Raw genomic sequence first — 72089 nt, 5'->3', positions numbered from 1 at the left:
ATGCTTCCACTGAAAGAAGAAATCCTAGCTCGTGCAAGGAAGGAAAGGAAAGCAACATGATGATGATGAGGATGATGATTTTATAGATGGATTTCATTTTTACAAGAAAGCAAGGATCAAGAGGGAGTTGTCAATTACATACAATCCTCAAAAGCGAAGTACTTTATATATCCATTCCTTGATTATTATTTTTTTACTATTAGTTAGCCTCTTGTATTTATTTATTTTGTTGAGTTATAATCATTCTTCCATGGGCTTCCTAGTGAGGATTGTAGGTACATCGTGAAGGTTGCCAAGGATTTGACAGTGAGTTGAAGTATTGGAAGAGCGAAGCAAAATTTGTGGCAAGAGGATTGTCCCAAGGTTAGTGACTTGTGGAGGGAGAAATTGTACTGACATAAATAATCATACTTGATGATTAGAAGAGCTCCTAATTCATAGGAAGTAGGAAATCCAACAAGTTTGAAGGATTTCATGGTGTCTAGATATGAGAAAAGTCAATGATGACTTCAATGATGGCAATATAGAGAAGTAAAAAGCGAGGATTCTCCTAGGAAGAGGAAGGATACTATGAGGAGATATTTGCTCCAGTTGTTAGGAAGAAGAAGTGTACAAGGAAAAACTTGTGGAATTTTTAGTACATGAGAGGGGATCTCATGTTTGTGGATTGGAGAAAGCTTTGTACGAACCTATGGCTTGCTATGAATATCTGATAAATCTTAGTTGACCTTGATTCTGATAAAAGTGGAAGGACTCACTTTTTAGAGGGAGAAACAGTGGTAGGAATATTTTCTTCTATGATAGAGAGAGTAGTCATGACAAAGGGAGTTGATCTCTAGGATTGAGATGAAGGATCTTGGTTGGACATATTACTTCTTGGGAATATATGCATGGAAGAAGTCGAATGAGATCTCCCTTGGCCAAAAGGAAGTGTATTATTACAATCCTTCAAAGATTTGGAATGATGGAAAACAAGTCCATGGCCATTCCCATGGTATCCAATATGATGAAGTTGAGTGGCAGAGGGAGAAACCTAGATTGTCTCAACAAGATTTGTTTCAACGTCAGAGGAACCATAAAGCAGTTGTAATGATGGATTTAAGTTATGGTTGAGCCAAGGCATATGGAAAAACATGAGTTGAGGTACCAACATGGTACAACTGGATATGGATTGAGATATGTCTCATACAAATGTAGGGATTCATATATTTAGATTGCAGATTGGACTTGAGATGACAAAATTACATTAAGAGGATGATTCAACTTGGGGTCTACTATGATGAGCAAAAGTTAGCAACACCCATAAAGCAAAGTATATTGCAATTTGATTGGAAAGTTGTGAAGCAATGTGGATTCAGATGCTACTCACAAGAATGTGTGATCAGGTGTAGGAGACAACCATGATGAAAAATCAAAGCACACAGTACAAAAAGGAGTAGTGAAGCTCCTATGTATTTCTATGATTGAGCTAGTTGCTAACATTCTCAGAAAACCTCTGTCCCTAGGTGAAGTTGGCATACTTCTGGGACAAGCTTGGAGTGATTAAGAATGTTTTCCTTGGTTGAAGGGAGTGTTGATGTTGTAGCATCAAGGGGCGGATAATCTCCCTTAGGTCATGGGTATTGACTGGGAAGCCATGTAATGTGGCTGGGGAGATTGGCCCAATGAGCATCGAGGCATAGATTTATGTCCCGTCATTAGGGGTTATCTGACCATATTTCCATGGGTTTTGGCTAGTGGGTTGAGCTTGTGCCTTACAACATTGGGAAAGTATTTCTACCATCCAATAACATGTGACAACATGTGGGAATGGTGAATGGGCCCCACGTTTCACCATGGGTTAGGTGGGTTCCTAACAAGACTCCAAGTGACGACTTGGTAGATTGGTGACCCAAAGATTATTCATGTGTCAAGGGATGTCTCACTTGCAAATGAATATTTGGCTTATGTTTGACTAGATCCTTTGCAAAGGATATGTGGCTAGTGGTTTACTAGATCCCTTTACATGATGCTAAAGCAAGATGGTTTCCACATGTAGTGGACAGATTCATCAACATAGCTAAGTTCATTCAACCTTTTGCTTGGGATAGATAATTTTTTATTCAACAAGAGAACATCTGGGAAAGTCAATATGAATACCTCCCTAGCTAAGAGGGAGTGTTGAATTTTTGTTTCTATGGTCAATCTTCATAATTAAAGTTTTATCCCTCCAAATATATATGAAATGATAAATATGAATGTGGATTTCAAGTTAGATTCAAAAGAGGGAAATTCAAATTTTCAAAATTAAAATTTTTTGGATCCAAAAGATCAAGTCGTCCTTCCCTCTTGTCACACCCATTCAAACTCATCAATTCACTATATAAAGGAATTTTGACTTCCTCATCCAACCAATATTCGGATCACTCATTCAAATACTTATTCTTTTGTTCATATGAAGGAGAAGCAGAGACAACAACAGATTCAATTGTTGTAGCAATAGGTTATGTTTTTGTCATACCCTCAAACCTGATATTGAATAAAAAATAGAAACGGTCATGCCAAAATGTGGTTGTAATGCACAACGTAACGTAGGTCTGATGCAGGTTTGACTGGCGCAAAGATGGCAGATGCATCATAATACACAACGATGTTCAAGGTAGGACCATCACATTTCACAAATAATGGCAGATCGAACTTTAGGGTAGCAAAACGTTAAGCAATATCAAATATGACCGAGGGTTTTAGGCTTGCTCATAGTGGTAGATCTAACAAGTTTTTGAGCAAAAGCCGCTCTGATACCAATGTTTGATATGCAATCAAAATTGAAGAATATGTGTGAATTTCATTATTATTCAGAAACATGTTACATATAAATGCATTGTGCGACCATTGGATTCATCTTTCAAGGTCTCTTGGACTCCCCTTGATGATTCGGATTTAAACAGGAACGCAACAAATTACAGAGATAACCATATACACAAAGATGCAGCGGAAATAATACTTCATTTCATTAATGGAAAATATTGAAATATGCTTACAACCAGAAATGGAAATAAACCAGCTAGGGCAATGGTAGCTTATCTCTGAGAAGAGATGTGGTGGCTACATGCCTCTGAACTGTGTTACAATGAGGCTCGAAGGCCTATTTATTGTTGAGAAACAATGGAGAACCCTTAACATTCCAAAACCTAACCCTAGGAGATGAAACGCCAAACTGTGGGCCCCGTTTGGGGTAAATTGGTACATCAACTTCCCGGGGTCGTAACTTTGGCATACGATCTTCGTTTGACGCGTACAATAGCTCGTTAGAAAGATCTATCCGAGCACTACCATTGTTGGAACGGGCAACATCGATCCATTCCATTGACCCATATTGCCCCCGGATTCCCCAAAAAACGTCGTTTAGGGCCTCAAAACGGCTCCGGAAGTTCAGGACCCGAAAAACTGCTAAAAATAGTAAGTTGTGCTACAATTAAGGAAACTGAAAATGCTGAGAAAGACAATGGTGGGGGTCCAGGTGGACTTGGCAGGTGGCCACCAATATCCACCTGGATCACTTGATGATTCACCTTTGTCACCAAACCCTTAGCGAATTAGGTGTCCAACAATTTTCACTGGAAAGTGCAGATTGTATCTCTTGTTGAGTTGGATAAATTTCTATGAGAAAAGGTTGTTGAGTTTTTCCCTAGTTAGGGTTTTTCCAGGATATATTTCTTGTGTCACTTGTGTTTGGTTGTCTCTTCATGATCCTATTGTCATCATTGTTTTTACTATTGAAGATTTTCTATGTATAGTTGTTTAATGATGAATGTGACACAAGATAAACTAATAAATAAATCATTGGAACTACTTACTAGTGTAGAAAGTCATGAAAAATCAACAACTAAGGACTCAGTGAAGCACATCTATGAGTTATAAAGTGTCTATAAGCTTTTGGATCATAATAGGTGACTAAAATGTCATTTGTTTTAGAAAATGTTGGGAGGAATTATTGTGCTAAGAGGCACTCTATAGCCTAGTATGGGGGAGATGCTGTAATGTCCATAAAAGAATGTAAACATTTAAATTTTTGTGTTGAGAGACACTCTACAACCCACTATAGGGAGATGTTGTGGTGTCCACAAATGCGTGCAAACATTTAAATGTTGGCTCAATATGGGGGTGATGTTGTAGTGATTGTATATGAATGTAAACATTTAAATGTGAGCCTAATATGGGAAAGATGTTATATTATGTTATAGTGTCCATGAATAAAGCATTAGATAAAAAATAATAATAACAAGTGGACTTAATTAAATAATAATAAATTCATAAATAGATTAAATTGAATTTGTTGCGTTGTAATTTTGTTTTATGAATATACAAAAAAAAATTCTCATCATATCACATTAAAATAAATTTAAACAAGAAAAACTAGTGTTGCAAACATAAATAAATGTGGGAAGTAACTCTTGGTAAGTATATTAATTTACTTCTTATTCCTATTCATTTGTCATGCAAATATTTTCTTAAACTAGTACAACCACATTAAAAACATTATTGTAGTTGATATAGCACTTCATAAATATAGCCAAAAAAACTATTGCAACGCAAAGAATGCCTTACTAATGCACACATTTACCTGATTAACCATGTATAAAAAGGTTATGGGTCAATTTTAAAGAAAAAAAGGAATTATAAATTAATGTTATAAATAATAATGGGGAACTTATCATGGAGGAACTTATTAAAATTAGAATAATCTCAAATCCCTAGGAAATTGGTGGGTGGGGAGCCACGTGGCACAAATATAATTTTTTAAATTTATTAAAAGTAATAAACCATTTTGCTAAATAAAATGTGCTTATATATAAATGAATTTTATAAATAATAATGAGAAACTTATCATGGAAGAACTTATTAGAATTGGAATAATCTCAAACCTCTAGGAAATTGGTGGGCGGGAGCCATGTGGCGCAAATCTGTTTTTTTTAATTTATTAAAAGTCAATGCAATCTAACAAACTCTTTAATACACTAGTCATTGATAAACATTAAGACTAAGCATATGTTGAGCATATTCCCTTGAGAATCAATCTAGGCCCTAATTAAAATAATAATAAAAAAGTCAAGAGATCCTCATCCATCTCAAGTTGAAATAAGAAGCCTTCCACAATTATGTTGCAAAATAATTGATGGTAAAAATGTTATTTACCATGAGTATGAACTATTTTCTAGGATTTAATTTTTGGATGAGCTATTTTTTGGATGGTTTGCCTCCAAAGCTTAAAAATAAAAAATCACTACACAAATATCTAAAAGTCATCCATGAATATTGCAACTATATCCATAAATTATGGCATGAAATATGTGAGACAATTATCCACATGGCATAATATTGTACAAAGGTTGCAATAAGACCTTCAAGTTATAGTCCAATTAAATGTTTTAAAACTACTTTTATTATTATTATTATTATTAAATGATATTGAAAAATAAATATTTCTTTTTCAAAGTTAAACATTATAAGTTGTATTGGTAAATGCTAAACTAATAGTGGTCAACCAACAAATAGATTGCTAGAGTCCTATGTTGGTAGGGATTAATAATAATGATTCATATTTCAGAACATATAATTAACAAGTGTTGCACTACAACATTGTCCTTACTATTCAAGTGGAAATTATGTTTTTAGAAAAATTGCAAATTGATATATGAAGTGGAAAAAGTACATTTCTAGTTGTCAATATTCGAGTGTTATTACCTTGGAAGCAAAACCTCTAACCTCCACATGCATATCTATCTAAGTCTTCTAAAAACTAGCTATACCACATACTATTTAAATTTATTAAAATTAAAATATTTAACCAAAAACTAACCCAAAAAAAAAGGAAGAAGAAGAAAAATAAGTGTAAAACAAATTTAATTACTAAAAGATTAAAGACTTATCACTCACTTCTAGTTTTTGTTCAATTCATTTTTGTCGAGATGCCGATTTAATAAAATTCTATTAACATTACAATTTTATGATATGAAATTTGTAAAAAACAATAAGCGACCAGAAAAATTACTCAAAATTTTTATTATGTTAATAAAAATGTATAAAAATAATAAGTAGTTGTATAAAATAAATAAAATATTAAAATTAAGTAAGATATAATAAAAGGGAGTTGTCTTTAGTGTGACTTTTTAGATTTTCCGTTTGTAATTTTGCGGGAAAAAGTTGAGGTGAAATCAAGATTTGTGTTATTTAAAGTGTTTTTTTCACTGTATATATGGATTCAGCACCTTGAAAAACCATAGGGCACTTCGATTGTGCAAGAGTTACCCATCAAACTTGTAATTTCAATAAATTCTTACCAGATTTTAGAGAAATTAAACCCGAAAAACCCACTAGAAAAACTTCCAAAAAATCACACTAAAAACAATTCATAATAAAAAATATTAAAATAATAATAATAAACAAAATAATAAAAACATACAAAAATAAATAAATAAATAGTTAAAAAAGAATATTAAAATAATAATGATAAACAAAATAACAAAGTACAAAAAGTAAAAAATCATTAAAAATAAAAAAAAATAAAAAATAAATATATAAATTGTAAAATAGCAAAAAATTATTACACAGATAAAGATATATTTGAAAAACAATTAGAAAATGAAATCAATTATGTAGAAAATATATTGAATATTAATTAAAAAAATCATTTAATCAATAAAACAAAATTGAAAATTAATTAAATTTATAATATTTTTTCAATAAATGTAGCTTTTATATAAAATACATTTAAAATTAAAATATATTTATTCTAATTTATTTAGAATATTTAACTTCATTATTTATGCTACTTATTTTTAAAATATAACTCTACATTTAAAAAACACCTACCGTTTTCACCCCTTTAATATATATATTACCATTAATATGATAAAAGTATAAATTAACATAAAAAAAAACCTAGTGACAAGGAACAAACTGATATCGTAAACTTCATGATAGAGAAAAACAAAAGTGTTTCTTCTTTCAACCACACTATTACTCATGATCTTCCACTATGGTGATATCAAGTTGCGGGTACTTCGAAGTTTGAACTATCTCCAATGTCTTTGAAAATTTTGTTGGACCACATGCAACAAATTCCAAAAACATTGTCACTAAAAATTTCATGAGTCCTATGCCAATGCACTTATACAGAGCATTGCAATTTTTCTATTTCAAAAATATGTGAAATGTCTAATGTAATATTTGCCAGGCATTCTTTGGTAACAATGTTTAAAAAATTGATACTACTTTTATATATACCTATATCTGTAGAAGGATGTCAGATAAAATTATCTTGTTCCCTGTTAATGTAAGGAGCATGAAAGAGAAAGCCCCAAGGGTTAGTTTAACTGGTCAAATAAGTGTCTCGCAGTTCGGGAGGTCACAAGGCCAATTCTCCCCGAAGCCCTTGGGGTTAGGCCTAGCTATTGGTCGCCTCAAATATTTTCATGGACTAGGCAGCTCGATACCCTTGATCAAGCTCAGATGTAGGCTTGATACCTTTGATCAAGCTCAGATATTTCCGTGGACATAGGCAACTTGATACCCTTCCCTTGATCAAGCTCAGATATTTTCGTGGACGTAGGAGGCTTGATACCCTTGATCAAGCTCAGACGTAGGCTTGATACCGTTGATCAAGCTCAGATATTTCCGTGGACGTAGGCGGCTTGATACCCTTGATCAAGCTCAGACGTAGGCTTGATACCCTAGATCAAGCTCATATATTTCCATGGATGTAGCGACCGCGCAGTGACTGCGAAAAAAAAAAAAAAAGATCATGAAAGAGACTATATACGAATAGTTGAATTTCTTGGAATGTGAACAAAATATGCTTGATAGTGATCAAGCTTAGATATTGAATTTCTTGGAATGTGAACAAAATATGCTTGATAGTGATCAAGCTTAGATATTTCCGTGGACGTAGCGACCACTTAGTGACCGTGGGAAAAACAAAAAGATCATGAAAGTGACTATATGTGAATAGTTGAATTTCTTGGAATGTGAACAAAATATCTCCTTGTAGACTACAAACATGGAGGCTTCTGCTCATGGTATAACACATAAACTGCTCTCTTTTATCTAAATAGTAAAGGCAACTATTTGCTTCAATCTTTGATATTTTTATAATTTAAGGACTTTCATAAGTTATATTGATGATTTGCATAGTACAATGAACACAATGTCATATTGAGAATGCAAAGTGAAGAAAATTTTCTTGTGAATTTTTCCATTGAACTTCGAAAATATTTTCAATGAAATTTCTCTCTTTACTTTAGTAGAATTGTTATCACTGTACATCACCATTTCCCTATCATAAGGAGATAAAAACCTAAAATGTAAGTGACCCCGAATCGTGCTAGTTTCATCTAGTATGAAAAACAACATCCTATACTCATTCAATTTGAATCAATTTTGCCTATAATTATAAATCATTCCCCTGAAATTTGGAATATCGAAGTCCCATTTGGATATTGAATCTGTCCAAAAAAGCTTCTAAATTTTGTAGTTTGTCTTACTTTAAAAAATGCAATTGGAACACTGATTATAATTCCTCACTATGAATAAATGATTAACAATAAATCATTATAATTATTGTAAAAGGCAAAGTCCACTCTATCTCCACAACCCATTGCATTGTTACTGTTGGCATTATGACACAGATTTGGCACTATGACACAGGTGTTGTCCTTGATGGCAACTCACTCAGATTATAGATCACAGTTCAGACTCACAGAATGAAGAAAGAGAGGTATACGCAGGTTCCCATTGACCAAGCCGCGTGTACACGTGGGTTTGCAAACCAAAATGGGCGTATAACGTACACATGCACTTTCATGGAAGGAAAGGTGCGTACATGTTGGAAAACTAAGTTTTCGTCTGTGGTATTTGGTCCATGGTATTTTGATCCATGGTATTGGTCCAAGGTATCTTGTCCGAAGTGTTGACCCCAGGTATTTGGTCCAAGGTAATGGTTCTAAGTGGTTTTGGTCCATGGTATTGAGTAAGGCCTAAGACTATAAAAGGAGGAGAATATCATTAGGCAAAAGTACTCAAGTATTGAATATCTAATGAAGAGCAATATCTAGTTTACAGGTTATTGGGTTATGGTGCATAGTTGGATCTGAACCAAGGATGAACCTTAGCGCTTGATTAAGGATAAGATCTAATGATGGGTCAAGATCTTAAGGCTTGAAGTGAAGTATCTTTATGTGATTTGATCATTTATCTGAATAACTAGTGCATGTTGTAGTCTGTAAATATGATGATCTAGGTATAACTGAAGTCTGGAATTGTTGTAAAGTTGAAATCATCATTTACAAATCTGTACGCAGGTTCACTTTAGAAAAGGCGCGTATACACACCGGTTCTGCATATCAAAACAACGTATACATCTTAAATTTGATTTGCAGATCTGTATGCAGGTTCGTCTTGAGAAAAGTGTGTATGCACGCAGGTTCGACACATTGAAGTAGCGTATACCTCATAAAATATGCTTTAGCTGCTTCTGTTTGTTGTTGCAGTGTTCTAGGTTCTGGTTACTGTATTCTGGTTACAGCATTCTGAAAGATCAGATTGAAGGGTTGTCGAAGTGATTGGTTGATTCAGTTGAGGTTGGTGCAAAGGAGATTGGTTGAATGATGCTATTGATGGATCCAGTCTGAAAATTTATGAAACGTGGTCCCTGGAAGAAAAGAGAAGGTTGTAGCCTTTTGTAGGCCGGCACCTACGTACTAGTAAACATATCAGCTAGTACAAGAGCTAGGGGGTTGTAGCTCCCTTCCAGGAGAAGCTGGAGAATGAGAGAAGGTTGTAGCCTTCTGCAGGTAGAAGCTTGCGTACTGGTATAAGACTGCACCAGTACAAAAATTGTAAAAAGAAGTTTCTAATTTAAAAGAAGATAGAGACGATTGCAGCAGGTGGTTTTCACCCACATTGGGTTTCCACCTTATATCTTGTGTTCATGTGTGTGACTGTCTGTTCTGTTTTTACTGCACCTGGTTACTGTTTATATGGTTATGATGCATTGATTAAAGATCAACATATGATGAATTAACTGAATCATAAGTTTGCAGGATATACGCTAGTTGCCTTAAACACAGTTGTGTATACACGCAAGTTCCATTAACTGAAGTAGCGTATATGAATCTGATTATGGAAATGAAAAATTATTGACTTGCTAATACTGATTCACCCCCCCCCCCTCTTAGTATTATTTCCAACAATTGGTATCAGAGCAGGTCCTTCAGAAGAAGCTTGATCGCTTGAAGGAAGATCCATCATCATGAGTAACCACGAAAGAGAGGGATCCATCAAACCACCAATCTTTGATGGGAGCAACTTCGTTTATTGGAAGGTAAGAACCACAATCTATCTTCAATCTCTTGGAACAGATGTCTGGAAAATCGTAGAAGGAGGATATACATTTCCATCAGCAATTCCTACAGATACGACAAGTAAAAGGCAATATGAAACCAATGCCAAGGCTATCAATACATTATTAGGGAGTCTGTCACAATCAGAATTTGTCAAAGTTATGCAGCTCAAATCCGCCAAAGAAATATGGGACAAGATTGTTCTAAGCTATGAAGGAGACACTCAGGTAAAACGTGCAAAACTGCAAACCCTCAAAATTCAATATGAAACTTTCAAAATGCACAATGATGAAAGTATAGCTAGTTACTTCTTACGTATATATGAGATTGTTAATTGCATGAAGAATTTGGGTGAAGAGATAAAAGAAGTTGCTTTAGTTGAAAAGGTTTTCAGATCTTTGTCTACTAAGTTTGAATCAAAAGTATCTGCCATAGAAGAAACGCAGGATCTTCAGACTATTACTATGACACAGCTGCACGGAATCTTAACTGCTTTCGAAATGAGAAAAGGAGGTCCATCAGATATGAGAGAAGCCACATTTAAAGCTTCAGGAAGAGAAGAACTCAATGAATCAGGACATATTTCAGAAGGAGAGGAAGAAGCAAACTTTGTCAAGAACATTCAACAGGGTTTCGGAAGATTCAGAGGTAAACTACCTTTCAAATGTTTTGCTTGTGGAGGAGTCGGTCATTATGCTGCCAAATGTCCTAAAAAAGATAAGCTTGATAAAGGTAAGGAATCAACTAAATGGAATAGAAAACAAAGTGTAAGTAAGAAGAGCTACTATACGCATGAAGATAGCGATGGTTTATCAAATAGTGATGAAGATGAAAATAGTAATGACTAGACTTTTAATGGATTTTGAAGATGATGATTTCTTGGATGCTTTAGATGAAGATGACCTTTATGAAGAAATCTCTAAACTCAAAATCTGTTTAGAAGAAAGGAATATGATTATAGATACTTTGACATTCCAACTTGTAGAAAGAGAAAAGCATAATGAAAAACTAGAATGTGAAATTGTGGGTCTAAGAAAGGATATTGAAAAAACAAAAGCTGTCAATATTAGATTTACTAAAGGATAAGAAACATTAAATGAAATTATCAAAGTTCGGCGTTCTCCTCTGATAAAGACAGGTCTTGGATATACTAAAGAAGCATCTCAAGCACAGAAGCCATCAACTTCCACTAAAAGCTATCTTGATGTAGCAAAGAGTAGTGAACAGTTTGACAATTGTCAGCAAAGGCATAAAGTAGATCACCAAGTAAATCAGGCTCAATTTTCTTCAAGGATGAACAGAAGCTACAACCGATCTCAGGTAAATCATACTCAATCTGCTTCAAGAATGAATATCAACTACAATCACTAGGTCAGTAGATTCGATAATCGCAGGAACTTCTTTAATGGCCAATGTTTTTCATGTCATAACTTTAGACACAAAGCTGCTCAATGTGTTGCTTATATGACCATCATGACTAGAGAAGCACGAAATCAAAGGAATGTGACAGGGATCATGAAACGGACCTACAATAACTTTTCTCTTCTTGAAAATGAAATAGAATGCTCTATCTGCAACAACTTCGGTCATGAAGAATTTGAATGTAGGAGTAAATTTCGGCATACATCACAGAAGGAGAAAACTTCACTAAGTCCCAAAATATGGAGAAAGAAAGAACTGCAAACAGAAAGATGTGGTATAGCCTTGTATGCAGAAGGACAAGAAAATCAGTGGTACATCGACAGTGGATGCTCAAAACACATGATAGGTGACAAAGAAAAACTTCAGTCATATAATGCCTTAGAAAAAGAAAAGAAGGTCTCATTTGGAAATGACACTCCTGCTATCATAAAAGGTAAAGGTTCTGTTCTCTTAAAAGAAAAAGTTAAAGCTGGGAATGTTATGTATGTTAATGGTCTAAAGCATAACATGTTGAGTGTCAGTCAAATGTGTGATCAAGGAAATGAAGTAGTATTTCGATCAAATGGATGTGTTGTTCGTGAGCTTGATACAGTGGAAACTGTGATCAGAGGTATAAGAACTCCAAACAACTTATACATACTCAAGGGAGGATAACAACAGTGCTATCTAAGAAAAAATGATGAACACTGGCTATGGCACAGAAGATTGGGGCATCTAAGCTTCTCTCAAATAAGAAAAGCATGCAGATTCCAGGTTGTTCGTGATCTTCCTGATATCAGCATCCCAGAAAATACAATATGCAAATCATGTCAATTTGGTAAGCAAACCAGAGCGCATTTCCCTGAAAAGGAAGGATCAGCGAGTAAGCCTCTTGAACTTGTTCATACTGATTTATGTGGACCATCAAGGAAAAAGTCACCTCGTGGAGAAGAATACTTTATATTGTTCATTGATGATTTTTCGAGAATGTGTTGGATAGCCCTTCTAAAGCATAAAGATGAAGCATTTGAAAAATTCAAAGCCTTCAAAGCCTTGGTTGAAAATGAATCAGATCGCAAAATCAAATGCCTCAGATCTGATCGAGGAGGGGAATTTACCTTGGATGAATTCTTTGACTTTTGTGAAGAACATGGAATAAAAAGGAAATTCTCCACTGCAAGGACTCCTCAGCAAAATGGAGTGGTAGAAAGGATGAACAGAATTGTTCAACAAATGGCTCGTGCTATGCTAGATGAGTCTGGAACTCCTGCAACCTTCTGGGGTGAAGCTGCATTCGTTGTCGTCACTATTCTCAACCAAGCAAATGTTTAGGTAAACAGCACTCAAACTCCACATGAACTTTGGTATGGTAAGACTCCTACTGTAAAATACTTCAAAGTTTTTGGAAGCAAATGTTGCATCAAAAGGACTGATGAAAAACTTGGCAAGTTTGAATCCAGAGCAGAAGAAGGCATTCTCCTTGGTTACTCTTCCCAAAGTAAAGGATATAAATGTTATAATAAAAGACTTGGGAAAATTATTGAAAGTATTGATGTTGTGGTTGATGAAGCATGCAAAAATCCAAAGCAAGTAAAAACCGAAGATTGTGAAGAAGATGAGGATTATCCTCCCACATCAAATCAAACTAATTCTGAAGAAGAAACCAATGAAGCACTAGAAGAACTGTGATTAGGAGCTCAGGACCAAGTGTCGTAAAATGGTCAAAAATAAAAGTGCTCAGAACTGATTTGAACCTGAACGACCAGATAGAGCTCGTCCTCCTGATTCTGGCGCCGTAAACGGTTCGAAAAACGGTCTCCATATGCAGAAGTTATGCCAAAAACAAAATTTCCCAATGACTCTTAATTTTTGATTTTTTTCAAAAAAAATTAAAAGAAAATATTCCACAGAATATTCCTTTTTGGGCAGCCAATCACAAGTTGCCACGTGGTAAGCCTGAAGGCCGCCACGTGGCCCAGGGTGACATCAGCATTATGGGTGCATATGCATTTTTGGGCAGCCAATCACGGGTTGCCACGTGGCAAGCCCGGAGGTCGCCACGTGGCCCAGGGTGACATCAGCATTATGGGTGCATATGCGTTTAAAATTTTTGGTCGACTTGTGGTTTGAACCCACGACCTCCTAACAAACATTACAGCGCTTTACCATTCCACCACATGGGTCAGTCATGGTATGAGTGCGGCGGGAATATCTTATGAAGTTTGTTGTTGTTTAAGGCGGGGCCCGAAGGGGGCCAGCCCCCATTCCATGTGACCCTCGCCCCATAACCGCGGGCCTAATTTTAACCACCAGTCAGCGCGCAATCCGAGGAAAACTGCCAGTTAATATAAATGCGTTCACATGCGCATTAAAGACCGACAGTTAAATCTGGCGGTCAGGTCAGGATTTGGCGGAGATTTTGGCGGAGGTGGCGAATTTGGTGGTATCGCCATATTTGGCGGGCCTATCTGGCCGTAACTAAAGTTTTAACTGGAGTTTTTCTAGGGGCAGACTGGTGAAACTTTAATGAGCCATAACTTTGGCTAGGAAAGTCCTTTTTGGACAATTTTTTTTTTTATTTTGGGTCTCTTCGACCTTCTGAAGCCATTGGCATAGGTTTCACAGCCATCTGAGGTCATTTGCAGGTGTTTTTGCTTCGTGGAAGTTCCAGGAGCCACTAGGGCCAAATCAGTTTGGGAGCTGCATTGAGAATTGTGCAGCCAGTGAATGTGGAACGAAGGTCATTCTTGAAGGTTTTCAGCATTCTGAATCCATTTCTACAGCTCGTTTTGCCTGTTGAGGCATTATTCTCACTGTTTAGCTTCAGGGAAGCTTTCAGGGCCACTAGGGCCATTTCAGTGCTTGAGCTGTTTGGGGGCTATGTTCATCCATTTTTGGTGATTCAAAAGCCTATGTCTGTTATTTTCGACCTTCTGAGTCTAATGGAAGAGGTTTCAAAATCAATTGAGGTCATCTTCACCTCTAAATTCTCCATGCAAGTTTAAAGGGCCACCTGGGCCAATTGGGGAAAGTACTGTATAAGGTACAATTTCACTGTTTAGTGTTTGGGAAAGAGCATGTTTAGCTAATTCCCATCTTCTGATTCTGTATTTACAGTCAGATCTATCCTTTGAGACACTCATATTCTTGTATTAGCCTTTGTAGCATTTTTAATACAAGAGGACAAGCCTAGTTTGAGAGGTTTGGTCCAACAGATGTAGCCCAGAGGGGGTGAACTGCTTTATCATTTTGATGTCTTTATTTGCTGAAGATGATATGCTAAAAGAAACTGATATAAAGTGTTAAACGGAAAATATACATAACTTGCATACACACATAATCACCTATTCAGCTGCAGAAAGTTATTTGTCTTATTCCGCAAGACATCAAACTTCAAGTATGTGTATGTCAAAGACTTCTAAGTGTTTACTTCGTTATTTCTTTAGGCAGAGCCTGTAGAGGGCCAGGTAGCCTCTGGAACTCATCCTCTCTTTAGAGGTGACATGTCCGGTGAATGCCCCTACAGTCTATCTCTGTATAAGAAATAAGAAGTTTTCACATTTTCAGAGGTCACTTGGAGTGTATAGCTCACATTTAAAATTATGGGAAATGGATACCTTGCACCCTTAAACAAGTACATTCCATTTTAAAATCAGATGGTATCAGAGCACTAGGTTTGCTTGACTGACATCACTAGCTTGATTGTGTAGCTTGAAAGGTGTCTTAAGCAGTGTTGAAGATTGACTGCTTTATTATTCTGCAAACTACTTGTTGTTTGAGTTTGCTGAAGCTCTTTTGTTCATTTTTATAATGACAACTTCCATAAGTGAGTTCTCAAAATTGTCCTCCTTCACAAGATTTTTTGATGAAGGCTTCAAGCAAGAATTTTTCATCATGATGAATATGGTGAGAGAAATGTATGAGGATGAAAGAAAGAGCTCTAGACTTCAAGAGCAGTTGAATTCCATGAGGGAAGAGAAGCAGTTGCTTTCTAACCAATTGCAGGAAATGGAAAGCCAACTTCATATTGCAAACATGAATCTGGAAAGGATGCATGAGTTGGAGACACAACTCCTTGTTGCCAAAGAAGCCTTAGCCAAGTATCAGCTTGAAGAAGAGGTAAACAATTCTAGTTTGTCTTCAAATTCTTATAAGAATGTTTATGTTGGTTCTTTTGAGAAACATACCAGAGGCATAGGGTCCAAGTTGATGTCCAAAATGGGATATGAAGGAAAAGGATTGGGCAAACATGCACAGGGTATAGTTGAGCCAATAATGGTTGAGGTAAGGCCTAAGAATTTGGGTCTTGGCTATGGACAATCTTATGGAGAAAGTTCCAAAGTAGCCATGAAGGTAATTGAAACAGTTCCTAGAAGGAGTTTCATTTCAGGTTCTCTATCTCAAGGTTGTAAAGGTTGTATCCTTGAGGAATGCAATAGTTTAGAACATACCTTGCAAGAAGAAGGTGTGCATAAGAATGCACTTGAACAAGAGAATTGTGAAAGCTCTAAAACCATTGAAGGGATTGATGGTGTTCCAAAAGGAGCTTCTTCTTCATTTGATTCACCTCCTCATGAAGGTAATGAAGGTGAAAGAGAAAGGTATAAATCTGATTTCAATCATATTTCCGTTGATCATGTAAAGCATGGTAAATTTCCACACAAGCATTGGAAAAGAATTGCATGTTCTTTTTTGTGGTTTGGTTAACCATAGTGTTTCTAGATGTTGGAAAAGAATGGCAACATACAGGAAACTTTTGAAGGAAAGGAGGCAAGAAGCCAAACTTCCATTGAACAATGCAAATCATGTTGTCAAAAAGATGAACATGTGTTGCACTTATTGCCATAAGCATGGACATATTGCTGAAAGGTTTTGGACTCTAAATCCAACAATGCTTCCACGAAAGTTGAAGAAATTGGAGAAAGAGTATGGCAAGAATGGGAAGGAAGTTTCCATCATTGATATGTGTAAGGATGATACACATGCTGATATCGATGTGCAGTTAAAGGAAGCGCCTTTGAAATGGATTGGTAAGAAATGGTTAGAATTCTTATCCAATTAAAGTTGCATGTCTTTTGATTGAATGCATTTTCTTTGTTAAGGGAATGCAAGTTGCAGGATGGAAAAGCTGAGTATCAGACTCACTTTATCACAGCGAAAGTTATATTCATTTCAGCTTTGAAAGTACATGTACATGTGATCGAGGATATTGTACTTATGATTGCACTTAAGAGAATTTAGTTGAAGGATAAACTGCATGCATGAGAATGATATGCATGAGCACAGGGATCATGATGATTTCCTTGTATTTTAAACATGTATGTGTGATTAACTTGAAGGGTTGATTACTTTGTTTTTAACCATGCATGTAATGTAATATTGACTTGGAAAAAGTTAATTTGATCTCCAAGATTGTAAAGAGGAGAAATGATGAAGTGTTTCATCTTTGTAAAAGCCATATCATTTGGGAGGCAGCTCTTCTTCTGGAGCGGAGGTGCCATGGATGGGCATCGTGACAGTTGGCAAGCCCACATGTTCAGAAGAAGATTTCAGCTAATATATCAACAAGTTTCATTGCTGGTTCCTGCAATTTCAAATTTGTCTGGCGAAAGAACTTGGTCGGGATTCGACAAGTACTTGGCTTATGCAGCAAAAAGTCGCCATGACGACAGTTGGCAAGGCAGGACATTTTGGGCATCAGTATGCTCTTTTGGCTGAACGGAAGAGGATATTTCTGTTCCTCAAGTGCTATACAGTTTTGTTCAGAGATTCAGTATGCTTTTCGGGACCAAAAGCCCTCTCATTTGGGAGGTGTGATCAGGAGCTCAGGACCAAGTGTCGTAAAATGGTCAAAAATAAAAGTGCTCAGAACTGATTTGAACCTAAATGACCAGATAGAGCTTGTCCTCCTGATTCTGGCGCCACAAACGCTTCAAAAAATGGTCTCCGTATGCAGAAGTTATGCCAAAAACAAAATCGCCCAATGACTCTTAATTTTTGAATTTTTTCAAAAAAATTTAAAAAAAATATTCCACAGAATATTCCTTTTTGGGCAGCCAATCACAGGTTGCCACGTGGCAAGCCCAGAGGCCGCCACGTGGCCCAAGGTGACATCAGCATTATGGGTGCATATGCATTTAAAATTTTTGGTCGACTTGTGGTTTGAACCCATGACCTCCTAACAAACATTACAGCACTTTAGCATTCCACCACAAGGGTCAGTCATGGTATGAGTGCGGCGGGAATATCTTATGAATTTTGTTGCTGTTTAAGGCGGGGCCCGAAGGGGGCTAGCCCCCATTCCATGTGACCCTCGCCCCATAACCGCGGGCCTAATTTTAACCACCAGTCAGCGCGCAATCTGAGGAAAACTGCCAGTTAATATAAATGCATTCACATGCGCATTAAAGACCGACAGTTAAATCCGGCGGTCAGGTCAGCATTTGGCGGAGGTGGCAAATTTGGTGGTATCGCCATATTTGGCGGGCCTATCTGGCCGTAACTAAAGTTTTAACTGGAGTTTTTCTAGGGGCAGACTGGTGAAACCTTAATGAGCCATAACTTTGGCTAGGAAAGTCCTTTTTGGACAATTGTTTTTTTTTTATTTTGGGTCTCTTCGACCTTATGAAGCCATTGGCATAGGTTTCACAGCCATCTGAGGTCGTTTGTAGGTGTTTTTGCTTCGTGGAAGTTCCAGGAGCCACTAGGGCCAAATCAGTTTGGGAGCTGCATTGGGAATTGTGCAGCCAGTGAATGTGGAAGGAAGGGCATTCTTGAAGGTTTTCAGCATTCTGAATCCATTTCTACAGCTCGTTTTTCCTATTAAGGCATTATTCTCACTGTTTAGCTTCAGGGAAGCTTTCAGGGCCACTAGGGCCATTTCAGTGCTTGAGCTGTTTGGGGGCTATGTTCATCCATTTTTGGTGATTCAAAAGCCTATGTCTACTATTTTCGACCTTCTGAGTTTAATGGCAGATGTTTCAGACCCAATTGAGGTCATCTTCACCTCGAAAATCTCCATGCAAGTTTAAAGGGCCACAAGGGCCAATTGGGGAAAGTACTGTATAAGGTACAATTTCACTGTTTAGTGTTTGGGAAAGAGCATGTTTAGCTAATTCCCATCTTCTGATTCTGTATTTATAGTCAGATCTGTCCTTTGAGACACTCATATTCTTGTATTAGCCTTTGTAGCATTTTTAATACAAGAGGACAAGCCTAGTTTGAGAGGTTTGGTCCAGCAGATGTAGCCCAGAGGGGGTGAACTGCTTTATCATTTTGATGTCTTTATTTGCTGAAGATGATATGCTAAACAAAACTGATATAAAGTGTTAAACGGAAAATATACATAACTTGCATACACACATAATCACCTATTCAGCTGCAGAAAGTTATTTGTCTTATTCCGCAAGACATCAAACTTCAAGTATGTGTATGTAAAAGACTTCTAAGTGTTTACTTCGTTATTTCTTTAGGCAGAGCCTATAGAAGGCCAGGTAGCCTCTAGAACTCATCCTCTCTTTAGAGGTGACATGTCCGGTGAATGCCCCTACAGTCTATCTCTGTATAAGAAATAAGAAGTTTTCACATTTTCAGAGGTCACTTGGAGTGTATAGCTCACATTTGAAATTATGGGAAATGGATACCTTGCACCCTTAAACAAGTACATTCCATTTTCAGATCAAACAGATAACAGCAAAAGAAAAGATTCCATCCAGGTATGTTCAGAAAAATCATCCAGAGACTCAAATTTTGGGACAGAAAGAGGCAGGTGTGCAGACAAGAAGAACTATTACAGAAGCTTCAAGCTATCTAGCATTGCTTTCCTCCATCGAACCTCAAAATGTAAATGAAGCATGCAAAGATGAATGTTGGGTCAAGGCCATGAATGAAGAACTTGAGCAAATTGAAAAGAATAATACTTGGGAATTAGTTCCTAGACCTCATGATAAGAATATCATAGGAACTAAATGGATATTCAAAAACAAGCTGAATGAAAATGGAGAAGTTATTAGAAACAACGCTAGACTTGTTTGTAAAGGATATGCCCAACAAGAAGGTATAGATTTTGAAGAAACTTTTGCACTTGTTGCTAGACTTGAAACCATAAGAATGTTCCTTGCTCTTTCTAGTTTTCAGAAATTCAAAGTATACCAAATGGATGTAAAATCTGCCTTTCTTAATGGAGACTTAGAAGAAGAAGTCTATATTGAGCAACCAGACGGATTCATTCTTGGAAATTATGCAAAACTTGTATGCAGACTCAAAAAGGCTCTCTATGATCTAAAACAAGCTCCAAGGGCCTGGTATTACCGTCTTGACAAATATCTCCATCAACAAGGTTTTTCAAAAGGATCAGCTGATAGAAATCTATATACAAAGATTGACAATAATAAATTGCTAATACTTGTTGTGTATGTTGATGATATCATTTTTGGTAGTAATGAAGAAGCCATGAGTCGGAATTTTGCTTCGGTAATGCACAAGAATTTGAAATGTCCCTGCTTGGTGAGCTTACATATTTTCTTGGTCTACAAGTTCAAAAAAATAAAGATGGTATTTTTCTGTCACAAACCAAATATCTCAAACAGATCTTGAAAAAATACGGCATGGAAGATTCTAAACCAGTATGTACCCCAATGGTAACAGGATGCAGTCTCAGCTCAAATGATGAATCAACAACAGTACATCAACCAACTTACAGATCCATGATTGGCAGTCTGCTTTATCTAACAGGTACCCGACTAGACATCATGCATGCAGTAGGAATAGTTGGAAGATTCCAAGCAAATCCAAAGGAATCACACCTTCAGGCAGTCAAAAGGATTTTCAAATATCTTCAAGGAACACAGAATTTTGGTTTATGGTATCCTAGAGATACAAATCTTACACTTCATGCATATACAAATGCAGATTGGGCAGGAAGCATTGATGGCAGAAAAAGCACTAGTGGTGGTGCATTCTATATGGATTCTAGATTAGTGGCTTGGTTCAACAAGAAACAAAGTTCAATTGCATTATCTACAGCTGAAGCAGAATATGTGGTTGCCGCATCTTGCTACACACAACTCCTTTGAATGATACAAACATTGCAAGACATTCAGATCACATGTACTCCACCCATCTCCATTCTATGTGATAATACAAGTGCCATCAGTATTTCAAAGAATCTAGTCATGCATTCCAAGACTAAGCACATACCCATCAAATATCATTTTCTACGTGAACAAGTGCTTGAACAAAAGGTCAAATTGGAGTATGTTCCCTCCAAAGAACAGGTTGCTGATATATTCACCAAACCACTGCCCAGAGAGACATTTGAATATCTCAGACAGAAGCTGGGAGTAGTTGATGCATCATCCTGCTGTTAAAACTTATCTGTTTCAGAGAAAAGTGGTTATACGCGAGTTTCATAAAGCGTAGCCGCGTACATACACTGGTTTTTGTGGATACAGTCGCGTATATGTTGGTTTGAAGAAAAGCAGTGGGCCAGACTCAGGATGAAAGGAGTCTGATATGGGTCTGACAATGATCATTTGGCACAGGTTCAGGGGGATCATATACTTCTAATAATGCATTGTTGGCATTATCTTAGAAGATCTTGGTACAAATTCACAGTTGTTTTTTTATTCAAGTGGAACAGGCTCAGAGGGAGATCATGGTTGTTGGTCTGGATGTTGATTGATAGATGCTGCTGATAATAGTTGTTGATGACTATCATGGTCTTGTTTCAGATATTTGGTCTCTGTTATATATGTCATGTATATCTTTTAATGTCAAGGTCATGAAACGACCTATTTTGTTACCCCACTATGCATGGGATGGATGATGTAATGTTCTTGTTTTAACATGTATAAATAATTGGTATATCCCCACTTGGTTGGGTGGATGAGTCAAACTTGGTATATCCCCACTTAGTTGGGAGATGGATGTATGTATGAGTCATTGGTGATAGGAAGGTCATTTATGATGTATGTATAGAGTCATGTTCTTCTTTTAGAACATCTTTTTGCAGACCTTGCTTATATTCAGGGGGAGCATGGAGCTCATTCAACACACTTCAGCATATCAGAGAATTCAGCATGTACTCAGGGGGAGCGTAAGCCTTTTCCCTTGATGACAAAGGCAGAGAGTGACTTGGGGTTGCCATCAAGTCCAAAGGGGGAGATTGTTGGTATTATGACACAGATTTGACACTATGACACAGGTGTTGTCCTTGATGGCAACTCACTCAGATGACAGATCATAGTTTAGACTCACAAAATGAAGAAAGAGAGGTATACGCAGGTTCCCCATTGACCAAGCCACGTGTACACGCGGGTTCGCAGGCCAAAATGGGCGTATAATGTACACATGCACTTTCACGGAAGGAAAGACGCATACATGTTAGGAAACTAAGTTTTGGTCCGTGGTATTTGGTCCATGGTATTTTGATCCATGGTATTGGTCCAAGGTATCTTGTCCGAAGTGTTGACCCCAGGTATTTGGTCCAAGGTATGGTTCTAAGTTGTTTTGGTCCATGGTATTGAGTAAGGCCTAAGACTATAAAAGGAGGAGAAGATCATTAGGCAAACGTACTCAAATATTGAATATCTAATGAAGAGCAAGATCTAGTTTACAGGTTATTGGGTTATGATGCATAGCTGGATCTGAACCAAGGATGAACCTTAGCGCTTGATTAAGGATAAGATCTAATGACGGGTCAAGATCTTAAGGCTTGAAGTGAAGTATGTTTATGCGATCTTTTATATATGGAACAAGGATGCTGCATGGCAACTAGTCCCCACCTTGGGCGGGGAACAATAGTAAACATGGCAGGAGAAGCTATTGTTAGTGTGCTCATAGACAGATTTATTTTCACTGTGGCTCACAAACTCTTCCAAGAGGTATAGCTCATTGTTAATTTTAGAGAGGATTTTCCAAGAGGTGTCACTCATTGTTAATTTCAGAGAGGATTTTGAATTCTTTTGTGATCATCTTATCTACATTAAAAGTCTTTTGAGGCGGGGAACAGTAGTAAACATGGCAGGAGAAGTTGTTGTTAGTGTGCTCATAGATAGATTTATTTTCACTCTGGCTCACAAACTCTTCCAAGAGGTATAGCTCATTGTTAATTTCAAAGAGGATTTTCCAAGAGGTGTCACTCATTGTTAATTTCAGAGAGGATTTTGAATTCTTTTGTGATTTTGAATTCTTTTTTAGTGATGCCAAAGGGAAGAGGAACTCCATTTCAGTGTCCAATTGGTTTGATAGTCTTGAGGATTTTCTTGCCCGAATGGCTTGATAGTCTTTAGGATTTTCTTGTCAAGGCGTACCATAGATGGTGCAGAAATGTGGGGCGGAGGACACATTGGAGAGATGTGATGTAGTGAATCTCATCACATGTTTGGAAATATGATCTTTTGCTACCAGATGGGCCACAATATTAAGAAATTGAAGGAAATTCTCAACAAAATGCAACAAATACTAAATATCTCAAATATCTTGCAGCAGTATTCGAAGTGAATGTTCATTCTCAGATATTGGATGCATATTACCACGTCCTACGTTAGCGATCACTGAAACTAAATAGGGCCAACCAGCTATCCAGCAAGTAAGCAAGCCCAGTTCTTCCTCCGTTTCTTCTACCAGTCGGGGGTGATTCGACTAGCTTCGATTGTGGACTTTTTTACTTATGCTTCTAGTAGTTGATTATTAAACAACGTGTTAATGATGTTCTCAACAGTAAACTTTTCTTCATTAATTTTAGACTCAGTTGCTGTGAGTAGTTGATTATTAAACATGTTATCAATTGGCATCTTCAATTTAGATTTCAGACTCAGTTGGCGATTTCAGACTCAATTGCTGCCATTAGTTGATTATTAAACAACATGTTATCAATTGTCATCTTTAATTTAGATTGGATCACATCGCATTCTCCAGGTGAATGTCTAGAATCGGTGCTTTCAGAATTAAGTTCAACAATGTCCAGAATCTTTGCTTTCAGAATTAATTTCAACAACGGAGAAATGATTCCTTGAAATGAGATTCTGATGAATTAGCAACAATTAATATTGTTAAGAGCAGGAGGCAAGTAGGATTCTGATGAATTCGCAACATTTCATATTGTTAAAAGCAGGATGCGAGTGAGGATATTGCATAGTACTTCAAAACTATGTTACCAGAAAAAAGAAACGGGAAACGAAACGAGAAATGACAACGGTACGAGAAACGAAGTTTGGAGGTTTCGCACTCAAGAAACGAGGAGAGAGAAAATGAAAATAAAAATGAAAAATTCAGAGTAAGTTCAATTTTCAATATAGTTTCAACTAAATTTCCAGTCCAAATTTTATTAAAAAACTAAATAATTTGAATACCAAACTGATGCTTAGCAAATTGACTATTAAATATATACATTCTTATGCTTCCTAGTCAATTAAGTATATACATTCTTATGCATTTTGCGCCTTCCGCTAATTATTGTTTCCTTAAAAAAATCCAAATAATTATATATATATATATATATATATATATATATATATAAAACAATAAATAGAATTTGCAATTAAATGTGAACTTCTTGAGCCACATATAGAATAGTGTTTAAACTATGAATTTTAACAATATATATGTTAAAGGAAAACAAATCAACTAAAAAAGGGACAATAGTACACAAATGATCAACTTTCTGTATACTTGGCATAGGCCTCTAGGTTATTAAATGAATACATGCATGAAATCTACAATAAAGAGTGAAAATACAGGGTTGAGAACGACCTGCAAAAGAGCGAACTACGACCTGTAAAAGATTTCCCATAAAATATATGCACCCATTAACTAAAACGACCGTAGAAAACGGCGTTTCCGTCTGGTCTCGTTTCTTACATGTTTTTTACGGGGAACGGTGGCAACTGTCCTGTTTCTGGTAACATAGCTTCAAAATAACTAACGAGAATGGAAACAGTTTGTTTGTCATCTGCAAAAACTCACAATATTGGGTTTGAATAGCTTGAATTGCTTCACATGCAACTTTTTCTTTTGCCTCCTTACTTCTTTATGGGCCTCCAGTACAACAAGCCCCATTACTCTACACAGTGGCGGCAGTGAAGGTGGGACAATGTGCATATCCCTCCATTGTAAAATGATAAATAGGAAAAGCCAATCTCTTTTTGACCCAACTAATCAAGAACATTTTTGGATAGTCTGGTCTCCTGCCAAAAGATTATAATTAAAGAAGTTTACAACCACTCTTTTTATTCAATAGATAAATAAATAGATATCCAAAACAAATAAGCTAAATATATTTTCATATCAGGTAAAATCAAAATGAATGTAAACTAAAAAAATGAAATCAAATTTTTCCATATCCTTAATAAACACTTTGAACATTTGCATAGATATCAAATTTACTTCAAACTGCGGAAGTAAACCCTGAATGAGCAGATCTTCTACTGTTGCCTGGGTTGCAACATTCATTGCAGACTTCTGGAATTCATATTTTACTCCATTGATTACTAAGCTGCATCTGAACAGTGGAAAATGATAAATTAAGGATAGCTTTTTACACATAGGATAAAGCATGGACAAGAATATGAAGGTCATCCACACTAAAGTCAGAGGCAATGAATTTCCTAGCGAGATTACTAGCCTACTCCATGTTAATTTAAAAATTTAATAAATAATAAATAAGTTAAATTAAAATAAAAAGAAAAGATTTGACAGAAAGACCGTGCATGGATTTCATGTGTCCGAGGGATTAAAAGAAGCCACACCAACCATCACAAATTCCAATCTTTCACAGCGGAAAGTGTCAGTCCTCCAGTGCTCCATGCGTACGCAGGTTAGGGATTCACTGCATTAAGCCCAATATCCCAACTGTTAAGGTCATGACGCTCACTGACCAATCTATCTGATCTCCTGTAAAAACTTTTCTGGTCTTCACATTGAAAGTCAGAGAAGTCGAAATGTAAGAGGAATGCCATTAATTGTGCATGATTCTAGATATATTTTAGTTGTGCATAGTTCCATACATGTTTTCGCTGGGGTAAGCCAAACTATGCATATGGAATTTCTTAGAAATTCAACAGATTTATATAGGTTTAGTTCTTAGAAATTCAACAGATTTATATAGGTTTAGTTTAGTACAATATATGTGTTTCAGAGCTCTGTGACTAGCATATTCTTCCTAACAGTGTGTAAGAGGTATCTTGCAAGTCATGGCCCGTAGACTAGCAACAATAGGAATTATTAGCTGACCAACAAAAATACATGGGGTAACTACCAACCTTATCAGCCTTTGATGCAGTGTTTGATGAATTGGGTGAAGCAGATGATGAAGGCTAGTCCATCTAGATGTCGATGGAATACAATGCTATGACCAAGAATACAATATAAAGGTGCCCTTCATTCTTTTTCTCCCTCTGGTCGGGAAAGAGGGAGTTGCCACCGGGTACGGATGCGACTTACTAAAAGATGGGGTACAACCTCAAGCACCTGTCATGGGCACTTCTCTGTTGCTACCTAGAGGTTGGGCTAGTATTATTCGATGCGACACTTCTCTGTTGCTACCTAGAGGTTGGGCTAGTATTATTCAGCATTGAGAACCTCATCATGCAAAAATATAAGAGCAGACATAAAATATACAAGTAGGGTGAAACTAGTACTACTGCTCCTTATTGACTTATTACTTAGCCAAAGACGGTGCACGGAGCCTGACGACAAGCTGGGGCTGGCTTTTGCCTTCTTTCTGCCTAGGCCCCGTAAAGACCAGTGCATAGAAAGTACTAGGAAAGAAGATTATAGTATAGAAAAGATAGACATGCTAGGAAGACTAGACTGGAATACAGGCCATATAGTGGCATATAGAGTGTTCAACTAGTGGGAAATCTTCTAGCCAATGCAGTGATTAGGGCAAGCCTGAATTAAAGCAAGCAAGGTGAGTAATGCTAGATTTTCTATATCATAGCTGGTATTTCACAAGCAAGGTGAGTAATGCTAGATTTTCTATATCATAACTGGTATTTCACTTACTTTTGTTATGATTTTAGTAACTATATCTCTCGCTAATGCTTAATATACTCCAACTTTTCCACCTGTTACCCTGCTCTAGTTGTTGCTTTCCTTGATATTGGTTAAATGTTTACTAATTCTATTGATAGTGAACCAGGAATTGCATATGAAACTGCTTCCAGCTCTGCCTCTAGTGGTGCTGGGTGATCAATTGCCTTCCTTTCTGTTGCTTTGATTGGGTAGTAAACCGATAGTAATCTGCTTCATTCACAGCTGCGTCTACCTTTGCTGTTATCTTAGATGCTGCTTTCTCAGCGACTGCTCCCATTGACAATGTTGTGACTTGTCTGGTCAGGGTGGTGGCAATGAGGGATGTGCAATTTAAACGCCACAGAACAAGCTGCATTGCATGGCCTACAGGTGGCAGTCAATTGTACAAGGTGGCGGTTGTACAAGGCTACAAACGGAAGGTGGCAGTTGTACAAGGCCACAGATGGAAAGTATTCAAAAGAGGTACAAGGATTTCATGTAAACACAAACATTTAGTGTTTATAACTAATGCTAGCATTAGTTTCACTTGGAAAAGATAATAACGAAACATTCCAAGTTAATAGATGGTTTTGGCCTTCGCCTCGGGAAGAGGCAAAATAAGACGATGAAACTGAAAAACTATGGTCAGTGCACGATAGATCTAAAAAAAACTATAACCTAATTAGCCTAATTATCGGAGTCACTAATGTTTAAAAATCAAATCTGATTACTATAGTACCATGCCAGGCGAAACTGAAAAACTATGGTTAGTACCATGCCAGGCGAAACTGAAAAACAATGGTCAGTACACGATAGATCTAAAAAAAACTATAACCTAATTAGCCTATTTGTCAGGGTAACTAATGTTTAAAAATCAAATCTGATTGCTATAGTCCTATGCCAGGCGACATGGACTAATAAGATAGGATCGATCATAGAGAACAAATATTCACCAACTATCACCATGTCTTGCGGGAGGGTTATTGAATACTTGTAGATGGTATTCTCAAAAAGTATATGGAAGCATAGTCTTAACTTTCCCCTGCAACTCTTGAGCTTTTCGTCTATTTAAAGGAGGAAGTATAGAAGCAGTACCGCTTGAAGGAAAGTGGAGAACCTAACAAAACTAGATAAACAATTACATTTACAAACTCAACTAAAGGTTTATTCAACCAAGAAGGTTAACAAACTTTATCAGTTTTCATCCCTGAACAAGTTGTTGCCAAAAGTATGATGCCCATGAACACTGATAAGTACTCAGGTTAGTAAATTAATACAGGTTAGCAAATTAGTGACACAGGACAAATTCTTTTTATATATAGAAATGTGAAATTTATATAAATATAAATAAAATTCTCTTTATATATAAAATGTGAAATATATATATATATATATATAAAGGTCATGGCCAAACACACCAAATTGGTGTATGAGACCCCTTATACTCTTTTGAACCTGTGATTTTTTAGGAGGAAACACATGCTCTTAACCATTAGGCCTACTCAAGCTATATCATTCGGCCCACTTAAGCAGGAATTTGTGTGAATTCACTATGAAGCACTAGGAGGAATTAAATTTGTGGAAATGCAAACCTTTTTTCAAAATTTGCAATCAAAATGAAATTTACATTTTGAGAAATAGAAATTTGTATTTTGAGAAATTTTATCTCTCAATACTTAGTAAATCCAAAATTAAAATAAATTTATAATTACTTAAACACATCAATCTTTTAACATTTTTTTTAAAAACAAGTCCTCTTCTCACCTTCAACGTTATTATACTTGCCCGCCAGCAAGGTATAACGTATTCAGTTTTTTATTGACTTGCTATTAGTTTTTTTTTAATTAATTTTTTTTAAACCTATCCAAAGTTTAACGTTATGAAATTAAATTTATTATTTTTAAATAAAATATGATTGGTTGAAATGTCTCCCCTCTTATTGTGTAATGATGACAAGAATTGACTTCTATACTCTATTATTAATTACTATGTACAATAAATATAAATAATTTGAAAAATAACATTATATATTAATTACTATGTACCATAAACACAAATGGTTTGTAATTAAATTCAAAATCTCCAATTTTTCATTGTTGTAAAGCATTGAATAGACAATTTTTATGGGTTTTATTTTTTAATTTACAAAAAAATAATTTAAAAAATATAAATTTGAAAAAATAATGTGTACAATTTGCACAACTCTCTTATATCAATCTATACTCTAATGACATGAGATGTGTACTATAATATGAACATTATATAAAAAAATTGTCATCCTTCAATATTAAATAATTAATTATTAACTTGTTATTACTCTTTAATGTCAATTTTATATATATAAATGTTATCTACCAAAAAAATATTTAATTATATTAAAAATTAATAAAAATAAATAAATTAAACAAATATTTATATAATTTATTTTACAATTTTATTATTATTTGAAATACATACAATATATCAAGGCATTACCATATTTGATTAAACCAACAAGGCTTTACAATATTTGATTAAACTAACGGTAAAGAACATAGCTATATAAGCTTGTTGCTATTTCACTTTCCTAAATCATCTTCTCACCTTCAACGTTATTGCTATTTCACTTTTATATTATTGTGCTATTCATATTTAAATCCAAAAATAAAACAATTAGTCTAACAGTACAATGTCATTTGTAAAAATATTAATTTTTCAATTTTAAGAGATGTTGTTGCATTAAATTATTTATCCAATCTCACATCAGCTGAGTAACAGGGACCCGTTGTTCATACCCTCTCGAAACTCTGAGCCCTTCGACGCACTTTGTTCGTACCCACTGTCAATATTCGATTGCCCCTCACAGAAGCAACGTTCTACCGACCTCGCAAGCGTGTGTTTCAACCTGTGGAGCCTTTTGACGCATTTTGTTCATACCCACCGTCAGTACGCGATTGCCCATTACAGAAGCAACCTACTACCGACTAAGAAAGCGTGTGCTACTGAGTTTTATTAGACAATGCCTACAATTCATTTTTTGTTTTTATTTTGCCGCGTTAATAAATTCAATCACAAGTCTCACTTTCTTCCCATATTGCTTACGGAATTGTTGTTTACTATTTCAACAGAGATTTTATGGTTTCGAAGTAGATATCGATGCAGCCGCAGAGTTTCTCAGAACACATGATACGTTTTTTCTGTAATCTTTGAGACATATATACTGATTTTTTCTGTTTATTTTCACAGTGATGTTGCTCCATTTTGTTTTTAGGGTAATTAAAGCCTTATAATAATTGACGGTTGGCTGGAGTCTCAATAACATCGGCTTCTTGCACTTGCAGTGATTCTTCTTCCAGTAACATAATTTATTCTCTGTCCAAGAATTGTTTGAAGGTTTGGCCATTGGCTCGGAAATTTTATTGCAGAAAGGACATCGCCGCAGGTCAGCTAGGTTCAAACTTGATCTCAAAGATGAACATGTTACTGAACATCTATAGAAAAGGGGTAAACCAGTAAAAATATTATTAAATAAAATAAATGATGATTTATACTGAGACAAGTGTAAATTAAGACATCAGCTTGAAGAAAATATGAATTTAATTGAGGTGAAAACTAAGTGAAGTTATCTAAATGCTACAGCTTCTGTGACAACCTAATATGTAAATGCCTATCCTACTGATCAAACATCCAGGGTGGTATTGGAAATGAATTTTGTGCTACAACCAATTGTATTCGGAAGGGACAAAGGTGTGACAGTTGCAAGAAAACAGAGACACAATAGGGCATTGAAAAACAGGTCTTGTTCTGCTTGTGTTAATACACAATTAAAAAGCATGTGTTGTTCAGCCAATGGATTATACAAATTGCTTAAATGCCTTTGCTTCTGAAGCTCTCTCATAGCCTTTTTCCAATCTCCTTTTTATGCTTTTCAGACACTCTACTACTCTCTCCGTTCTTTCTATAGAAACTTTTGTTGTTTCTAATACCTATTCTTCTCTTTCTCAAGCCTATCCTACTCTTTTTATTGTTTGGCAGCCAAACTAGCTGCCTTGTTTTTTTTATCATTTGTTCCTTCTGTTTCACTTCTGCCAAGTCTATTTTTCTTTCTTATGCCTAAGCAAAACGTTTAATATGCTTATCGAAGCAAATGGTTGTGAGTGCTAACCAATCAAGGTGAATCGGATGAAGTTTTCTTCATTGTGTACCTTGTTAATTTTTAGGATTTTGGATAGAAACCTCTTACACCACTAGCTTCTGCAAGTTGATCAATGGGATCATCTGCCATCATCTATATCCAACTCTGTACCTTGCTCCTGTTCATCTTCTTCTTTGATTTCTGCACAGTAACCTACGATGCATTGGTTGTCCACATTTAGAGGCAACAAAGCCATAGCCAAACTCTGATCCTCTTTGCCGCTGATTTCCTGTTGTTTGAGATTGATCGTGCTTTGTTGAAGCCAATCTGAACCACTGGAAACAATTGCCATTGTAAATTGTGTGCTTCCTAGATCCTAATTGCTCGAGGTTCCCGTGATTAATTATTGTTGTCTCTTTACTTCCTCCCTTGGTGTTAGCCCTGAAATAGTCATGGCTATGAGTAATATAGTTAATACATGTAATAAGAGTGACGATGTATTACCGGCATCATGTAATAATTACGCGCAATAACGTAATTGGCATATGTAAGTTATATCAGATATGCTGGTGAACCATTTCCAACATAGCGTCATATAATTTGTCGCATCATTGGTATAAAGAGGTCCCATACAAACTTTGTTGATATATAAGGGTTATGGTTTGTGATTAGTGCACGAGGCAGTGTAAGAAGTTCAATGCTTAGACTTTTTGCCAGCTCAATTGTTTGTAATCCAATGTAGCTTCCATGACCATGAAAATAGCCTGTTAGTAGAAAAAACACCAAATCCCTATTGGTACATACTCTGCAAATGGTATAGCCAGTTTCCCCTCCATCATCCAAGCCTTAAAATTGAGCACCCAACAGGCTCTCGGCTCACAATGCTTAATGTTTTTCTTCAAAGCCTTGCTTCCATCGAGTAGATTATGCCTTCGAATGCGTTGGCCTATTGCATTTACGCAAAACAAGATTCTTATCCACTCCCTACCTTTTGGATTCCCCTTGGGAACATTTCTTCTCCCTTTGCTGGGCAGAAATTGCATGCTATAACTCCTCTAAACCTATAAACTAGTATCATCACAGTTCCAAACACGATGTTGTTTATATGGCTATTTCTATAAACTTGTGAAAATGTTGTCATAGTACTATGTCACTACTGCAAGCCGTAAATTAACTGCCCTATCATTGTGAACTCCTGTTGTCAGGAGAATAAGATCTGGGTGGCATTATCTTAAACCCAACCCACTAGGATTTTCCAAAGAAGCCACACTTTAGAGTTGTATATTTGGTCAGGTTAATCTGTAGGACATTGGCCTTAACCTATATTTTCTCTAGGCCATGGCCCATATCAACCATTTCCTTGCACCGTTTGACAATCTCTTCTTTTTTCACCTAGTCAAAATGATTGGAAGCCTTTTTCTGTGTGTGAGAGCCCATTTAGCCAATAGTGCACATTGGCAATAACTCTTAACTGTTTCTATCACAAAGTAACCATTAAAATTCTGGGTTATCAATGTCTTCTTTAGACCATCCTCTAATGTTGGCTAGGATAATTTTCTTACTTGAACAAGATCCTTAGACTGCAACTTGAGGAGGGCCTTTTGTGATCAGGCACATGTGCCTGCTATGCATTAGTCTAGAAAGGCGTTCGTGGTTTCCCATTTGGACGATTGGTGCCATGGCTGGGTTCCCCTTTCATCTTTGTCCTGATTGTCACATTATGGTAGGTGTTTAGTTGACCCACATGGGTCCCTCTACTAATTAGGATCTCTCTAGGGACTTGCACACTAGTTGGGGTGTGTGTTAGTTGGTGTGATGGTTGATTTCCCCTTTTATCTTTGTTCCCATTAATCACATTATGGTAGGTGTTTGGTTGAACCATTTGGGTCCCCTCCTTTGCTAATTAAGATCCCTCTAAGGTTTTGAGCATTAGTTGTGGATCCTCCCTTGGGTCCCTAGATGTCCCTAATTTGTTAGGGCATGTTCTTTGAGGTGATTACTTGGTCAAACTTTACCAAAACTTAAGTGGTGTTGGTGTGGAAACCAAATCGTTACCTTATGTAAGAATATTGTGCCTATTTTCCATGCTTTGCATGTTCCTATCGTACAAAAGAGGGTTCATTTGGGAAATATCTTTTGGAACGACCGCCTACTTGGTGCTTAGTGCAACAACTACAAATGTCTCTAAAGTGCCCCCAAATCTATAAATGTCGCTCCATAGTTGTGTATTAAAGGTATTTGATATGGTTTCCTTGTCTATGTCGAAAGTTAGTGCTTTCAACTTCGCTTTCAAGATATCTTGTCAAAGATGAATGGCTTGGACATTGATCATCGAATCCACTGTCCTCTATAGCTTTCGAGATCTAGGGACCTAGCCTACTTCGAGTTGACTAGGTTGGGATAGGGAGAGTCCAAACAATTAAGTTACAACTCACCATCTATTGCATATGGAAAATTCCTCAATTCATCATCCTAGCGGAGTTCGAGGGCCCCATCCTTTGCCCTTTGAGGCCATCTTTATTCTCATTTCCTTCACATAGTGCGAACCCAAGGAGACTCTACATTTTATAGAGATAGGTAACCCTATCTAGCTCTCTACTTCAAGTTGATTGGGGTGGGATAGGGAGAGTCCAAATCATTATGTTACAACTTATCATCCATTACATAATGACAATTCCTCAATCCATAATCCTGGTGGAGTATGAGGACCTCATCCTTTGCACTTTGAGGCCATCTTTGGACTCATCTCCTTCTTTCACAGAGTTCAAACCCTAGGAGACTCTACATTCTATAAAGATAGGTAGCTTTACCTAGTTCTGTACTCTTTCGAGGATATTGCTTCCATAGGTCCCCTAGACTAAGTCATTGCTAGTTTTTGGGGGCTTTTTGTGGTACATGCATAGACATTGGAGGCACACTCTTAGGATCTCCCTTTGTCAATGTAGAGTTGGCTCCCATCATCATTGAGTCAAGACATATAACCACATCCCACGCTTAGAGAAGACTTGCCAACCATGTCACTTATAGGAGACCGAGTTGGAGGAGCACCTCATTTTTAGATGTTTGATAAATTATGAGATCAGAAGGCAGTAACATTCTCTTTGCTATTGCTCAGGAGGTTCCCTCTCCACCTTTTCCCACTTTCCGAGGGAGGTTTTAAGGCATGAGGGAGGTTTTGAGGCACATACCATGGAACTCATGCAGTTTCCCCCCCCTCCCTGATACCACCAAGAGGATCAATCACTTCTTCCCTTTGTCATGTTTGTTAATGGAAGCATACAACATGTGGAGGTCCTAATAACTTCAGACACTAGATCTGTGAGACCTCAGGTTTCTTCTTGACACCCTTTGATGGGTTGATCAACATCCACAAGACTCTTGAGGAACTTCATTATAGATCCCTCTAGGCTAGTAGTCTAAGTAGGACTAGGAAGTCCTAGGCTTGGACTCACTCAGAGCACTATTCCCTAGGTCTTCCCTAGCAATTGACTTTACATTCATAGATTCTTACCTTCAACCTTAGATGTTAGGAGTGAAGGACCTCAATAGTCTTGGGTTCCCACCATAATTACACAACCAGGCCTCCTTGCCCCCAAATACTCTCCACATAACATTATCAACTATTTCATTAAATTAACTATTCATGGTGATTGATGACTCAAATGGAAGCAACCTTTCTCTTTGTTCATTTTTCCTTTGGCCCCAACATTCTTTGAGTCTTGACATCTGCATTGTATCCTCAACATGGTTTTATATTTGTATCATTGGTTTTTCTATGTACTAATTAGTTAGCTCTCTCTGTGTTTAGTAGAGTAGTGATAGGAGTTGCTTTCACACTCCCATTGTGTATTCACATTCATTGTATTCCCATTGCCCAACTTTGTGGTCACATGTTGGACATTAATCATAATATCTTACCTTTCTCCTACATCAAAACTTAGTGGAATTGCTAGCTCTTTTGCAATCTTGTAATCTCCTTTTAGCTTCCATGCTCTTGAGCCTGCTGGAATTTGTTCTCTATCTGGCACTCTTCTGTTTGGAGGCCGCTATAGGAGGTAATTTATTCTCCGTTTGGAATAGATCTTCCTTGTCTGATTTTGCTGACTTGATTTGAGGTGTTTGGTTCTATGACTGTCTACATCCGATCATCCAATCTCTTCTACTCTTGGGAACTTGTCTGCTTTTGCTGATTGATTGAGGTGTTTGGAATCATCCAATCTCTTCTACTCTAGGGAACTTCATCGCAAAGTTTGTAGAGGGTACATAGTTAATCATCCTTTCGTATATTTGATTTATATTTTAAGTTGTATGCTTGGCTTTTTTGTTGCTTGTTTCGTTTCATCTAGACATATCATATCCTAGTTTGTTTTACAATATAAAGAGCACTGTACAGGTATGTAGAGGACGCAGTAACCCTCTCTTGCTTGCTTCTTGATTGTTCTTTTCCTCTAAGCCCTTGTAGCCTTCCTTCTTTTGTTGTAGATCTAGTACAGATTAGAGTTCAATTATAGATCATGTCTAGTTAAGGGCTTTTGCCCAACTAGGTTAAACAAACGCTAGATTCCCTTCCTGGTTGCCAGATCACAAGACGGATTTGGGTTATCTACATAATGTTTGCTGCTTGCTCTTAGCATCGGGTAGAAACGAGGGTTTAATTAGGCTGCCATTCTGCCCTTCATTGAGTGTTGGCGGTGACTAGCAGGCACAGTGGGATTTAACAATGCAATAATGCTGAGTTTTGCAATTGACTATTAGTCAATTACAGTAGATAGGTGATATTATTTAGTATGATTGTTGCAAAATTTGTAATTATGAACAAAATAAGACAAATTGTCTGTTGAGTGATTGTTTTTCTGGATTTGTACATGTTGCCTGCATGGTTTGAAGTGGAATGCTCATTATGTTTGTTGTTAGGATCTATTTCTTGTTGATCCAAGGGTTGAGATTTGGTTTTGATTGATCCATGTCTGTTGCATTTGTTATTTTTTCTGCTGTCTCACTCAGAAATTGTTATGCATTTAATGAATTGTTCTTGTATCGTTGCTTTGCTCTGCTGTTCAGATATTGGTGTGTATTTAATGAGTTGTTTTTTTGTTTGTTGTAATTGCAGCCTTTCAGAAATAGTTGATTATACAGATAGAGTAGCAGTCTGACACTGCATTCATATTTATATAGGTGGGCACTGGTGGCAGATTATGGATCTGGAGATGTTATTAGAGATGACGGTTGCTAAATTTTCTCTAGAAGTGACTAATTCATCCTGGTTTGATGGAACTTCTTGAGATATGAGAATGCCCAGAAGAACCTTTTTATTTACATTGATGTATCTGTTACATGAGATTTTTGGGCTGAGGTTCATGTACTCTTGCAAACTGGGAGCGGGAATAATATTTCAGATTTTGAATATTTAAGTGAATTTTTTTTCCATTTTATGTTAAAATTTGTTTTGTTAGTGGTAATTTAATGGTTTTTATATTCCAGGAGTTAGATACCCCCCCAAAAAAGGGGTTTCCCTTAATATAAAAAGAATACTGTTAGGTTTCCTTTACTTCATAATTATTTATCTGCTTTAACACTTTGGAATTAATACCATGATAGTTGTTACTTCTTAAATTATGCAATGCACAACAGGACAGAAGGTTATCAACTACAAAAGGTTCATAAGCATGTCGAGTCTCGACAACCATCAATATAGCCTGATGACCATCAATGGAAAGGAAAGCAGAAAACTGGACAGTTGGCAAATTATTTGCCTACTTTCACACTTTGGAAGTAATACTGTAATATGTTATTAAACTACGGAATGCACAAAGAAACTGAAGATCATCAAGTACGAAAGGATCAAAAGAATGCTGAGGATGATTTCATGAACTGGATGATAAATAGGCAGCTAGCTTGAAGAATATCAATAGAAAGCATAGGAGAAAACTGGATGGTTTATTTGGAATACAACATGCAATCAAAACCTGAACCTATGGATACAGTAGAAGTGAAAACAAAACTATTTACTAAATTTGATTGGCATAAAATGCCCTTCTGAGATTTAGTACTTTACAACTGCAGCCACATATGAATCCCCCGCAATACAGCCAGACCAAAATTATTCTGGAAGCTGGCTTTTAAGTGCAAAACCCCAAGACCCTGGGTTGATGTGACAACATTCTCTCCCACTCCAGCACTAGCATTGCTGGCAGTTTCAGTACCATGTTTCATGGTCCCTCTCTATCTTGTGGTTGCCATCTATATGATGTCTGTAACTGCAATCTACTGCAGTGGCATATCTCTATGTTGGATTCTGTTCTGCATTAATATACTGTTACTGATAAATTCTATGTATTTGTGATGGCTATTGTGGTATCATTGACAATTCATGGATACTACAACCTGCACAGGCACCTTCATATTATTAAGTCAATCCTCCAATTCTTCTAATATTGCTCTTTTTGCAGCAGCCACCTTTCTAACAGTAATTCCCCATTTTAGTGCTGCTTTCAGTTTCAACCAGCCTATATAGGCTTTTCCGTGCAAACGATCCATGGCAATATTGATTGGACGTGATGTTGAAGGAAGATTTGCAAAACTGAAGCTTTGATCCCCTTGCGTGTTAGGAAAGAAGTTATAGATATGATCCACTGTGCCCCCATTGATACCAGGAAACCAGTTTTGCATCACTTGAAAATCGTCACCATATGTAACTCTATATTGCATATCAGTTGTCAATTCATTGCTTGAGTTTGTGTGGTAATATCTTGGCCCTTCACGGGGCTCCCTAGCCCACTCATTTCTGATAACAATACTGTCAGCCTCTTCTACAGTTTGATTCTTAATGCCATTCCTCTGTATGTGCAGATTGGGATTTGGAGTTGAGTAAGCCATGGAAAGGGGATATACAAGCTCTTGCTGTGAACCAGCAATTAAGGATGACTCTGCAGGATGGGTTACTATACTCTGCTGTGTAAAACCTGTTCCCACTGGAGATGTTACTATGTTCACATTATCACCACCAGGATGATACCAATCACTATTAACCTCTTTTGCTGTCTGTTGATGGCTCATTAACATGTTACCCATCATCTGTGACTTGTGATCCAACTGTGCTCCATTCCCATCTGCAGAAAATGCATAATAGTTAATATTTTATAGGGAAAATGGTATATACTCTAAATATTAGAAGCATATCAAGCAGTGGCTGACACAGCAAATTATTTTCAAGGAGTTACCTTGCTCTTGAAGTATCTGAAAGTTGGGATCTTGAGGAACTCCAGTATGACTATTTTGCATTGTTAAAGAATGAGATGCATTACTGATCAGGAATTCATCGTCCAGTTCACGCATTTCATTCCAATGTTGATATGCATGTTTTACCATTCTTTCTACAAAAGACTGCAAAGTAGTATTTTATAATAGTTGCACGGTCAGACCAAAGGATTGAGCAGTCTCTGAGGATATGTCCAATATTCCTTCTTTAAATGAAGAGATTTAAGAGAGAAATTACCTTTTGAGTTCCAGAAAGTTCATCCCTAGTAATGGTTTGTGCCTCTGTAAGAACAAATGCTAGTTCAAATATGACATTGAAGACAAGACTGATATTGTTTGGGCTCTGGTACACGTAACGTTTGTTATTCAGTGTGCATGTCCTTGCATGATCCACTGTTCCTTCCCACATCTTGGCTGACATCCCATTGCCAAGAATCTGCATGGTTTTAGATAAAAATGTCAACATTCAGATCTGTCTTCTGCGTTTTCAGAATAAGATATCAGAAAAGATATAAATGCAAACAGAGGCCAGTATCTTTACTTGGCGAAGTCGCAGGCGATCTGTCACATATAACCTTAAGAAATCCTGCACTGTGTTGATTCCTTCAGCACTTAGCCTCTTGTGGAAAGCACCATCCTTGCCAACTCTGTCTAGACGCCATACTTCATCATCCAGAGCTGGTGGATAATGCTTTTTATACACTGCAAGTAAGAAAATAAAGGCCGTTCAATAAATCTATTTCTAGCCATCTAGAAGAAGAAAAATTCAATGGCTACAAGATCCATCTATCCTGAAGCAAATTTCTCTTTGACAGTCTGTCATACAGGCAACAAACTATATACTGAATAAGTAATACAATACTGATTTCAATAATTCATACCTCTATCTAGTTGCAATAAAATTGTTTTAGGAGATGTGTTATTGGAGCATAGTACAACCACAAACTTTCTACATTTTGGCCTTTTTTCTGGGCTTATTTTCTGATTAATTTGGTCTGAAATCCAGTAAGAATTTGTTGGAATTGCATATTTGAGTTGTCCAGTCTGTACAATGTCCAAGAGGTTTTCAGGATGCTGAATCAATTTATGCATTAAAAAATGCAATTCATGTAACAAAAAACTGTGATCTCACCAAATGGATTCCAATGAAAGGGGCCAAAACATAGAACATTTAGACTCTGCCATGTAATTGCCTTTCACCAGTTCATTTTCTTAATGTATTATATACTTTGACAAGCAACCATTTCACAATGGATGATTATTTAAGACAAGCATGGAGGGGGTCTCATACTGGACAATAATAAAGATTCTTTTATCAGTAATTTGGGCAAAGCTTAATCAAATCATGTAACCTATTAAGATACCAAACTAATTTAAGAATCCTATTTGAATATATCTTACAAAAGTGGATTGGATTATTATAATTTATGACTGGAAGATGGGGAAAACAATCTCTATTATGAGTTCTTAGAGTTTTAGGGTTATCCCTGCAAAATAGGAAAAATGCTCAATGTAATCTGTGAATGTTTTCATTGATTCTGATGAAAAATTAGTGCTTAATAATTATATTGAAATAGAAGAAAAGTCAACAGTTGGCATAAATTAGTCAGAACTGCAAACCTAAAACTATAACTGCACCATAGCCCTGAGGGTTAGGTCAACTGGTCGAGGTCCCGTTGTTAAAGCACCTTGCCATTGGGAGATCACGGGGTCAATTCTCCTCGATGCCCTCAGGTTTAGGCTCTGATTAGTTTGGCTGGCGGGATGAAAACTATAACTGCACCGATCAAAATTTTCAAGTGTTGGTATAAAAAAGTTATACTCAATGATCTCATAAAAATACAAGGTTAATTTCAGTTCAAATAAATTGTGGCTAATCCAATTCTATTTATAGGTTAATACTAGTCTCCATCTGTATTGATCGTATGTGTATGTAATTTTTGAAGAACCAACAAGTCCATTCCAGTCAAACCCACTAACTGATTGCAGTCCTTGTTGAATCACGGCATTTTCAGAGTTAGCAAGGTGTTGATTGTTCATGCTCATATGCTTATTGTCTTCCCTAGGGCCCGATTTCAAGGAAGCAACAACATTCCCCTTCTCTACCTATTTAGAGAATTTAATTAGTTTGAGTTTATTGAAACTATTGCTGGCTATATAGGGAAGGGCAGTTTCACAAAGTATATCCTGCAGTAGCAGTACGGAAGACCATAGATGACAGTAGTAAGTACACCCTGGAAAAACACCAACCAGTTGCCTCCTGGTAAGTTTAGTATCACAAAGTCAATCCTGCAGTAGCAGTAGAGGAGACCATAGAAGACAGTACACCCTGGAAAAATACCTACCAGTTGCCTCCTGGCAAGCTTGGTAAGAACTAAACGACAAGAACTTCAAGCTATAAGAGAAATAGTTAAAAACAATGCCTTCTAAACTTATGTCCAAACAACAGTTCTTCAAAAACATAAAAGTCCAGTACTTTTATTTCGTGAATCTAGTTACTGTATTTATTATTATTGGATAAACTGACTGAGAAAATTGAAACTTTTCTTCAAGTGAAAATCAGACCAACATTAAACCATGTCATGATATGAAGAAATAACAACCTAAAACAAAAGGCAGGGTGTAATTCTTCTTTTTTATATCACGTGTCTTCCTTTCAAGATTACCAAAAGACTGATTTCACAGTTGTAACTTGTAATAAGTTGACCAGGAATTGGATATTTAGTGCTCTCATTTACTGGTCCCAGTGAAGACACCTAATGGCTCTAAACTGACTGCTATGTAAATGCAGAGAAGATGAATTGCCTGTGGCAATTTAAAATAGCCTTTCTAACATTCAGTTTTCCCAAAGTGCACCAAGCAAACAGCAAGCTGAAAATAAAACTTAGCTTAAAATTGACAATATCTATCGTAAATTATCACATTTAAAGTGCCTCTAAATCAAGAGAAGGGCGGAAAACATATTATCTTGTTTAAAATTAGGGCTACGCTTCAACCAATAGCATGTCCGTGATAAATTCAGAGGCACGACCGTGTATTTGGCTCAGTTGATTTTTATTTCTGGGTGGATGATAACCACCCACGTCACAATACATTCAAACGTGCGTGTGTGGGTGGGTGGTAAGTCGCAGAGGTTGCGGAGCAGAGTTCGGGAGGGGGGTGCGGGGTGAGAGGTGTGAAACCCAGGGAGTTGAGTATGCCTTGTGATTATTTCGCTCTTGGATCTGTGGGCTTTAGCATGTGAACAGGCAATTGGGAGGAATCCAGGGGTAAAATTAGTATATTAAATCTTTCTTCTAAAATCTGTGCTAAATAAATTTTGAAACAAATAGGAATTTTATCAGAATGCACATTCCCCTTTGAAGAAAAGAGCTGTCTCTTTTACAGGATCTACAAAGTGTTTGTCTTCTAGCTGTATACTGTAAAAGCCTGGATTGCATTATATTGATGTATATTAAATGTTATTCTTAAATCAGCGCTAAAATTGAAACAAGAAGGAAATTTTATTCGAATATACATCCCCTCTGAAGGAAAGAACTTCCAACTTTACAGGATCTAAAAAATGTTTGCCCTCTAGTTGTAACTGTAAAAGCCTGGATTGCATTGTGTTGATCTGCTATGGAAAAGCATACAATATATGGAAATCAAATCAGTTTGAATGAATAAAAATAATCTCTACAACTAACAAAATTTAAATAGGTCAAGTTTATTATTCATTAAGGTCTAGCTTGATCAATTAAGAGCTTGGATTGCGTTGTGTTGATCTGCTTAGGGAAAGCTTATGATGTGTGGAAATCAAAGCAATTTAACCTTAATTAAAGTAATGTCCAAAACTAACAAAACTTAAATAGGTCAAGGTTTATTCTTCATTAAATCTATCTTGATCAACGAATGTACCGGCTAAGTTCAAATGGCAAGATTTGTCACTCTGAGACATCCAGAAATACCGACTCCAAGGTTGTAAAAGGGTCTGTAACAACCTTTCCTCCTAAAAGCACTTCGCATGACTGGTTTTCATTATTAACAACAAAATTATGCTGCAGATTTAAAAGTGAAAATGATAAAGAAACATGCAAGACAGGTTTCCTGAGAATAATAGTGTATAGATGGATTGCGAGAGGTAAGGGCAAGATCATTCAGTGGGTTATTGAGGATTTGAATTTGACAATCAGTATATACTATATACTATAACAGAAGAAGTGGAGTCAGTGTCAACTGCAAGATGTCACGTTTTTAGCACATTTTTGACTATGGATGGGGGTAGGCTCAATAAATTCAAGAGACTGATCTAAGCAACTGTTTCAAGGAAATTGAAAATAGAAATCTTGACATCAGGGATGAGAAACTTACATTCTCCGCGATGATCTTTAACCGTGAAGCCTTCTGTCTTTGCTTCTCTTATCCTGATTCCATCATAACTCCCCCCTACAACTCTGGCCCCAAGTTTAAATTTACGGCTCCTTATCCAGCTGGAATTATCAGTAAAGGTTAATTCTCCAAGGGTTCCAGTCCCATCTTTCAAAGAAATCAGCAGATCACCAGTAAGAAGTGGTCGTTTTCCCTCCCTCTCTCGAACCACATGATTATCAAATTCCTCTGCTGTCCAACCTTCCTCATCAGTAGGTACAAAGTCACCCTCAAGAACAACAATTTCCACTTTCTGGGAAGCCTCAGGTCCTGTTGTGATCATTTTCCCTGTAGAAGCATCTTCAAGCACTATTTGAATAGGGCAACTTTGCTCCCCTTCTACTTTACTCCCAGTAAAAATAGGAAGATTAAGCTTATTCACAAACTTTAGCCTCAAGTTTCTTGATTGATCAGAACTTTCTATTTGATTTGCAGTGTTAGACCTGCAATAAAGAAATGATCACAGGATGTAAATTACATAGCACATAGGGTTAAAAAAGATTACATAAAAGAATCCCGTCTTAACCAGGTTTCCTATTGTTGGATACATAGATTGGTCCATGTGGTTTACGATTTTTGTGTGTATAAGCAATAGTAGACCTACAATAAATAAATGATTAGAAGATGTAAATTACAAGGCACACATGGTAAACAAAGGTTAGTTAAAAGAATCCTGTGTTAACCAGGCTTCCTATTGTTGGTTATATAGATAGGTCTATGTGGCTTTAGGAGTTATGTGAGTCTAAGCAATATGACTCCCCAAATATACCCTACATCCACTTGTTGGAAGATGAAAGCCCTATCTCCAAACATTTCCACCAACATCAACAGCATGCAGTAAACTATGCCTCAATTACTTTTTAAAGACATGGTTAAGATGCATTTCAGGAAAGAGATGGTGAAGAATGTTTTTGTATATGCCTCACCTTAGTTTCGCGGGAACAAGTCTTGCCACTGCTCGCTCAATCTCCTCTGATACCTAAATAACAAGTTATATAGAACCATCTCAATAATCTTCACACCAAAAATGCATGCTAAATTATATCTTGCTTTTTCGAATTACTTTCATTAAATTTTACTCCTGCACCACTCTTTTTTTTTCCACACACTGCAGGCCAGTGGTCTCTTTTAGCCCATGTATCCTTGGTCAAGTAATAGAATTTCATACAGTAGCTGTGAATCAGAACGACATTTCTCATGAAGTCACTAAAAAGTAAAGTCGTTAATTTCGATTTCAAATATAAATCACCATCTTTTTCCTTATATTAAGGTCTGTAATTTCTAGCTATATTCACATAATGCTCCAGCAACACCCATTTCAGCGTATTCTTTGTTGCCGACATTGCTAATGGAACAATTTTACTTTAAACATGTGGCTGGAAATCACAATTAGCTCCAATTCACAATAATGATAAATTTTAATTCCACACTTCATTTCCATAATTTTTATTTCGAGGTAGTGGAAGCCAGAAGCACCAGTTAATAATAACACTGACAGAAATTTATTCAATCTCTTCCCAAAATTACAGCTATTCTTCTCTTCCTTCTGACAGATCCTAACAAAAAGTTGATTTAACATTAATATAGGATTTTGAATTTTAAAATAAAAATAATTCAAGTGGCCAAATTAGGACACAAAAACAGTAACCAACTCTTTGCAAAAACAATGCCCCTCTAAGGAGTATTTATAGTATGTTGACTACTGACTTAGAATTAGATGTACTTTTCCATCTTTTACACCAGACTCTACACGTAAGATAAAAGTCTATGAACTGCTTGTTTCAAATACTTTGATAAGTTAAGGGTTTGTGACATAAACCAGAAGAATTTGGAAACATAGTCAGCTGTTAAAGAAGGGGCTAACAAGTTTATTTAGAGCCCCCAGGGTTGCACAATCCAGAGTGTTGGGAATGACAATTGCCATTAGACCAAAATCTGCAGGTGTTAGTCAATGATTGCATCACCAGAGATAAGGATCCACAAGAGATGGTTAGTCCATGTCACGAAACACACGGGGAGCGTTGGTTTATCCAATGTCCAATAGTCTCCCCTCCAACGTGAACCAGGTGTGTATCATACTCGTGACTTATGCTCTGATACCACTTGTTAGGAATCACAATTGCCATTAGACCAAAACCTGCAGGTGTTAGTCAACGATTGCATCGCTAGAGATACAGATCCACGAGAGGTGGTTAGTCCATGTCACGAAACACACGTGGAGTGTTGGTTTATCCAATGTCCAAACACAAAGTCCCGAAAAATGTACATAATCATGCCAATGATCTTAGTAAAGTACATTTGGAATTGTAAAACGTAGATCAAATTTTATTCGAAGGATCAGTTTTGAAGTCGTAGAGTGGGGAATTAGAGCCTCAATCATACAGGGAGTTTGGCCTGGATTGCTTTCTTGCATAACAGCTGAAAGTCTCAAAACGGGCCAAAACAATCATATTCAGGCCAGTGCCACAGGAATTGGTTATATAAAAAATTTGCTTATAGTCATGATACCTTTTCAGCCATTGCTTTTGTATCTACCGGTTTCTATTGTTACAGAAAAATGTGAGGCATGATGGATTAGATTTTCACTTTCATAAAGCTTTATCATTCCAAAAATACGAGAGGTTAATGCACTTCAAGGCTAGACTTTACTGATCCAGATCCAGAGTGCTATGTCACATTAATATTCAGTATCAGCGAAATCCTGAAAAAGCAAGCCAAGAAAGCAACTAATGAGAGCATAGAAAAAAGGGAGGAAACCTGGGTTCAATATTTGTCAGCATGGGTGAGTAGCGTTGGTAAGCGTCCTGGATTCTCATGGATGAGACCAATGTTCAAACCCCATGAAGGTCAATGTTGTAATTACCGTGTTAATATGGTAAAGGGTTCATAGTACATACTGACCAGAAGCAAGTCAGACTAGGGAGCAACTCACGGCTTATTTGCTGTCCAGAGACTCCAACTCGCAGTTTGATGGAAAAACAGGTAAACTTTAAATATAAATACCAAAAAATGCACAGCCTTCAAAGCTGAATGCCAAAAAGGAAAAGGAAAACCCTCAAGTTTTTGTCCAGTCCCAGTGAAACTCTTACGTCTCTGGCCTCGGCAAGTCATTCACTGAGCCAAGATTTCCAACATCATGATGAATTATACTGAATCAAGTCTTATTTGATAGCTATTTCATGCAGCAAGTTTTACCTTTCCAACAATAACATAAATTGTAATTACTTAACAATGTTCATGGCCATGTTCTCTTCTACCCATCAAATTTACTATCCGAGTAATAATACAAAAATATAATCAAGTTATACTTATGATGAAGGGCTTTAGTTTCATTCGCCACAATTCTAACAAAGAGTGAATAGTCTACACTGTTCAGGGGGTGTAATGGGTATTAACAGAAAATTTAACTCATTCCCGAAATTTTTAACAAAGACTGAATAGCCTACACTGCTCAGGGGTATATATTGGGTATTAACAGAAAATGTTTATTTCATTTCCAACATACATTCCTCAGGGGTATATTGGGTATTAACAGAAAATTTAATTCATTCCCCACATTTTTAACAAAGACTGAATAGTCTACACTGCTCAGGGGTATATTCGGTATTAACAGAAGATGTTTATTTCATTTCCAACATTCTTTAACAGATAGTGAGTAGTATCCACTGATCAGGGGTTTTATTGGGTATTAACAGAAAATTAATTCACCACAAAGCCCCAAATATAAAAAGAGGGATTCCAACTTACCACTCGTCGAATGAGGGGCTCTAAAAGCTTCTGCAAGTTCTGTATCTTCATAGCATCTGCTATTATACTGCAATAGCAAAATCCAGAGCCCATTGTCAAATTGGACTTCTCAAACAAGCCCTCCATTATTTCCCTCTCGTGAAAAAAACATTTTTCTCAGTATACTACAGCGATGCATTAAAAGCAAAGATAAAAAGAAGTGAAAAAGAAAAAAAGAAAAAAATCCCCTGCTTACCTGGCAAAGCTAGGGAGTCGTCTAGGGCGTTTCTGCTCTGGAGAAGCAACATCAGAGTCCTCACTCTCTAAATCTCGTTTTGGGGCCATTTTTGTATCTCAAAGAACTTCACCACTAAAGATTTGCAGATGAACCCAAATATAACTAATTCAAAATGTTCAAAGCACTATATCAATTATATGGATTCTTGGGTAACTTTAGATTTTGATTTTGAACTGGGGAAGGGGCAATTCTATGCTCAACCAAGTTCTCACTTTGGCAGTGGCCACTGACTGATGAATGGTGGCTGTAGAAAAGGCACAAACTCAAAAAGCAAAAGCACCCAATTTGACCCCCGCCTTGCAGACTGCAAAAACTACTTGCACACAAGCTTAAGAAGCCGCAAAGCCAACGAACAAATCCCAACTGCCTCAAAAATACCCACACAGACAGCACTGAAGACCGACTCTGTAAAATAATAGCAGCAGGGGCGGCTTGTAACACTGTTGGAGATACGGACACAGGCATGTCCCTGGAAGTTTCAGCTCGTCAGCCCGCAACTGACTCTGAAGTGCGAGGAAGATGCGTGGATATTGGGCAGAAGTTTCCAGGTTATGATGAATGCAGTGGTCTATTGAAGACGCGTGGGGGTCAGAGAAAAGAGCAGTTTCAGTCTCGATACACGCGAAGGCCGAGTATCAACAGTTACCAGTAGTAATTCAAACATTTTGACGGGGATCTGCCCAATTTCAGTCATGTGCACATTTACTTGCAAGATCCAAATGGGGATGGAGATTTCTTGCAATTAAAAAAAAGTCTAACTCTTACGGTCAAACCCCTGTCGACGTCCGAAACCATACAGTCGTTGACTTTGATTAACGCGTTTTGATAAATCCACGTTTTTTCAATTTTTTTTTAACCGTTTTTCTCGTACATTTTTTTGAGTGTGTACGCAGTGTTTGGATTTCCCGGCATCCTTATCTAAGTGTCAAATTTTTTGTGTTTTTTTTTTTAATCATATGGTGAATCCGTAACTGCCAGGTCTAATCTAAGGGAGACTCAGGATCAAACCTCATAGCTGCCACTATAACACCAAGAGCATAACCAACCACCTGCAAGTCGGGTATACTAAGTTCCTATGATTTTAGCAAGAGCAGACTCACGAGAAAGGGGATCTGCCCTTCTAGCTGCCACCACAGCAGGTTATTGTACTCAATGAGATTTGAACTTCGGTTTCCCCGGGCTTCGCCCAACCGTCAAACCACACATCATTGTACAAAAACTTTTTGTTTTTCTTGAAAGTATTGTGTTTTTATATTTTGGGTCACTCACTGATTTTGTTATTATCCTTGCAACCAATGAAACGATGTGAATTTGTGATGGAGGCAGACTCTTTAAAAATGTAGTGACTAATAATGTGGAGATCTTACTCACTATTGGAAATGGAGGTCAATGAAGATATGCACCAAAAGTAGAGTTTGTGATGGAGGCGAATTCCTTAAAAATGTAGTGACTAATAATGTGGATATCTTACTCACAATTTGGAAATGGAGGTCAATGAAGATATGGACCCAAAGTAAATTGTTGTGGGTGGTATTACGAGAGTATTAGGCAAATGCTTTGAGATACAAGTTTATAAGTTTTTATGGTAATATGGTTGAGAGTTTTGTAATGATTCATAGTTATGGGGATGTTGGTGGCTATTTGCCTATTTCACTTGGATCTCTTTCAGTGTTTCAGTTTCCTTAATTGTACCACAATTTATTATTTTTGGCATTTTTTAGGGTTTTGAATTTTCGGACCTATTTTGAAGTGTCATAAACGACGTTTTTTTTGGAAAACTATAGCAAACATGAGTTTTCGATTGATGTTTGTCATTGGAAAGTTGTAGTCCTCAGATAGATCTTTTTGGTGAGGTATTGAGCACGTCAAACAGAAATGTATGCTAAATTACGACCCGGGAAGTTGATGTATAGTTTTGTGCATGTCAAACGGAAATACCCAAACTATGCATTGAATTATTTTTTATATTTTTGGTTTTTATAATCTCATCATAAATTGTAATTGATTTGATTGAGCTAAAAGGCTCATTCTAGAGAGTGTGAAGACGATGTGTAAGTATGTCCGTCCCTCTAAAAATAAAAATATAATATTTTCTAAATGAAAAGGCAATGCCAGCTATAATAAAAAAGAAAAAAAATATGTTATGCATATTTAATTAGTTGCCAATATGCCTTGATATAATTTCATGTAAAGTAATTAGAAGTAAAAAAATGTGAGTAAGATTGTTAATATGCAATATCAATTATATATATATATATAATGCTAAAAGAAAATATATTAATTTTGTATGGAATAAAATATGAATACAATATTTCAACATGAATTAATATTGGCATATGCTTAAAAATATATTAATAAAAAAGGACCAGTTTAATGTGTGCTAATAAAATGGCTCAAAGTACATGTTATGTAATCTCTATAACATCTAAAAAGACAATTTACACAATAAAAAATTACATATTGTTTTTTGCACTTTAAAATAAGTTTGCACATGAAGAAATTTAATCCCTCTCCACTAGTGTTAGATCCGCGATTAAAATAAATCCATGCTAGTTTTTATAGAAAAATGTTTTCAAAATTACCAGAAAAAAATATTATAAATAAAGCAGTTATCTCTAAAATATTATATTATAGATAAAACAATCGTATATATAAATACCTACATCAAATCAGGTTATAAAAATAAAAATTAAAAATTAAAACACAAATCAAGTTATAAAAATAAAAATTAAAACACATCACTGTTAATATTTCATTTAAAAACAACTTAAGCACTAAAATATTAATTTTAAAACAATCATATATATAAATAATATTGATCGTAACCCTTATATCCCTAAATGCCTAAATCAAATCATGTTTTAAAAATAAAGAAGGAAAAATTAAGCACATTAATGTTAATATTTCATTTAAAAATAACTTAAAAATACTTTAAAAAAAAAAAAAAACCCACCTTTGTGGAAGGATGTTGTGGTGGCTAATACATGGGAGTTTATTTATTAATCGTTAATAGTATTATTTTTTATTCCATTCATTTTTTATAAAATATTTTGTTTTTTATCATAAACTTTGAAATTTCTAATAAAAAATTTAACTAGAATTATCTTAATTATTTATCATTTATTGTTAAGATTAGTGTTATTTTTATAATAATCACTATTTATTGAGGATCTTAATTTTTATAATAAATTTTGAAATTATGAAAATTTATTTAACTAAATTTATCTCAATTATACAACACATATGTGGTAATAGTAAGTATCTCAATTATACAATACATATTGGGTAATAGCAACTATTTAAATATTTAAATGATAAACCCATGCCAAAATCAACTTTTTGAATAGGATAACATTATATTGAAAGTGCAAGGAAAATGATACGAAGTACATAATTTTTAATCTCAACCTAAAATCATCATAGATAGTTTAATATTTAAATGTAAATAAACATTAAAATATACCAAGGATAATAAAATGCACTTTCAAATATTGATATACCAATATGGATCCATCTTAATTATGGATCTATCATGTGGTGAGAAGTTTAGTCAAATCCATCAAAGTGCAATCATTTTCTTATTTTTTGCATTCTAAACAGATATTTGAACCTTAAAGGTTTTGATCTCTTTTAACACATGATAAATTTGGAGTTAAGATGGATTAGAATTCCATGTTGAACATTGAGGGAATTTTACATCTCCCCATACACAAGCTATAGAGCTTGAGTGGGCATAATGATTAATAGCATGTGTTTCCTCCCAAGAGGTCACAAGTTCAAAACAAGAAAGAGATAGCATACACCAATGTGGTGTTTGACTTGGATAATAATAATAATTATAATGTTACTTTTGATTGTCCACAGACTCTCTTGTGTTAATATTAATATATTTAACGTAAAAAAATCATTGAAACATTTTATTTTAAAGTATATGTGTGTGCGTGCGCATATATATATATATATATATATATATATATATATCAATGAAATATTTTATTTTAAAGTATGTGTGTGTGCGTTTATAATATATTTAACTTAAAAAATCATTAAAATGTTTTATTTTAAAATATGTGTGTGTGAGCGCCCACACATATTAGCATTAACAAAAGAAAGTGGTGCACAATCAAAAGTAATATATATATATATATATATATATATAAATATGTGTACACACATGTGTGTGTGCACGCGCTCACATACACACACACGTGTATGTATACACACACACATGTGTGTGTGCACGCGCTCACATACACACACACGTGTATGTATACACACACACACACACACACACACATATATATATATATTACTTTTGATTGTGCACCACTTTCTTTTGTTAATGCTAATATATTTAACTTAAAAAATTATTGAAATATTTTATTTTAAAGTATGTGTGTGTGGGGCACTGGTCAATTTCATGATGACAATGAAAGGAATTACATATTTAACTAATGTGCAACATACTATTAAAATGTTTATACCATAAGAAAGTTCTCTATATATATTTATAAATCTATAATATTGAAACATTTTATTTAAAGTGAACATTAAAATATTTTACTTATGGTTTACAATAAGAATTTTTTACTTTTTCAATTAATATTTTTCCTAATTTCATGTGCTAAGTCTATGTTGAGTAAGGAAGATATTACATATATTCCTACTTCATTATAAAGATGTCTTTCTTTTCACCCAATTTCTCTCTCTTTCTATTATAGTTGATCTTCAAATATTTTATTTATGAACAACATTAAAATATATATTTTTAAATGATTATTGTCAAACTCCATGTTAAACATTGATGAAATTACACATCACGCTTATATCTGGGTGGAATGCATCTATTTATGGAACACCAATTTTTTAACTTTCAATTACTTTCTTTATATATTTTTTAACTTCATATATTGAAATATTTTATTCATAATTGACGTGGAAATATCTATATTTTTAAATGATACATCAACTTTATAATGAGTCTGACATGAATTACACATCTACTTTATATTGGACTGTAAAAGGCATCTTTCTAAGCAATAATACACCTTAATTTTTTATTAATTGTACTAGTCTCCTTGCTCTGTGTCATATTCATATTATTATATAGATTGAATTTTGAGAGGTGACTCTTCATTGGGATTAACCATCAAATTTGAAGGGATATTCTTTATTTCAAGTTGAAGGGTATATTTTAATCCAATCCTTTGATGAAAAGTGATAAAAATACTTATACTTCAATTGACAAGAATAAACTAAATATACATTTCAAAATAAAATTATTTTAAATAAATTTTTATCTTTCCAATTTTTACAATATCAAAAATAAATGAAAAAAAATATTAATGTTGAGTCATATTTTTTAAAGGAATTTCAAAGTATTAAAAATGATAATGTAAAGGGTTAGGCACAAGGCTATAATCAAACTTTTTTGTGGCACCCATATCAAAGAGGATTTGTTTCATGTATCCATATGATGATAGAACACTATTTTAGATTAATATCTCAAGCATATCATAATCATGTTTCATTGTAGGAATCGTGTTTGTTATAAGCTTCATTAGAGAAGAATAAATTGTCATAGACTTTGTGGCCTTTATTGAAGGGTGGTAATTTTATCAAAACACTATAAAAGCCATGAAGAGAGCTTTATTGCTGTATAGAGCTATAAGAACATGCAAATCTAGTATGATTCCATCCATTTCTTATTATGTATGCTAAGGCCTATATAATTCATAAGGCCAATACATACACAAAGTGACCATAAATTACTCATGAAGACCACCAAGTATGTCATTCTTAATGAGGACATTGGTTGTTCCCTTTATCTCTCAAATCACTAAAAAAAAAGCATGACATAATGAATATAGAGAATAATCCCTATTGCATAAATCTCATGATAACATGATGTTGAAAATGCAACAAGAAAATCCTAATTTAATTTTGTCCTTGAATTAAATTAGGAATAAAATTGTAATTCCACATCACAAGACAACTTGTACAAGTTAACTAAGTTAAATTGACTTAGTTGGCTCAGTTAATTCGAGTTGAGGGTCTAACTAGAGTCATGTAGAGTGTATCCTACATTATAGGAGCCCTGGTTGAGTTTATTTTGAGTTGTAATTAATTAATTCAGTTTAACTGAGTTAAAGTCAGTTAAACTAGTTCCAACTGATGGAGGAACTAGTAGGAGGTCAGACAGTGGGGTGTTGCTTCATGTGTTCAACCAGTTAACTGATGATTCACTCATAAATAACTCATGCATGTCAGATCTGAGAGTTATTCATTTGAGATTGGAGTTCAAAGGGAGTGTACTATTTAGTTGTATAATCATTCGAATTGTACAGGTGGTGGATGCAGTCAGAGGAAGGCCTATGAGGATTGCACAATTAATATTGAGGAATTTCCCTAATTAATAGGGGGATAATTCCTAAGGAAACAACGCAAGGAAATAGGGACTTGGGCAAGCCAAGATTTGGTTAAGTATTGGCCTGGGCTTGTCTGGGAAGCTGTGAGAGAAATAGAGATAGTGCGGAGGTTGCTCGAGCTTGAGCAAAGCATTGTAATATTCTCATATTTTCTGACTAATGCAATATCCAAATAGTAAGGGTTTTCAGCTGTGACTTTCCCCAGGAAATCATTATGTAATGTGTTGATTGAATTATTTCTCTTGCATGCTTCGTGATTTTGTGACCGTTTAATTATTTCTGTTGATGAGTAGAGTAGATTCAAGTCTATTGTTTTAGTAAATTACAATTAGCATTTTTACTCTAAAAGGAATTTCTACATGGTATCAAAGCAGAAATCACTCTAGAAGAGGAGAATATGAGTTTGTCTTTTGCAGGTGAAATCGAATTTACAGTATCATTCTTCAAAGTCAACATGATGTCATTCTACAAATTGAGACTCAAATATGCCCTTAAGGGTAGTTTGAACTATATTGCTTACAAGGACATGATGGAGGTAGTGTTGGAAGACAGCGGGCTAAAGGAATTCACAAACAAAGATATTCCTAAGCCTCCAGCCACTAATGATCAAGATTTGGCAGAGTGGAGGAAATGTGTTGCAAAGGCGAGAAGTATCATACTAGAAGGAGTTCAAGATCATATTATCTCGAACCTCCATGGGAAGGAGACTCCATATGCAATGTGGAAGGCCTTGACAGACCTATTTCAGAATAGCAGTGACCACAAGAAGCTGGAACTGAAGGACAAGCTTTAGAAAATCAAGATGGAGAAGGGCTACACAATACCACAGTACTTGAGCAAGTTCACCTAATGTCAGGATGAGATTGGGAGTGTTGGTATTATAGTTGCTGAAGATGATTTGGTCAACCTAGCACTTCTAGGCCTTCTCAAGAGCTGGCATAGATACCACGTTTTGGTAAATGGGAGGGAGAAGCTACCAAAGTGGGAGCGTTTATGGTCTGAATTGGTTCAAGAAGAGATAAGGAAGAACATCAGAGATGGAATCTCATCCAAGCATGATGATGAGGAGAACTGTGCCTTAGTTGGAAAGGCGAAGAAAGGGAAAGGAAAGAAATTCCAATCCAAAGGAGATTCCAATCAGGGCAGAAAGAAGAAGGACTTGTCGAAGGCTAAATGTTTTCATTATCACGATCTCAGACATTATGCCATGAAGTGTTCGCAAAAGAAAGCCAGCAAGAAACCCTCGGGAGGAGCGACAGGTGAAGCTCTTGCTTCACAATTCGAGTTGGATTTTACCCTCATTGCTTGCATGGTGACATCAGTGATGGGTAGTGTGTGGTATCTGGATAGTGGAGCCTCATTCCATATGACCGAAAACAAATAATTCTTTAGTGACTTGGAGGAGAAGGACCTCCAAATGCACATCGAAATGGGAGATTATGGAAGGTATAACACAACCGACATCAGTACTGTTACTTTTCAGAGGGAGTCTGGTTCTCCTCTCACATTAAAAGATGCCATGTATGTTCCGGGTCTGAAAAAGAATTTGGGTTCAGTTGTTATGTTGGAGGACGTGGCTACGACGTGATATTTAGAAAAGGAAATAATTTCCTTCATCACATAACCTCGGGACAAGTGAAGCGGATCGAGGTTCAGGTGAAGAACCTCTACAAATTAGATGTAGAAGATTGTGTTGCTTTTAGCATAAAAACAGAGAAGGTGTAGAGCTGAGACATCGGTGAATTATGGCATAGAAGATTGGGCCATCTTCACCATGGAGCTTTGAAGATCATGCAACAGATTTCTACAGGACTTCCCAAGGGTGCACTAGAGCAGAGAGATACATGTAAAGGGTGTACATTGGGGAAGTACACCAAAGCCACCTTTCATGATAAGGACAATCAAGCACAAATGATACTTGAAAGAGTTCACTCAGATGTGTGTGGACCATTCTCAAAAACCTCCATGTCCAAGCACATGTATTATGTAATATTTGTAGATGAATTCTCACGTAAGCGCTTGATTTTCTTCATGCATAAGAAAGATCGGGCGTTCTCTAAATTTTGTGAATTTAAAGCACTTGTTGAGAAAGAAACTGGTAGAAAAGTGAAGGCTCTTAGGAGCGATAATGGGGGAGAATATGTGCTGAATGAATTCAAGAACTTTTGTGCATCAAAAGGCATTTGATGAGAGTTAATAGTACCCCATAACCCATAATAGAATGGGGTGGATAAAAGGAAGAACATAAGTATTGTGGGAGCTGCACGGGGCGATGTTACATGATCAGGGCCTACCATTGCACTTGTGGGTTGAAGCTTGCAACACATCAGTATATGCGCAAAACATGAGTCCTCATAAAATTCTCGAGATGAGTACACCAGAAGAAGCTTTTTCAAGTAAGAAACCAGATGTGGCACACTTCAGGATCTTTGGTTCATCAATTTACTGTTATGTTACCAATGATGCAAGGAAAAAGCTAGAGCCAATAGTTGAGTTGGGAATATTTTTGGGGTACATTGATACACCTCACAACTATCGAGTGTACTTGCCATCTCACAGGATGACAATGGTTCATAGAGATGTGAAGTTCGATGAAGAGAAGGCCATGAGATGTTCCCTTGAGAGGGAGCTTCAGTTACATGCATATGAGGAGCTTTTAGCTTTAAAGGAAGAAACTCGGGTTGATGTGGAGCAACCACATGTAGAGGAGCAGAGAGTGGAAGAACCCACTCATGCAGAGACTTCTAGAGATGGAAGGAAGCACACCAGAGAGGATGATAGATTGATGCATGATGCTAGAGAGAATGTGGGAGCACCCACATCACAACACAAGCAGAGGAGGTCACCAGATTGTTACACTAGCTACATGGATATGATGAGCGAGAGTGTAGAGATTGAGCCATCCTCATTCGAGAAAGCAATCCAACATACATTATGGGTTGATGTTATGGTAGATGACTATGATCCCATTATCATAAAAAAAGGTTTTGGAAGTAGTCCCAAGACCAATAGACCGGTGGTGAGTTCCAGATGGATTTACAAGGTAAAGAAAGTAGAAGATGGGATTCTGGAGAAACACAAGGCCATATTTGTGGCCAGAGGGTTCTCTCAGGTGGAAGGAATTAATTACGAGGAGACCTTTTCTCTAGGAGAAAGGTATTATTCAATCAAATATATTCTTGCAATTTCAGCGCAAATGGGATGGAAGATACATTAGATGGATCTGAAGACAACATTCCTCAATGAAGTGATTGAGAAAGAGGTGTACATGGAGCAGCTGAAAGGATTTGAGACCTTCAACAGAGAGTCACATGTGTGTAGACTCAAGTGAGCGTTGTATGGATTGAAACAAGCACCTTGTGCTTGGTACACTTGGATCAACAACTATTTCACGAGGTTGGGCTTCACTAAAAGTGAAGCAAATGCAAACATTTACCATATTGTGTTTGAAGATAAATTGTTGATTATAGTATTATATGTTGATGATTTAATTCTAATAGGTGATGAAAAGCTGGTAAAATATTACAAGAGAATTCGAGATGAAGGGCATGGGGCTCATGCATTATTTCCTTGGTATGGAAGTGTGGCAAGGATATGAGGAACTGTTTGTCTCTCAAACCAAGTATGGGAAGGAGATGAGGAACTATTTGTCTCTCAAGCCAAGTATGCCAACGAGATACCAAAGAAGTTCCACATGGAGAGCAATAAACCCATGGAGACTCCTATAACGGGGAATTGGAGGAAGGAATATGCTACTTCAGGTGAGGTAGTGGAGGCTACTATTTATAGGCATCTTGTGGGTTCACTTATGTATTTGGTGAACACACGACCGAACATAGGTTTTTCAGTTAACCAACTGAGTCAACCAATGGTTAAGCCAACTAAAATTTATTGGAAGGTAGCTAAACATGTGTTGAGATACCTCAGAGGCACCACTCAGTTTGGTGTTTGGTACATACAGACAGAGGGAGTGAAGCTTCAAGGCTTCACAAATGCAAATTGGGTAGGGAGTCCATCTGATAGGAAGAGCACATAAGGGGGAATCTTTAGTATTTGGTCAACAACAATTTCTTGGTACAACAGGAAGCAAAGATCAGTTGCACTCAGTACGAAAAAAGCAAAGTACATGGTTGCTAGTTAAGCAACATGTGAGTCTATTTGGATGAGGAAGATCCTTGTTGAGTTATTTGGTCAGCAAATGGATCATAGAATGATTTATTGTGACTATCAGAGTTGCATCAAACTCTCTAAGAATCTAGTTTTTCAAGATTGGTCCAAACATATCGACATCTGGTATCACCATATACGAGATTGTGTGCAGAGGAGAATCATGTTGCTGGAGTACATTCCTATAGAGGAACATGATGCATAAATCTTGACTAAGGCACTGTCAAGAGGAAAACTCGAGTTCCATAGAGGCAAGATTGGGGTATCTGATAATCCCTTTCTTGTTGAGAGGGAGTGTTGAAAATGCAACAAGAAAATCCTAATTTAATTTTGTCCTTGAATTAAATTAGGAATAAAATTGTAATTCCACATCAGAAGACAACTTGTACGAGTTAACTAAATTAAATTGACTTAGTTGGCTCAGCTAATTTGAGTTGAGGGTCTAACTAGAGTCATGTAGAGTGTTCCCTACATTATGGGAGTTCTGGTTGAGTTAATTCTGAGTTGTAATTAATTAATTCAATTTAACTGAATTAAAGTTAGTTAAACTAGTTCCAACTGATGGAGGAACTAGTAGGAGGTCAGACAGTGGGGTGTTGCTTCATGTGTTCAACCAGTTAATTGATGATTCACTCATAAATAACTCATGCATGTCATAGTTGAGATTTACCCAGTTGATATTGGGGTTCAAGGGAAGTGTACTATCAATTGTATAATCATCTAAATTGTACAGGTGGTGCATGCAGTTAGAGAAAGGCCTTTGAGGATTGTGCAATTCATATTGAGGAATTTTTCTAATTAATAGGGGGCTAATTCCCAAGGAAACGACACAAAGAAATAGGGAATTGGGGAAGCCAAAATTTGGTTAAGTATTAGTCTGGGCTTGTCTAGGAAGATGTGAGACATATAAAGATAGTGCTGAGGTTGCTCGGGCTTGAGAAAAGCATTGTAATCTTCTCTTATTTTCTGACTAATGCAATATACGGATAACAAGGGTTTTTAGCTGTGGATTTCCCCTAGAAATCATTGTGTAATGTGTTGATTGAATTCTTTCTCTTTTATGCTTCGTGATTTCGTGATCATTTAATTGTATCTGTTGATGCGTAGAGTAGATTCAAGTCTATTGTTTTAGTAAATTACAATTAGCAGTTTGGATCTACAAGGAATTTCTACACATGAGCTATTATACCTTCTCCATATCTTGCACAAGACTCTCATGAAATCATAACAATTTTTTCTCCAAGCATTACAGTTGTAAATGATATTTCTCATTGTTGTCAGACTTGGATTTAGGTAGAGGGAAAGAGATGTAAGGAGCATTCTCAAATATTAGACACTTAAAATATAACCAAACTAATGCCAATGTTTTTATAAAGAGGAGGAAGAAGAAAATGATAGACTATGATAGATAAAGATACATAAAATTGAGAAAAGGAGAACGAACATTGTAAGGAATTGATGATATAGAAAATTGAATGAATAGAAGATTACAATTCTTACTATTGTAATCCCAATTTTGGGTTTTGTGATATTGATAAGGTCTATTTTGTGAAGGTGCATATTTAAAATTAATCAAGAACATACAAATTATCAATAAACTTGATAATGGTTTTATCCCTACAAATCAATTAACATAGTTTTGTGAAAAATAAAGAAAAAATATACATTATGTTATGATGAGCTTAAAGAAACCTTTACAAGATTAGTGGATTGTTGAGACATTTACATTCAAGCATTAATTATGCGCTTTTACCTTAAATATGTATTACCAAAATGTGGATGTCATGAATTACATACTAAGTGGTTGAGAGGCCAATGAATGTTCCCATAACAAAATATTATATGGTAATGATATAAATATGTTAGATTTTTTAAGATATTAGAATCTTTTAAAGATAGAGAATGTTATATGAACATGAAGAAAGATAGATAATCTATTTACTTGGGTTCAATTGATTTCTAATGTTTGCTCTTTCAAACGTTCATGACCACACATTTATAGTGAATATTGCTAATAAGTTTGTAAAGTCATTATAGTTTGCACACATAACCCAAGACTAGTTACTTTGGTTTTTTGCAAACTGAAGAATAGAGACAAAGATAACAAAGGAAGTGACATTATGGTAACTGAGGAATCTAAACATGGGTATTAAACATCATGTTGATTATTTTATCAACAATGATATAAAACAAACTTAACACATGGATTCAATTAGGGATTAAAAAGTATAAGGTGTTCAAGCTTCTCTTGGAAGCTTTACATTAAGTGACATTTAAAATGGTCGATACACCAATACATTGATCAAATTCTCTATGCTTGAATTTGTGATGGAGTTTATGTTCTAGAAGAGCACATCATATTAAGGAATACATGAGAGTCAACAATAATATATTTGATTTTAGTCTTTAGATGGCATAGTAAAGTAATGGGTATCAAATTCTAAGTCTTTCTCATAACTCACATCCATCGTGGTATAATATGAAAAGTACAATGCTTGTTGAGCATCAAGTTAGAGGTTGATAGGCTGTTGAAAATGTCTCTTTTTTGAAATTGTATACTATTTTTCCTTCATAAATCACAAAGAATCTAAAAAAAGTACATTTTTTTAAGAGTTTTTTTTGAATTATCCTTCTAAAATAAGTTTGAACTCATTAGAAAGGCTAAAAAGAGTTCAATTTTGATCACTAATTATAATTAAAATTTTAATCATGTTGTGTGATTAATTGTAATTGAAGTTTAAAACATATTATATAATTAGCCAATTGTAATAATATGACATATTGGTGGCTCTAATCATAGTAATAATATAATACTATGTAACATGTTACAAATAATAATGTAATATGATGTAAATTGTTATAACAACTCAGCTATATATATATATATATATAAAATTTAATTTAAATAATAATAATAATCATTAAATTTAAATAAAAAAATTAGTTAAAAATTAAATTAATGTATAAAAGATATTTTTATTTACTTAATTAGAAAAATGTACATATTCTATTCTCTTCTAAATTTTAAATTTAAATGTAATTATATTCGATCTTTATTTATTCAATTTATAAAAATGTACATATCTTACTTTTTATTTTCTAAATTTATATATATAAAATAATTTATATTTATAATGAATAAATTATTTTAAATTAAAATAAAAAATAAGAATTATAATTATTATTTAAAAATCAAAATATTTGATGATGAAATATGAACTATCAAATTCAATTTCAATTATTAATCAAAATAAAGATAAATATGTATGTTTTAAAAGAATTTGGGAAATGCATAAATCATGAGTATCCCACTTGTTTTAATAGCATATATATATCTAAATTAAAATCTTTGAAGAGCTATTTGACAATATTTTTTTATTTATTAAATAAAATTCTGGATTCTATTTGACGGCAGAATGTCCAGTGACGGACAATTTGGCCGTCAAATTCCATACATGCTGAGTCGACTGTCGGCGAGCCCGAAATCTCTGGTCAATGTCCATAATAATGGGCACACCATGGCACACGTTTATCACGTGTATGAGAAACAGCGAGGCCCAGACGAGTCAGAGAAGCATTTGGGTGTCAGAGTGGCAGGGCTTAAAGCTGCCACGTCACACTCACAGTACAATTATTTGGGGAATATTAACGCGTTGTGTTGCGTGACGCCATCTGCATGACGTTAGAGAATCTTATGGCACGGCCGCCCGCCTTATCAACATATAATACATCAAATTAAACATAATATAATATATTTAATTAAACCTTTTAATCTAAAATATTTGGCCTTTTACAAGTTAGTCAGAATAAGTGAACCATATTCTATATGGTATAAAGATTCCATGATCACTTTATCCTTGCAACATCATTACATTACCTTAAATGATTCTTAATTCTTATATTTAGTAAGATTTGCCTTGGCTAAAAGACATAATCATGAAAATGATACGATGGGGTTGGGATGTGGATGTTTTGCTTTCTAGTGGTTGTTGGAAAATCAAAGTTGTGGTTTTATATTAAGAGTGGGTTTGAGAAATGTGGTATTTGTAAAGGGGGAAATCAATTGTGGTGGTTTATATGGAGGGTGGATTTTAGGTTATTGAATTTGGGTTTTAATTATTTTTAAGATCAAACATAGATTTATTTCTGTGATGATATTTTGTTTGTTTCTTAAAAAATTTAATGGTTTAGAAATTTTTTTAATTGAAATTTATATAATATACTTATATTTTTATTAGGTTAATTTTTATTTGATTGCTAGTTAATTCTCATTATTTAGACATTTAGAACTAGTTATCGGTAGGTTTTCAAGATTTTTCTAAAGAACTCAAAACTCTAACCCTAATTTGGAGTTGGGGTATGTGAAAATCTTAACCATAATTTTATTCACTATAATGTAGGACATGTTAAAGAGTGAAATGCAATGAAAGACAAGAGTTTTGTTCTTATCATATTGATTTGTTGTTGCATAGTTGAGCGTAATAGAGGATTGAGATGTTAGGGTAGAACATAAAATGAGTCAATTTTGTAGCAAATTATAACAAGCCACAATATCTATGGTGCTCATTAATAAGTCAAACTTTCTTTGTATCTTGTGTTGTAATTATAAAAAGAAAAAAGTAAGACATAGTCCTCATTTATTATTGGGGTTTTTGCTCATACAATGACCTAGGGTAAAGCGCTTATTTTCATTATGTTGATGGTGTACTCATTTTACTATTGGAACTTGTTCTTATTTTTCTTAATTTATTTTCATATCATACACAATATGCTTATAATTACATGTTTGATCAAAAGTAATCAGGTGAAAACGTGAAGCTAGGTTACACTTTTGTGAAAAACGCCTCCAAAAATTTTACATTCTTAATTTTTTGGCCGAGCAAATTTTTATTATTATTATTATTTTATTTTATTTTATTTCGGCCGAACTATTTTATTAACATTCAACTGAACTTTTTTCCGTTTAGACTAATGTCGGCCATTCAACGAAATTTTTGTCGGAGTTGAAAAAATCGACAAAAAAATAGTTCAGCAGAATAACTAATTTGGCTGAACTATTTGTTCGACTGAACTTTTTGTTCAGCCAAATTATTTATTCGGCCGAAAAAATGTTTTATATATACGACGGACCAGACTTTGTCGCGAAGTTTTCAACACTATTGATTTTTCATTGTGTTGTCGAGCGCTGTGAGGTCTGTTGATTTGAGCCAAAGCCCTGTTGAGCACTGTGAAGTTGGTTTGAGCCAAAGCCCTGCCAAGCGCTGTGAGGTGCGTTAATTCAATTTTTTTGTAATTAAATTTTTTTATTTACAAGTTTATTGGGATTTTTAATGACATTTTTAGTTTTTTTACAGCTTGGTGCCAAAGGAATTGGTTGGTTGCACTTGTCGCTGACAACTTTCTCAGCCTCCTTGTCCAGATCAGGTAAGTCTATCGGCTAAATAACATGTAACCAGTAAATAAAATTAGACTGTTCTTTGTTTTCCTAATTAGAGTGTTGGCATTACTGTAGCCCCTCAGACCACTTCTCACGTTCAGATTTACAACAATTCATGATGGTTGTGTATGTCTTGAATACCACCTCTGCCTAAAACAACTTTAGTAATTATCAATCAGTTCAACATAGGATACCTACGACACATTAGAGCCACTTGCAGTGTAATAATTTGGTCACTCTCCAAAATCCTTGACGACCATCTTATCCTTTAAATCCCATTACTAGTTATCTTATCCTTTAAATCACATTACTGGTTAATTGCATTGAGTAATAAAATACATGAACGTGTGACAAGCCTTAAAAGCATATATCTTCCATGTTGGAAGCATTTTCAATAGGTTATTACAAAAGCAAACATTGCTTGCATATTTAAAATTTTCCAAACAAAATTAGAAGCGATTTGAATTCCAACATGAATCAAATTCTATTGCTTCCCCTCTTTCCAACAATAGATTAGAGTAGATAAGAGTTGCATGAAGGGATGTTGCTGCAACTTCTCCCAACTTTTTTCTTATTGTGTAGAATCGCAATCCCTACCGTTTGTCATTATGCTTATCTTTTAGAGTATTCCCAATTATTTAGAGGAGTCATAAATGTCAGTCTAAAAAATTGTCCAAACACAAAACCCATAAGTGTACTAACAACAGGCTTAACGCCGTTCATGAAGCAAGAATTTACATTATGAAATACATTGTCTTGGAACAAGATTTTACATAACAAAAACAGATTTCATAATAGTCAAGAAAATCTCAGAGCCGAGGGCTCAGATTTCATATTTAGACCAGAACTCGATACACCCTGAAACAATCCAGCTATGGCAAAGAATCTGTCATAAGAAAAACATTAAACCCCTATTCCGGCCCTCGGTTGAGGCACCACTCGAATTTGGGTTGGTAACCGTAGAAGGTAAACCCAGTAAAGACTTGCATAGACCACCGTAAAGTGCCATGTTGAGCCATAGGAAAAGAGAACCTGGCCAAAAGTGGTACCTGGTTATTAGTTTCAAGAATCAAACTCGTAATTGATCTCACTAAATGAAATTGAAATGAAATTTAAATTGAAACTCATAAATTTCTTGTATATCTAAATCAAGTATTTAAACCTTGTTTAAATTAATTTTTTACCAAATTGTGATTTAAAATTTGCTTCACTTATTGTTGGCTACATGAGATTGAAGTTAATTAGAGTGTTGTCATTGCTTTGTCATCTATTTTTTGTGTTTTAATTTTAATGTTCTTGGGTTATCTTGTTATACATTGATTTATCTCACAAAACAACCTTGATGCTTCTTGGTAACACACTTTCCTTGATTTTGTTGTTGTATGTTCATTTATGTTTCCTTTTTCATTATGTGTAATTCAATTCAAACTTCCCTATTTGCTTGGAACATGGGTCTTATTAGCTTTCTAAGATGAAGCATAATACACTTAATTGAAGGTTATTGTACTTGCTCTTTTCAAGTAGCAGTTTCTTTTTGAGATACATCTTTTTCATTTCTATTTTGTTGGGTGCATGAGATTGAAGCTAATTAGAATTGTTGGCATTGATTTGTCATCTATTTTTGGTGTTTTAATTTTAATTTTATTGGGTTGCTAATTAGAGTGTTGGCATTGCTTTGTCATCTATTTTTGGTGTTTTAATTTTAATGTTATTGGGTTGACTTGTTGTACATTGATTTATCTCGTAGAACAACCTTGATGCTTCTTGATAACATACTTACTTGATTTTGTTGTTATATGTTCATTTATGTTTCCTTTTTTATTATGTGTAATTCATTTCAAGCTTCTCTATTTGCCTGGAACATGGGTCTTATTAGCTTTCTAAGATGAGGCATAATACACTTAATTGAAGGTTCTTGTACTTGCTCTTTTCAAGTAGTAGTTTATTTTTGAGATACATATTTTTCATTTCTATTTTGTTGGGTGCATGAGATTGAAACTAATTAGAGTGTTGGCATTGCTTTGTCATCTATTTTTTGTGTTTTAATTTTAATGTTATTGGGTTGACTTGTTCTACCTTGATTTATCTCATAGAACTATGGTCCAATCCAAATGCTCCAAAACGCTCCGAAGAGAAGCCCTACGATTATTAGGAGCCCCTACTCGATCAAAAAGTTCTATGCTGAGAATATGGGCATATGATGCAGTGTCAAAGAACTAGAAATGATGCACCTATCATTAATGCTAGTATCATATCCCCATCTTTTCAGCACATAACATTTTAATCGACAAAATGAAAAATTTGATCAACGAAGAGGACACCAATGAAAATAAGATAGCATGGCAATTGAATAACCTTGATGCTTCTTGGTAACATATTTTCCATGCTTCTATTGTTATATGTTCATTTATGTTTCCTTTTTCATTATGTGTAATTCACATTGCTTCCCTATTTGCTTGGAACATGTGTCTTATTATCTTCCTAAGATGAGACAAAATACACTTAATTGAAGGTTCTTGTACTTTCTCTTTTCAAGTAGTAGTTTCTTTTTGAGATACATCTTTTAAATTTCTATTTTGTTGGGTGCATGAGATTGAATTTAATTATAGTTGACATTGCTTTGTCATCTATTTTTTGTGTTTCAATTTTAATATTATTGGGTTGCTAATTAGAGTGCTGACATTGCTTTGCCATCCATTTTTGGTGTTTTAATTTTAATGTTATTGGATTGACTTTTTCTACCTCGATTTATCTCATATAACATCCTTGATGCTTCTTGTTAATCTATTTTTCTTGCTTCTGTTGTTATATGTTCATTTATGTTTCCTTTTTCATTATGTGTAATTCACTTTGCTTCCCTATTTGCTTGGAACATGGGTCTTATTAGCTTCCTAAAATGAGGCAAAATACACTTAATTGAAGGTTCTTGTACTTACTCTTTTCAAGTAGTAGTTTCTTTTTTAGATGCATCTTTTTCATTTCTATTTTGTTGGATGCATGAGATTGAAGCTAATTAGAGTGTTGGCATTGCTTTGTCATTTATTTTTGGTGTTTTAATTTTAATGTTATTGGGTTGCTAATTAAAGTGTTGGCATTGCTTTGTCATCTATTTTTGGTGTTTTAATTTTAATGTTATTGGGTTGACTAATGTTATTGGGTTGCTAATTAGAGTGTTTCCATTGCTTTGTCATCTATTTTTGGTGTTTTAATTTTAATGTTATTGGGTTGACTTGTTCTACCTTGATTTATGTCGTAGAGTTCAACCTTGATGCTTTTTGGTAACATGCTTTACTTGCCTCTGTTGTTATATGCTCATTTATATTTCCTTTTTCATTATGTTTAATTCACTTTGCTTCCATACTTGCTTGGAACATGGGTCTTATTAGCCTCCTAAGTTAAGACATAATACACTTAATTGAATGTTCTTGTACTTGCTCTTTTCAAGTAGTAGTTTCTTTTTGAGATACATATTTTTCATTTCTATTTTGTTGGGTGCATGAGATTGAAGCTAATTAGAGTGTTGGCATTTCTTTGTCATCTATTTTTTGTGTTTTAATTTTAATGTTATTGGGTTGCTAATTAGAGTGTTGGCATTGCTTTGTCATTTATTTGTGGTGTTTTAATTTTAATATTATTGGCTTTCTAATTAGAGTGTTGCCATTGTTTTGTCATCTATTTTTGGTGTTTTAATTTTAATGTTATTGGGTTGCTAATTAGAGTGTTTATATTGCTTTGTCGTCTATTTTTGGTGTTTTAATTTTAATGTTATTGGGTTGACTTGTTCTACCTTGATTTATGTCATAGAGTTCAACCTTGATACTTCTTGGTAACATACTTTCCTTGCCTTTGTTGTTATATGTTCATTTATGTTTCCTTTTTCATTATGTTTAATTCACTTTTCTTCCCCATTTGCTTGGAACATGAGTCTTATTAGCCTACTATGATGAGGCATACTACACTTAATTGAATGTTCTTGTACTTTCTCTTTTCAATTAGTAGTTTCTTTTTGAGATACATCTTTTTCATTTCTATTTTGTTGGGTGCATGAGATTGAAGCTAATTAGAGTATTGACATTGCTTTATTACTATTTTTGTGTTTTAATTTTAATGTTATTGGGTTGCTAATTAGAGTGCTGACATTTTTTTGTCATCCAGTTTTGGTGTTTTAATTTTTAATGTTAAGTGGGTTGACTTATTCTACCTTGATTTATCTTGTAGAACAACCTCGATGCTTCTTGGTAACATACTTTCTTCGATTTTGTTTTTATGTGTTCATTTATGTTTCCTTTTTCATTATGTGTAATTCACTTTAAGCTTTCCTATTTTCTTGGAACATGGGTGTTATTAGCTTCATAAGATTAGGCATGAAGGTTCTTGTACTTGCTCTTTTCAAGTAGTAGTTTCTTTTTGAGATGCATCTTTTTCATTTCTATTTTGTTGGGTGCATGAGATTGAAGCTAATTAGAGTGTTTGCATTGTTTTGTAATCTATTTTTGGTGTCTTAATTTTAATTTTATTGGGTTGACTTGTTCTACCTTGATTTATCTCGTAGAACAACTTTGATGTTTCTTGATAACATACTTTCCTTGCTTCTATTGTTATATGTTCATTTATGTTTCCTTTTTCATTATGTGTATTTCACTTTGATTCCCTATTTGCTTGGAACATGGGTCTTATCATCTTCCTAAGATGAGGCATAATATACTTAATTGAAAGTTCTTGTACTTGCTCTTTTCAAACAATAGTTTTTTTTAGATACATCTTTTTCATTTCTATTTTGTTGGGTGCATGAGACTAAAGCTAATTACAGTGTTGGCATTGCTTTGCCATCTATTTTTGGTGTTTTAATTTTAATGTTAGTGTTTTAATTTTAAGAAGGTACCATAGATATTAAATTTACTATAATAAAATTGGGTCTATATGTTTCATTTCATTTATTTTTTCTCTTTCTTAACTATATTTTGAAAGAAGCATATATAAATAGACCCATTTAGGCGATATAAATAAACATGGAATCATTCTAGAATAAACTAGAATAAAATTGGTCTATCATTTTTCATTTTAATTTTATAACAAGGCATGAATAAGTGTTAAATTTCCAAGAATGAAAATAAAAATAAATTAAGAAATACTTTCAAACTTGGATGCTTTGAAGCTAAGTTGAATTAGAAAGATTTGTATTTGTGGAATGAACATAAAAATAAATTAGTAAATACCTTCAACCTCCAGTTGAGTTGAAGCTAAGTTGAATGAATTAGAGCTTTTTTGTTGAGTTGAATTAGAGATCTCTAGTTGTTTTCTTCTTGCAATTATCCAACCAAGTAGAAACAACCTTTCTTGCTACCTAGCATTTCAACAAATTTTTCTAAACAATAATCTTTTGCACAACCTAACAATACCTGTATAAATATATTAAATTCATTTTATTGAATTTGTTTTTTACATGGATTGGAAAACCTATTAAACATGGTTGAAAAATGGACATTATGCATAGAAGTTTCTTGTTATCCCAATCCAGGGCAAGCAATGATTACTTTTGTGTTATGCAATATTGTGACGAAAAAAGTCCTCCAAAGGAAAATGAATGTACGTTGAAGAACAACAAAGAATGAAGCATATTATATTGCATTGATAGAAGGCTTAGGAAAATATAGGGAGTATGGATCCAATGGAATTGTAGTCTACACCAATTCTGAACTTGTGTGCAACCAGATGAAAGATGTGTACCAAGTTAAAAAAGAGAGGTTAAAACAACTACATGGAGAAGCAAAAAATATTGTCAGTCAATTTCAATCATTTAGCATAAGACATTGTGCAAATTTTAATGGGATGTCTAGTGATCTATTGTATGAGGCAATGCCAATTCAAGATTTGTGGGTGAAAAATGAATTAGTGTTAAGAAGTTCTCCATCAATATTTATTGATGGACATTGTAAAATATCTGTGATATGTGCGTGTTTTTTAATTATCAATGTGTCATTTTTAATGACCATGTGCTTTTTTCAATTCTATACCAAGTGTGCCCCCACTATGTAAGCACAACTTGATGAACTTGACATGTTTTAGAACTTGATTAACTTGATTCTTTCAATGTTTTCAAATAACAATTTTAAGATCTTAAAATGCATAATGTAATTTCAAGGGTTACATCAATTAAATGCATGAGGTAACTTCAAGGGTTATATGATCAATTTTATGAATTCTTAATATTTAAAAATAGAAATTTCAAGATTTTTAAATACATGAGGTAACTTTAAGGGTTACACCAATTTTATTTTATTTATTTTATTTTTTTTTAATATCATTTTAAAAAATAATTGTCAATGCACAAGGTAAAATTTTAAATATCATGCATCTATATATCTACAGATATCCATATCATGGATAAGCATTTGCCACATGATTCTTCGAGGCGAACATCAATAAGAGTCTCATGCATCTACTAGAGCAGGAGGTCGAAGTCATAGATCAAAGAGAAGATCAAATGAATCGGGGGAGGTCCATCGTTTAAATCATGGGATTTATTATATATGTGTGTGTGTGTGTGTGTATGTGTGCATTTACTTAAATGATAGTAGAATCATATGTATGTACACATAAATATTGAATTGATTTTCTTTTTTTTTATATAGATGCTTCGCTCACAATGTTGTAGTGTGATGGTGGTCAACATTCTTCGGGTGGTCATCAATATTAGGGTGGCCAACATTCTCCAGGTGGTCATCAATCTCAAGGTGCTCAACATTCTTTGGGTGGTCAACTTCATATTGGTAAATTATATAAAAAAATTTATATTTTAAAGCAAATTTGTACATGTAAATGAATTGTATGTACATATGCATATACATATCTGTCTTGCATACATGTATAAATACATTTGTTCACATGTTTTTATATTTATGTAATTTTATATATATTGATCCATAGGGTGAAAATGTTGGTCCAAGTAAACGTAAGTGAAGCCAAACAGTTTAAGAAGAAGGCCATACACCAACTACCATTTATCCATCTGATATTCTGGATGAGCTTCCCTGGGAGACAAACCTCCAACAATGCACATTAGAAAGGTTCAAAAATCATTATTCTAAATTGAGGAAAGATCTTGGGAGTTTGGAGCTCCCTGCAGAGAGTAGAGAAAGCTTAGAAATAATTACGCACTCTCTAAGCTCATTTCTTGATATTTACGAGAAGCTTGGGCCAACCACAAATTCATTTATAGATATGATGAGGCATAGAAAAGAAGCAGTGATGGGTCCCGATAAATGGGACAAGGTTATTAAAAGGGTTACAAAAGAAACTGCAAAATCTATGTTTAGTTTCAAAGAAGGGTAAAAAATAATGATGCTCAAATTGAAATATTTCAGGCACCCTGATATAGCCAGCCATTTGTATGATAGGTTCCTTGTAGCATATGGAAAGCTGCCATGGAATGATGAGGTTCCAATTTATTTTGTAAAATTATTTTATGCAATTTTTTTTTGGGTATGAAACTCGATTATAATGACCTTCCATCTGAATATTATGGTACTGGGAAAGGTCGGTTATATGATCGTAAGGGCACATTATGTGATACTGAATTACCTCACCCTCAACCACCTTTGGTATGCCAACCTCCTCGTCTGGTAACTTTGCAGTCAGAGATGGATGCCACTTCTCAAATTAGTCGAGAAGGAAGGGATGCCATTATAGACAACATACAAAGTGCATTGACCAGAATTGATATCGGTCTAAATCGGCAAAGAGTACAAGTTAATGCACATGCTAATTTTGTATATAAAACAGATGAGGAGATATATAATATGAATGCTGAGGAGTTTAAAGCATATGGAAAGGCTTGTCGTAATGGTTGAGAAGACCTAATTGTTCATGAAGAAGAAGGTGCAAGATTCGTATGTGTTAATGGTTAGGGTGGATATTTTAATGTAATTTGTAATGTATGTGTTAATGTCGATTCACATACAATTTGTTATTTTTTTTAGATATAATCTAACACAAATGTATCATATGTTCACCATTTGTAGTTAACTCGTTTGTTGAATGAAAATTTTGATAATTTCACAGTCCCAGATCAGGGTTTCAATGAAGATATTTTGAGAGATGTTAGTTTTTTGAAGAGTTCATGTTGATACAGTTATTATTTTACTTTTATTATATCAGTGTATTGTGAGAGCATATTTTTAAAAGAAATAATTATGTATATATAATTAAATGTTAACAGATTCCAATTCCGACCGATGTTTTGGACATAGCACCACCTTCTTCCTCCCTATTAGGAGATGCACCACAAGTACTTAATATTTCACTTATGTTTTGTTATAAATTTAAGTGCAAGTTTCATTAAAAAATGAGATAGATTTATCTTACAGTTTTAAAATTTTGGAATTTTAAGTTTGGGGAGATGATTTCCATTCTCCAGGGACTTTAGCGATGGAGTCAACAATAGGGATAGGACGATCTAAACAATTTGAAAAATTCGTGTAACAATTTTTTTAATATTGCGAGTTTATGTATATTTTTCATGTGCAATTTAAATTTTTTAATTTATACATGTACATGTATTGTACATGGCATCCAAGAGGACACAATGTACGGTGAACACCAAAAGGGCACAATGGAGGGGGGACACCATGAGGTATTGCATAGAATTTGAAACTTTTTATAATTTTGTTTTGATGATCTTACATTCTCATTTAATTTTAAAACATTTAAAATTTAATTTTAAAGTACATAATCTTATATATATATGCAATTACACATGTTGTGCAGGGAACCAATGATACCGATGAGTGCACAAGATGTTGATTAATCGTATATTTCAACAAGATTCTCTTTGATGCAATTTTTTTTTTTTGGTAGGTAAGCACCCACAGGGGATTCGAACCAGTGACCTATCGCAAGGAGTGCCTTAACAATGCACCCATTCACCGTCAATCTAAAGCCCCGTGGGCGTCTTTGATGCAACTTATTATTTGATAGTATTTTTATATTATATTTACTTTTATCATGATATATATTTTGGACATATTTAAAGTAAAACTCTTTATTATGAATTGATGCATCTTATTTATTTATTTTTTCTAAGTAGAAGTAATCTATTAATATGTACAGAAAAATACAAAGAGGACAAAGCCTCGACCAAGTTTATCATGGATTATCAACAAAATCTGGACTGCCCCAACATTGGGGAAACCAGTCCAGCGAGAGCATAAACTCCAAAAATGGTAGCAATTCTTGAGTCTAGACCCCAAAAAAGAGACAGTAAGATGATACCCTGACATTTAGTCTAGATAGGATACCAGAATCCAAGAAAAACTATCAAAAAACAAAATGACCAGATAGAAAACACCTGGGTAGCCACAACCGGCCACGTTCTAGCACCAGGCAGCCCCTGCCAATTCTCTGTCTGCCACATCCTGCTGCCTGGAAGCCACGTCATCTTAGATGTAGTCATCCGGGATGG

At 35.1% G+C, this 72089-nt stretch overlaps 1 protein-coding gene and 1 long non-coding RNA gene across 6 annotated transcripts; one reads left to right on the top strand and one right to left on the bottom strand.

Moving 5' to 3' along the window:
* The first annotated feature begins 29523 nt into the window (after positions 1-29523).
* LOC149174303 (uncharacterized) lies at positions 29524-36336 on the top strand. 5 transcript variants are annotated; one of them, XR_016257927.1, is made up of 4 exons: positions 29528-29768; positions 29903-29973; positions 30116-30216; positions 36020-36336. It is a non-coding gene; the product is annotated as an uncharacterized LOC149174303 (long non-coding RNA). The 5 variants fall into 5 exon arrangements; XR_016257926.1 differs by having other exon boundaries at positions 29524-29716; positions 29903-30216; XR_016257925.1 differs by having other exon boundaries at positions 29525-29768; positions 29903-30216.
* A 563-nt stretch (positions 36337-36899) lies between these two features.
* Positions 36900-47310, bottom strand: LOC149174302 (calmodulin-binding protein 60 D-like). The gene is made up of 8 exons (XM_089419296.1): positions 46556-47310; positions 46321-46387; positions 43500-43552; positions 42517-43016; positions 38708-38868; positions 38405-38602; positions 38130-38292; positions 36900-38018 (listed from the first exon to the last, which is right to left on the bottom strand). Exons 1-8 carry the CDS (start codon positions 46642-46644, stop codon positions 37321-37323), a joined length of 1929 nt encoding a protein of 642 aa, XP_089275422.1. The 5' UTR covers positions 46645-47310; the 3' UTR covers positions 36900-37320.
* Positions 47311-72089: the final 24779 nt, after the last annotated feature.

The sequence above is a fragment of the Pinus tabuliformis genome, chromosome 4_1, assembly GCF_031772625.1.
Source record: "Pinus tabuliformis cultivar Carrire ecotype Pingquan chromosome 4_1, CPIR1, whole genome shotgun sequence".
Taxonomy (NCBI): domain Eukaryota; kingdom Viridiplantae; phylum Streptophyta; class Pinopsida; order Pinales; family Pinaceae; genus Pinus; species Pinus tabuliformis.
The sequence above is the reverse complement of the archived record's forward strand: the minus strand, read 5'-3'. Positions and strand labels throughout refer to the sequence as shown.

Coding starts and splice junctions, on each gene's coding strand:
- LOC149174302 (XM_089419296.1), bottom strand. CDS start 46,644: ATGGCCCCAAAACGAGATTTAGAGAGTGAGGACTCTGATGTTGCTTCT. Junction 43,553..46,320: donor AGCCCCTCATTCGACGAGTG/GTAAGTTGGAAT, acceptor CTTGTTATTTAG/GTATCAGAGGAGATTGAGCG. Junction 43,017..43,499: donor CTTGTTCCCGCGAAACTAAG/GTGAGGCATATA, acceptor TCTTTATTGCAG/GTCTAACACTGCAAATCAAA.